The 66,496-nt window shown below is 33.2% G+C and overlaps 5 protein-coding genes across 5 annotated transcripts; 3 read left to right on the forward strand and 2 right to left on the reverse strand.

Moving 5' to 3' along the window:
* Window positions 1–3,420: 3,420 nt before the first annotated feature.
* On the forward strand, window positions 3,421–4,399 carry LOC124945921 (plasmodesmata-located protein 6-like). Its single transcript, XM_047486446.1, has one exon. The coding sequence runs from the start codon at window positions 3,424–3,426 to the stop codon at window positions 4,294–4,296; it is 873 nt and encodes a 290-aa protein (XP_047342402.1). The 5' UTR covers window positions 3,421–3,423; the 3' UTR covers window positions 4,297–4,399.
* Window positions 4,400–7,177: 2,778 nt separating this feature from the next.
* LOC124944675 (mediator of RNA polymerase II transcription subunit 23) lies at window positions 7,178–25,126 on the reverse strand. The gene is made up of 21 exons (XM_047484997.1): window positions 24,940–25,126; window positions 24,784–24,836; window positions 24,077–24,176; window positions 22,984–23,952; window positions 21,143–21,377; window positions 20,277–20,494; window positions 19,650–19,857; window positions 17,336–17,616; window positions 15,915–15,998; window positions 15,720–15,814; window positions 14,888–15,050; window positions 14,570–14,815; window positions 13,198–13,368; window positions 12,935–13,048; window positions 12,736–12,861; window positions 12,314–12,462; window positions 11,377–11,617; window positions 10,549–11,305; window positions 7,871–8,052; window positions 7,680–7,783; window positions 7,178–7,579 (listed from the first exon to the last, which is right to left on the reverse strand). The coding sequence occupies exons 1-21, from the start codon at window positions 25,030–25,032 to the stop codon at window positions 7,381–7,383; spliced, it is 4,788 nt and encodes a 1,595-aa protein (XP_047340953.1). The 5' UTR covers window positions 25,033–25,126; the 3' UTR covers window positions 7,178–7,380.
* A 5,358-nt stretch (window positions 25,127–30,484) lies between these two features.
* On the forward strand, window positions 30,485–31,093 carry LOC124909806 (11S globulin seed storage protein Ana o 2.0101-like). Its single transcript, XM_047450443.1, has one exon. The coding sequence runs from the start codon at window positions 30,485–30,487 to the stop codon at window positions 31,091–31,093; it is 609 nt and encodes a 202-aa protein (XP_047306399.1).
* A 5-nt stretch (window positions 31,094–31,098) lies between these two features.
* Window positions 31,099–32,042, forward strand: LOC124909807 (13S globulin basic chain-like). The gene is made up of 2 exons (XM_047450444.1): window positions 31,099–31,578; window positions 31,650–32,042. The coding sequence occupies exons 1-2, from the start codon at window positions 31,099–31,101 to the stop codon at window positions 32,040–32,042; spliced, it is 873 nt and encodes a 290-aa protein (XP_047306400.1).
* Window positions 32,043–34,363: 2,321 nt separating this feature from the next.
* Window positions 34,364–54,517, reverse strand: LOC124944676 (mediator of RNA polymerase II transcription subunit 23-like). The gene is made up of 21 exons (XM_047484998.1): window positions 54,423–54,517; window positions 54,268–54,320; window positions 53,591–53,690; window positions 52,597–53,511; window positions 50,731–50,959; window positions 49,913–50,130; window positions 46,487–46,694; window positions 43,080–43,360; window positions 40,538–40,621; window positions 40,354–40,445; window positions 39,966–40,128; window positions 39,635–39,880; window positions 38,839–39,009; window positions 38,601–38,714; window positions 38,412–38,537; window positions 38,053–38,201; window positions 37,240–37,480; window positions 36,431–37,172; window positions 34,894–35,075; window positions 34,696–34,796; window positions 34,364–34,595 (listed from the first exon to the last, which is right to left on the reverse strand). Exons 1-21 carry the CDS (start codon window positions 54,513–54,515, stop codon window positions 34,418–34,420), a joined length of 4,686 nt encoding a protein of 1,561 aa, XP_047340954.1. The 5' UTR covers window positions 54,516–54,517; the 3' UTR covers window positions 34,364–34,417.
* Window positions 54,518–66,496: the final 11,979 nt, after the last annotated feature.

The raw sequence follows: 66,496 nt of genomic DNA on the forward strand, positions 1-66,496 counted from the left end.
CAAAAAGGCAAGATTTGGTTTGAACAAGTGGATCATCAAGAAGAAACAATTGATTTTAAGAGTGGAGTGTGAGAGGTTGGAGGCAAAATGGGACCTTGAGATTGAAGAGATGATATATATAAAAAATAATTTTATCCTTTTATTTTGTTAATCTAATTTGTAAAAGAATAAAGTGGCATTGTTAAATTTGTTTATAAAAGTGTTGATGCTTAGAATAAAATTATAACTTTTAGACCGTGTATGTGCAGTGAATGTGCAAAACTCTTGGATATTTTTTTATTGCTTTAACATTATCAATTATAATTAAAGTTAAATTTTTTTATCTTAATATTTACTATTTTATGAATTTCAAGTTTTTGTTTGAATTTGAAAACAATTGCTAAATGAGTATTCAAAATTAAAAATTTAATCGCTTAAAAACTAGAAAATAAAACAAAACATAAAAGGCGTAAAAAAGAAAAACCAAACAAAAAATCCAAAAAATTATGGGACAAAATATAATAAAAAATACATACTTTTGGCAGCGCTTATTTTAATTGTACCGACGCATATTTATGCATCGCTGAAAATTAGATGACACTACTTCTGGACACACAAGATTAAGCGTCGGTGACATATTTAGCAACGCATTTAGGTACAGACAAAATTCTTTTATATAAGCGTCGGCGAATGTATAATTTGTTTTAGCATATATTTTTAACGTGGAATAGTAAATAGTTATTATTATTTTATTAATCAACCAAAATGTCCTAGGCTTCAACAAACCATTTGGTTTGAAGTTAATAATCTAATGTATCAAGTGTAATGATATATATATATATATATATATATATATATATATATATATATATATATATATATATATATATATATATATATAGTGATAATAATCTAATTAAGTTGGTTATTTTATTTTGAAAACTTGTCTCTTTTTTCATTGATCCATGTTACTAGAAAGTCCTAAAAACAAGAACTAACTTGTTCATTAACCTAAATTACCATTGTGCTTGGATGCTAGCTAGGGTAACCAAGCTTCAATGGTTATCTTAATTTGATTGAAAAAACAAAATCCCAATGCGTCCTATTTCACTTTTAGTTGCAATTACCAATGCTGATGACAATGAATAATATTATAAGAACAAGTATGTAATTAAATAGTGAGCATATCACTAGTGAGAAATACAAATCCAATAAAGTGCAAGTGGAATGTTCTCTTTCATCCATTATGCATAGCCTTTGTTGTGTCCTTTCTTATAAAATATACATATTTCTTTTTATCTTGTGGACATTAATTAAAGTGGATATACATAGCTTATTTAGTATAAAGAGCGTATATTTAATTTATTGTTCTTAAAAGTAATTCAACAGTACTATAATATATATATATAATGATGCTTAATTTTTAAAGTGTCCGAATTGTCGGGTCGAGAGCTGTGGTTAATTTGGATATATATGTGAGAGTAAATGGATACTTGGGTCGGATTGTGGGTTGACCTGCTTATAAACTTAAAACGGTTAAAAAGAAAATTAAAAATGTTATACGTATGTTTTGAACTTGCAACCTAACAAAAACGAGTACAACCCTTTAACCAACTAGGCTAATAACACTTTATATTTTAAATTCAACACCAAATTTGATGAACGCGAGACATTTTAACAATATAAGTTCAACTTTTTAACTAACTAATCTATAAATATATAATTATGCTTAATTTTTAAAGTGTCCGAATTGCCGGGTCGAGAGCTGTGTTTAATTTGGATATATATGTGAGAGTAAATAAATACTTGGGTCGGATTGTGGGTTGACCCACCATAAATATTTTTACCGTAATATTGTTTTCACTGTTTTTTATATTATTACTCGTGCAAATGCACGGGATACATACTAGTTTAAATAAAAACACAATCATATCAGTTAAATAATACTCTAATATGGAAGTCATGATAGTCTAATTTAAAATAGTAACCATTCTCTTAATTAAAATTTGACATTAATGAAGGTTTTATGTGATATCAAGAATATTAGGATATCCATCAAAATTATTTAATCAAATACTAACCAGCAGACCTGAATTGTGATATATAATGAGACAGAAAGTTAAATCCTGTCAAAATTACATTCCATGTCCCACCAATATTTGAAAGATGAGAATAATAGCTAGGTATCATAACGATCTAGTCAAGATGTTGTAAAAGTGATTTCTTAAATTATTGTTGCCATCTCAATTAAAGACCACCAACATTTGCATAATAGCTAAGATCATCTAACAACTTAATTGATAGTTTTTTAAACTAGTTTTGAAAGTAATGTTCTCTTCATCGTCATTCTTCTCCGCTCTTTACTTATAGTGATTTATCGAAGAACACACCAATCATTTCCTTGTCCAATTTAGTTTTTATCATCTTAATTTCCTCCTCGTGACGTTTTCTTTTGTACTCGACACTCTTTATGTATTAGAAATAGGCGTGAAAACACTGCACAAAAGAAGGAAACACTTTTAAATCACACCCTCTTGTAACATGGGTGACTTGCAATTTCAAAAATAAATCTATTATTTGTGGGTAGATTTAGTTGTATTCATTTCATTTTTTTTGTTCTCTTAATAATATTGTTAATAATTGTATCTAATCCGCTGATCTCTTTCTCGTCGGTGAATTTTTCTACGAGTAAAAAACAAATTATATTCTCATTGTCATTGTCAATATATAGTTCCCTTCACGATGCAAATGATTTTCCAACTCAGTTTGCGGATCATCATCAAAATTCATCATCATGCACCATCAAATTTTAACGAGGGTGTTTTGTTGGAATTAAACATATTGCATGGGATCAAAACGCGAGATCTCACCTCTTGGGAATCTTCGGTATGTTATTTATAAATATTTTGTGGGAAAAATAGAACAAATACCCTTTTATTAAATGGTCTTCTTATTGAAACTCTAACTCATGAATCCACATCTCTGAAGAGGGTTTCTATGAGCAATTGTGACATTGTTCCATGTATAGGGATTCTCTGAAATCTTAAATATGCTCTTTAACAAGTTGATATGTTTTTGTTGAAAAAATAAAACAATACATTTTTTTTTAAAATTTGATTATAGAAATTAACTCTAACTCATGACCTTGCGAGATCCACTCTCTAAGGAATTAAGGGTTGTTATGGACAATTGAGAGGTTGATATTTTTAATTTGTTGGAAAAATCAAACAAATAAATTTTCTTTTTGAAAATAGTTGAGGTATGAAAACTCCAACACATCAAGTTGGCCTGAGATTATTTGAAAACCATGATCTTTTGTGAAGGCCCCACTTCTTTTTTAAATGGACTCCTTCTTCTTCTCTTTTGCTTGCTTTTCTTTGTAATAAATAATATTTCACCATTTCTTAGCAAAGAAGAAAGAAATGATGGAACCCACACATGCTCATGTTACAATTACACATATGTATGACACACAATCACAAATCTCTTTCTTTATCACTCTCTAGAGTAGTAGACATGTTTGCTCCAACTTCATCTTCCTCATACTTCTCCATCTTCTTCCTCCCAACCATTTTATTCATTTGTATAAACCCTTCTGAAAGTTCCATACAATCTTTCATCTATGGTGGCTGCTCCCATATAAACTACGCTCCCGGAACACCTTACGAATCCAACGTCAACTCGATACTCACTTCCTTTGTCAACTCAGCGTCATCAACTTCTTTCAACAACTTCAAAATTTCGGTCCCCGGTTCCACCCAAAGCGACGTCGTCTACGGCCTCTTCCAATGTCGTGGCGACCTAACCACCTCCGACTGTCGTGACTGCATTGCGGGTGCTGTGAGTCAACTCGGCTCACTCTGCCGTGACTCTACTGGTGGGGCGTTGCAACTCGAAGGGTGCTTTGTTAAGTATGATAACATCTCGTTTTTGGGAGTTGAGGATAAGAGTTTTGTGTTAAAGAAATGCGGGCCTTCGGTTTCGTACGCTTCGGATGAGTTGATTCGTCGAGATGCCGTGTTGGGATACCTAATGGCCGGGGGAGATTATTTTCGGGTGGGCGGGTCGTGGGATGTGCAAGCGGTTGCACAGTGCACACAGGATTTGAGTGGGGGCGAGTGTCAAGACTGCTTATCGGAGGCGATAGGACGGGTTAAAAGTGAGTGTGGGTCATCGACGTGGGGCGACATGTTCTTAGGGAAATGCTACACGCGATACACGGAACATGGGGTGCACTTGAAGAACAACGGTGAGTTGATGTTTGATTATCGCATTTATATTTGGTGGTTAATAATTTGTGGTTTAGCTTTGTTTTAAAATTAACTTACTTGCATTAATGTGAGTTATATATGTACATGGTTATGTAATTTGATGAAGTATTACTCATGGTTGTTTTATTTGAGAAAGAATTAATCCGTTTCTACTCATCTAGAGAAGAAAAAACCATTATTTTAGTTTGAGTTTGGGTTAGGTTGGTTACATGATTCAATGTTTTTCTCATTTTTGTGTCAAATATTTTAAGGTTATATCATACATATGACATACTCTCCTCCTCTTATGTATAAAATCTTAATGTATGTGTGTCTTTAACTCCAAGGTTTTTAAATTCTAGCTTGTGGTTCTTTTAAATTGACAAGAATTTTGGATTAAGAATTTACTATCATGAAATTCAGATTCCATTCTCATTTAAAACATCAAATTAGAATAAGAAGTTATTTATTGATTAATTGAACAGGTGCTTAAAAACTAATTAAGAGAACTGATTAATTAATGGGAAAACAAATAAACCAGTTTATTAATTTACAAGGGAAATAAAAATAATAATTTATTAACTCTCAGAAAAAGTGTCGTGTTTCAAACCATTTGGTGGCCAAATAAGATCAGATTTGAAGAATACTTTGCATTTGAGTTTTGACTACTACCTCCTCATGATCTTTACACACCAAAAAAGAAAAAGTAATAAAGAAGAAAAAGTAGAAGATATGTTAACTTTGTTGGAATAAGCAATATTCTCACACTTTTTAAAGTATCCAATGCTTGTTTATTTATTGGGTTCATCTTAATTTTAATTAGGTACACAATCATAATATTCACAAACTCGTAAAAAAAGTTATCCAATTCGAAAATTATAAGGTCATAGGTAGAGTTTTGATTAAATATAACCAACTTTATAAGACCGAATATACGATTTATTCCAAACAAATTTAATCCGCACTCATAAAATATTAACATATTAGGAAATTATATATATGCTCCAAGAAGTCTTCACGATGACGATGGCATGTGGCGATGAAATCACTTGTGAAGACAAGAACATCCCACCAACTTGACTCCCGATTCAGTTAATAATTTTTCTGTGATTTGAATTTAAGATATTAACCTTTAGAATTCAAAATTTTCCCTTCATGAGTTATTATCATTTTATATTTTTTTGTTAATGATTGATCTTCGACTATTAAATATTTAATCTTCGGTATAAAATCTTTACATGATATAAGAGTAAAATGCAAACAATACTAAAATGAAAACAACTCATTTAATTTCAACAATTTATTCTACGGATCAAGTATTACTATAACAAACATGACTTTTACCGGCACATAAATTAGGGTTTTGTGGCGTACATATGTGCCACTAATATTTTTACTTGTGCATAAATTAGCGTAAGTAAAAGTAGAGTCGGAAAATGTCTTTATCGACACGTATACGCTTGTAAAAAACTTTACTGACACATAATTTGTGCCGGTAAGGAATTAAAATGTGCAGATAATTAAATATATCCTAGACGTTTTTATTATTTTCAATTTCTTGTAATATTGTTTTTTTATATATTATAAATACAAAATTTAATATTTAAAATTAAATTAAAGTATTGATTTCTGCAACATGATAACAATTTTTGTTTTGTAATTTACTAGAAATATTTAATAAAAAATAACCTTTTGTAAAAACAATTTAGATACTTTTGTTATCCAAATTATGTTGTGATGTCTAAGCAAAAAATAATTCACTCGGCAAATATAACTTTAATCCACATTATAAAGACAAAAATACTAAAATGTAATCTAAATTATGTCATGATGTCCAAACAAAAATAGCTCACTCTGCAAGTATATTTAAAACCAACTTGTTCTAAAAAAAAAGTTCAAATAACACTAAAATGAAACTAGGGACTCAGATGAGAAAATATGACTAATAACTAAGTTTTTGACAAAGTCATTTGTTGAGCAAAATTTTCCACTTACAATGAAAAAATTACCTTCCAGGTGAATTTTCAAGAGTTATTTGACCATCAATATCTTGTTCTTATATTAGTGAACTAAAATATTTTGACGAATATGTGACTCACAGTAGTTACTAATTTTAAAATAGAGATAACTATCAAAAATCACTTCTTTTGAAGTTATTAGTGTTCATAAAAGAATAAAATTATTTATACCACAACATTAACGATTGTTTTAAACGATAGAGACAATTTTCAAATATCATACGCAGTATTCTTGTCCTAAGACTATAAATCTCTCAGGTTGATTCATATAGATGTCCTAATCTAGATCCATGTGTATAATACGGTCTTCACATTTAGTTGCTCAAGCTCCAAATTATACATCGCCACTATGACAAGTAATGCTCGAAATGAAATATGCTTCACAACTTGAGAAAATACATCAGTAAAATCAATCTCCATAATTTGATTATAACCTTCACACCCAGTCTTGTTTTAAACCTTGCACCTTCAATTTCAGATGTACCTTCTTTTCTGTTATATATTCACTTACAACGAATAGCCTTCTTTTCTAAAAGTAATTTTACGGGATTCCACATACTATTCTCATAAAGAGATTCAATTTCTTTTAGCATATCAATCATCCACTTGTCAGAATCATCACAAGTGACTACATCAAAATATGAAAAATGTTATTTATAAGAATTAATATATGAAGTTGAGTCTTCGAAGAGGTGAGGTCTAATATCACGTATAAGCCTGTCATTAATAATATATAGAGGTAGATTAGGAGGAACCTTATCATCATAAACGAATTTTATCACATGAACTAATTTTATCGCAACAATATATAGAGGTAGATTATAACATAGGTGTTTCGCCGAAAGTACACTTTCAACTTTTCAACTAATTATTACCTTTCTAGTTTATGTATTTTTGGTTTGGGCATTTTACAGTGTGACAAAAAAATAAGCATTTAAGATTTCACTAAAAAAAAAGTCTAATACTTTAATTACACTTTTCTTACCAAATGTCATAAAAGTTCAATCACACTTTCTACATTGGCAATTACTACATTGGTGATGGAGGTCGCAATAAATAAATAAATAAAAGCCCTCTAAAAAGCTCCATAATATATTAACACAATTTTTGGACATTAATTTTATCCCCCACAGTTACTGCATCTGGGGAATTTTCGGACGAGCAGCAGCATAAATAGAAGAATTAGCGTCGGGCTTAAGGTGTGAAAGTAGATGTTGTACATCTGGGCGCAAACTCTCTAGCGCTCTTCCGAAGAGAGTCAAAACTTCAGGCCTCGGTTTGCTATTTGCCTGAACAGGTCCACCCTGCCCTTCGTAGTGAATAATGTGATGACTAGAAAACAACCAAGATAAACATAAACGTATTATTGCTTAAGAAAACCATCTTTCTTCATAATAATCTGACAGTTTTTTGGTAAAAGAATGAAACTTACAGAAAGTCAGTGATATCGGATATATCTGATGCTTCAACTGGAGTTGATGGTTGAGAGTTTTTACCGAATACATCCACTAAGATGCCAAGAAGCAAGGATAGAGTCTACATGCAGATGACAACAATGAATTAAAACAATTTTTAATTTTTACCTATTAATATTATTACTGTGCAAAAAGAGACAAAAGTTACCTTATTGAAGAGAGCATGAGAATTGACCAATCTTGGTAGCAAAGGAGAAATTATTCGGAAAGCTATTCTCAACACAGCAACAGATGTAACTGGCCTCAGATGCTTGATGATCAAATGTGAACCTTCTAACCATTCTTGTGGAAGGTTATAGAAGAAGGCATGAAGCAAGCCTACGATGTTACCTACAAATTTAAAAATATATGCACAAATATTATAAGAGAACTACAACTGTGAAGGCGAAATCTAATTTTAGGTTAATGATTTCATTCTGAAACAATTTTTCAATGTGATATATTCATTGAGAGGAATCCCATATGAAAAGATGGTGTATTTGAACTTAGTCTAACCCAAATCTAGATACACCTAAAAAATATATTGTCGAAAACAAAATTGCTCTTCGGGGAGATACGATGTCCAAGAGATGGGTGATTTCTTCAAAAATTTCTCAAGAAGAGATCTACAAGCTATCCAAAGTTTGTAGTAATCAGAGTTAGAGAGCATACCACTCAGTCACACCTTTTATTCCACATGTATGTAATTTCTAACTTGTTGGCTTATGTTGTACCTAAAGTATTATGGGGGATGTCGTCTCTGAAGCCACTTATCATATAAATCACTTGCCTTCACGAGTCCCAAATTTTCAAAGACCATACCAACTCTTACGTTAAACCCAAAACTATTTGGTTACTCCACATTCGTACATGTTCACCCTCATAATAGGAACAAACCCATTAAAGGTTACAAATGCTACTCTCCTATCACAAAAGGGCATACATCCCTTCTTCAAGAACCAATCTTACTATCATAATTCTGATATTTAGGGGTGATATCTATAAAATATCAGTCACCCATCCATACTTTTTATCATTGACTAGTATAAGCTTCACCTTCACCTCATATTCAGATACCTCAATCTAAAAAGTCCACCATCATCGCTCAAAGAAAATGAACTTTGTGTGCACATAATGAAAAAATGGAAGTGGAAGACTCTTTACCTTCTCTTCTCCTCTCCTTCTGAGTGAGAAACGGAAAGAAAATTGATTTCTGGAACGACACGTGGCATCCTAGGGGAAAATTGGTTGAATCATTCCGGGACTTGTATGAGATCTCTAATAAAAAAAAAAACAAGAGTGGCTGACTTCTATAGACTAACTTCTGGTCTCACTGAATGGAGAATCACATCACATCGCCGCCTTTCGCTCGCTGAAGAGAACAGACTTGCCAGCTTAGTGGAGACCCTTATGCAAGTTACAATTCAACTGGAGTCTGACGACAGTTTTATTCTGTTTGGCTCCCCAGATTTTAAGACTAGTTCTATCTACCATGCGACCATCCAAGGAGCGCCAACTCAGTTCCCTTGGAAGGAAGTGTGGAAATTCAAAATCTCTTTTAGGATTTCTTTTTTTGCGTGGGAAGCAATTCATGGAGGGTTTTAACTACCTTTAAACTTAAAAGAAGGTGATGCATTTGCCAGTAGGTGTTGTCTTGGTAAGAAGAACGAGGAAACTATCGACCACATTCTTCTTCATTACGACCTTGCCAGAAACATGTGGGTCCTTCTACAAAACATTCTCAACTTTCAGTGGGAGGTGTCGCTTACTGTCTGAGAAAAATGAATAAGGTGGGGAGAAAACAATAACATCTGTGATGATTGGAATGCTATACCCCTCATAATGTGATGGACAATTTGGAAAGAAATGAATAGAACAATCCAAGAGAAAAGTTTTGGAGTTGAAAGAATCAAAGGCTTTATGCTAAACGCGTTTGCTTCTATTCGAAGAAGGAGATTTTGTACAGGTTGGGAATATTTTATCTTATTGGCATTTAGTCTTATTCTTCTCCTTCTGTTCTTTTGTTTTTTGTTTTCTCTTTTCTCTTCCATGACCCATCTGTAATTCAATAAACGCATCTTGCATTTTACTTTCAATGAAAAGTTGACCTTCAAAAAAGATGAAAAAATGGAAGAGACCGCCAAGCACACTCAAAACCAGGCACCAAGAATCAAAATTGAATCCAAGTGCAAAAGATCACTCACTATGACACCTAAACACAATGTTTCTTCACATATAGGCAACACTCTTGATGTCCTAATAGCTTTGAGTAAGGGAACCAGGTCATGGAAATTCCTTCCAACTATCGTGAGCACACAACATATAACACAAAATAAAAATTGTTGTCGAACATGGTCAATTTCTGATTTACCACCGAAAAAGAAGGCAATTGGATGCAATGATCTTTAAAGTCAAACATAAGGCAGATGGAGCACTGAAAAGATTCAAATCACGTCTCGACTCTCGTATCGAAAGGATTTTCAGTCTTATGGCATTGATTACCGATAAACTTTTGCTCCAATGGTCAAACTAAACAACATCAGAATTTTGAAATAGTTGAGTAGTGGGTTCTTATTATCTTGTTGTGATAACTATAAACTTAATAGTGGTAACTACCCACTTGTAGTTGTACTAATTGTATAAATGTACATGATACAGATTGTATTCTTTATTTCAATCATCATTTATGGAGGTCTTTAATCCCTCACTCAATCTTTAATATGAAAAATGGAACCTAGATGGGTGATGCATTTAGGAAAATCAAATGCCACTAAAAATCATCTTGAAGAAATGTAGAATTCTCTTTTTTAAGGAAATGGAGGAAAATATATAGAGCAAGTAGCATACCAATTGTTGTTGACGTGTTATCTTGAGCAGCCCATGTGGGATCTAGCAAAGCATAACCAACAGCAGAATCCAACTCACCCAATGACCTTTTAGCATCAGTGAGCCACCAACTTTCTTTTATTAGACGAGACACCTCTGCATAAAGTTGGACATGAAATTCTGGAGGAAATTGAGCCAAAAGAAGTCCACCAGCTTGGATGAACAAGCAAGACAGCTGCTGGCATGTGTAACCACTTCTAGAAACAAAGCTAGAATTTGTTACACCCGAAACTGACGGGGTTGTTGACCGGTTTGCACTCATTGAATCAGTACTCCCCCCTGAAGGAGAAGTTGGTAGGATGGAACCTGTTGCGGTTTGAGCTCCATGTAGTCCATTGTTTGATTGAATCAGAGTTGATTGTATATGAACCACAACCTGAACAAGAGCTGATACAATTTGGGATGTTGGTACAGGAAGAGACAGAATTTCTATCACTGCTGTGTCCAGAACTAGCTGAGTATTTGTCCCCGGGTCTTGGATTTGGTAGAATGGTTTCTGACCTTCATAGCTATGCGATGGTGACGTAATCTTGTTATTTATTGCACGGACCACGTAACTTGAAGCATCACCCACAAGTCCAGATTTCGATATATTATTGAGAGAAGGAATGACATTATTCACAAGGCCTAATAGAAGAGTTGCAAAGTATTCTAGTGGTGGGCAGATTGGACCGTTAGACGAATTCACGTGCTGAGCAAATGACTCGGAAAATGGAATCTGATGGAAAGAAAAAACAATATCAGATATAACCAAGAAAAAGAGAAAGAAAAAAAAAGATAAAATGTTACCTTTTTAGGATCCACAATGTTCAAGATCCTGAGAACAAGCTTTACGGGAAGATGACCATAGAAATAAGCAAGTATATCGCGAACAAACGTAAAATTGAAGGGGTAGTAACGAAGGAAAGTAGAATAAAGCTGCAGTATTCTATCAGCAGAGTCTGTGGCGTCATTTTCTATGAGCCTGTAGATGATTAAGGGAATGACTGGGAATAATCGTGCTGCAACATCATCATAGAATGTAGGATACCTATAAAGAACCCAAAAATGAGGGATATATATGTATATATATAGTTGAGACAGCAAATAAAACAATTACATGAATTGAAAGCGGAATTATAAGAAAAATATGATGAGCGACACAATGAAACAAAATGATAAAAGCATACAAGATAATTCATTTAAAGGTAATGAAATTTTAAAAGAGGGATATAGCATGAAGATTGATAAAGAAGTGCTTAGTTATTATGTTTTCTCCAAAGAAGAACCTGCCTACACAAGTTAAATAGAATATAAATAGACTTAAGATTTTGATCCTAAAACCACTAGGTAGGATGGTTAAGAAAGTAGTTCCATGTAATTAACTAAAATCCTGATTTAAATAGGAATCTCAATTAAATATTGTAAATACATAAAATTCAATTTGCAATTGAAATAACTCTCATAGTTATTACAAGAAAGGAAAAGAAGTGGATAAAATATACCCCCTCTTTCCTACTTTATGTGATTCCCTTAGGGTTTTGGGGTGAGTTTGAAGGAAGGTGGGGGAAATTTTGCACAAGAGTCAAATAATTCAGTAAGAATTTCATTGCCATTTCAAATCAACCAGCTTCATATTCCAAACAGAATAATATGAATGAATTGACTCAAAGGTCAGGCTTGGTTTTTAAATTTAAAGATCATATAAAATGAGATGGCGGAAGTATCTTATAGTTAGTAGCTTTACCTTTCCTTCCAAGATAAATGATTTCCAAGAGCCTTTTGCACTTCAACTCGTTTGTAAGTTCCAGCGTATAGCCAGTGTTCAGATGGGCCACAATTAAAAATGTAAAACTTGACCCTTTGTTGAAGCTCTTGTCTATCAAGTAAATTAATCTGCCATCACAGATTCCAATTTTAGAAAAATCTTGTACAAGTTGCCTTAAACAGAAGAATTTTCATATAAATATCATGATGGAAAATGCTTTCTATCATCTCTGTCACTGTTCAATGAAATAATACATTAAGAAAAATCAATGGAGATGAATAAGTCATGAAGGATACAATACAAAGAACTAGAAATCTTTTTCTCAAAAAAAACTACAAATCTTCAGACATGCTAGAATTGAATGGAAGTATGTAAAGTAAAATGAGTGCAAGTACACATACAGCAATATGCAAAGCATGGGGATCATCGTCGCGATCAATGAGTGCCAAAAGCAAGATATCTAACGGAAGCAACTCACTGTTCCAAACAAAATATGCAAGGTTGTTTGATGTTTTCAGTAGAACGTCCTGTAAAGATGTATGAAATTAAGTGTTATACAAAATGAATTCATTGACGGCTAAAGAATGACGAGTATTATACCTGAAGTGAATGTCCATGCTGTAGTTCTAATTGCATGTGATGTAAGAGGACATCCACCATTGTGTAAATGTTTGCTGTCACTTCTTCCGGAGAAATTTCTCTTATAACTCGTCCCTGAATTCGTTTCCATAGCATAAGATTGGTGATGAGCATAAACTAACAGAGAATGATTCAGCAATAGCACAACTCCTATCAATTGAGGAATGTATAGAAATTGTAGGATGACTAAAGATCTACAGGAGAAATGGTACAAGGAAAATTACAAGATTGGAATTGTTAATATTCTCGGGATGGCCATGCATTAAAACCCAAGCACCAGCACATAGGTATTGGCGATGTTGAGGAAAACTATGACTTATATATGTCACGACATAGGTGGGATCAGCTGATGGTGAAAGAAGCTGTTTGCACTGGTTTATCACAGTAGTTTCCACCTGCCAAAATACACAACAGGGACAAAAAGTGTCAAGTAATAACTGCTCAAACCAAAAAACGTTAAAACACATTCAGAGGGCCATTCTGTTTAAGTCAGTACAGATGTAAAGGAGGGGGGCCTTATACAATGACTTGTTTGGTTTTCCGTAGTTTTTTATTTTCATTTCTTTTTATTCAAATTCAAATAGATACAAAAAAATAACATAATAATATGTACAGCTGCCCTGTAAGTCTTGGACATTGACGAGATCAATCTTGTATCGATATGAGAGCTTGTTAGGGTTAGGTTTCTAACCCTTAATAAGTCGACGGATTGTTAAAGAAGTCGGCATGTTCTGTAATTCCTTTTTAATAAGCTGTGCAAACAGCAAATTTTTTAGATTTGGAATAAGCTGTGTAAACAGTAGGTGACAGTTCTTTGTAAAAGGCAGCAGCAATAACAGAATGGGCAGAAACAGCTGGCAGAATCAGTTAGAATATACTGCAGAAGGGTGGAAAAACAGTTAAGGCAGGAGCCTTAAATACCAGCTGCACATGAATGAAAAAAGACTACTGATCATTTTGAAAACTCTTCAGGTAATTCTGAATCTCTCTCTCTACTCGTACTCTAATTCTCTTCTAATTCATTATCATCTTCCTATCGATTGCAGGTCCTGCAATCATTCTCATTCTCTACTCACCTAAACCCTCATCTACTATGCAGTTATTATTAAGGTACTGCCTAATCTAGACTATATATATCGTGGAAGTATAATTCTCATTGTATCAGTATCCTTCCCCTTTGCTTATTGCACTTTGAAGAAAATGTTTTGTTCAACCAATAAAAGTTTTGTTTCCATGAAGATGATGTGGCTGCTTAATGCACCAAAGGTTGAGAATAGAACATATCTTTCAAGGAAACTATGGTCGAGGGGAATCAAGACTTTAACCTCTGAACAAAGTCTTAAATTCATGTGGCTAGACATTATTATTCCTCGTCACTTAATCATTTATCATCCAAAGTAATATTATGTTTTTCCATCACCTACCCATAGAGGAAGGCATTTCTGAACAATAAATAGAATCTAGCTTGAAATCAGAAGCAAAATGTATCATTTAAAAATGTGTTCGATATAGAAGCTCCTTTAATGGACAAAATTATTATCACAAAGATTTGAGAACTTGACTAGCAGATAAATGCATGTAAAATAAGATAAAAACCTGCTGCCAAGCCTGGATTGACAGACCCCTTTTATCTATCCTTCCACTCAAGGCTTCACGAAGAATAGAAGGGAAATGCCTAAGTGTTTTCTCTGACCATGTATGCTGACTGTTTGCCAGTATCTGCTCCAGCATTGTTGGGAGATATAGGAGATGCTCCTGCTCTGCAATTCCACGTGTTTTGATGATGATGGCAAAGCTAGTTATAATTATGCGATTCAAGGTCTCAGTGAATTCAGTAGGTCCCTGAAAAGAACAATGCACATTTTTACTTCTTTAGCATAAAAGCGAACACCCTTCAACTTATGAAATATGCACCTTCCCCTCCTTTTTCACAAAGAAAAACTCTCGAATAGACATGATGAGATTCATGCACAAGTTCTCAGCTAATCGAAACATACGATGATCTCCACGCTTTCCCTTCAGTGGAGAAACTACTTTGGTCAGATCGTACAACAACAACTTGCTTTTGGCTTCATACCTATGGCATAAAAGAAGAAACAAAACTATCTAGGTCACCAATAATAATAACTTTAAAAGTAATGATATTTTAAATTGCAGCAGAAACATGAACTTCCTATAAGATTAGTATGTGATATCTCTTCATTAATAAACACAACTCAGAAGCCACATTTTTTCCCATGCAATATGGAGGATTTGTAAGTAAACACTCATACCTTGTGGATATAAATAGACTAAAAACATTTGATTGTTACCAGAGAAATGATGGTGATATAGTTACGGATATAGAAATTGCATTGATTCATAACATAATATGTACTCTGATAACAAAGAAAATATTGATCGATGAGAAAATAAAACATAGTACTTGGATATGATGAATAAGTGAACTCAGATTGAGTCATCAATCCACCAGTTCTAGTACAAGGTAGAGCATGTCCTGAGTTGAGAAAGGAGAGTAAAATCAAAGAAGTTTAAGGATAACAATTGTTTTAAAGTGAAGGAATGACAAAAGAAGGCAACAAACTAACTAGAAAGTTTTTTTTTTAGAAAATGTTCAAGTCATAACAAAATATAACTGAGTAAGGTGATTCCATGTGGAGGAATAGGGAGAATACAATTTATTGTTTAGCCTGTCATAGGATTAGGGATATCAACTATCCTACAAGATGAGCAAGAATGGAGTCACCTGTATAAAGGAAGCAACCGATAGTTCAGAATTTCAAGAACCAGAAGAGATACTCCAGGCTTATTGTTTCCAGGGGAGGGATTCCTTGAGAGATGCTGCAATGCAATTTTTTTACAAGTATTATGAGTATGCATATTAAGTTATTAACAATTCTGCGTTCCTATCAAATTGTAAGGAACCCAAGAAAAAACCTACACTTAATTGGTGTCGGAATAAAGAATTAGGCACAAGAATCAACAATCTGGCATATGTCTCAACCATTGCAGTGCTTGGAATAACCTGCACTGAAACTTTGGAGGATCAATGATATCTCAAATTAATCTAACAACTTCCAAATGAAGCCATGATGAAATGCAGAAGAAACTTACTCATTAACCCTCAAAACACTGGAGATATAAGTAAATTTTCATCATAATCAAATAAAATATACATGAGAAATTTGGGCCTTGTTTGATGTGGATGATTACTTTGAGTACACGAAGAAATTAGGGGTAGTCAGAGTAGTTATTAGGCAATTCTAACTGCAGATCCTTATGATCAAGACATGATCACCACATTGAGTAAATTAAAGGGTAAAAGTGAAGGGCGGAAATAACGAAAAGAAACTCTATTCATGTCCCTGATGTTGGCAAATCAAAGTGCATTAAGAGGCTATTTGTCCCCAAAACTTCTAATTGTAGTCTAAAGTTCCATGATAACCAGCTCATATGCATAGGCTGTTATAGTTTAGAAAATCAAAAGGCTATTGTGCATGCAAGTGCCACAAAATAATGTTACCATATGATTAGGAATGCAATGGGGCGGATCGGAAAGTGGACTTATCATACCCACCCCGTTCTACTTCGGGAATTGTTATTACTACAATCCCTGCCCCTTTCGGTTTCTGGGATCCCGGAAGAGCACGTTTATACTATATTCTCAGAAAAGTAAATTATTTCTATGATAAAATTATCCTTTTATATAGTATATATAGTTTAATATATTAAAAATTTATATTATTATGAAAAAATAAACTTACAACTCTTATAAAATATAAAGGATAAATAAATATATTGTTAATATTGTGTATTTATTTGTTTATTAGTGTTCTGGGTGGAGGACACAAATAATATCCCCTGTCTATCACCGGTCAACTATCGGTCAAACCGGGGGAAAACCTTCCCAAAGGGGAAAATTCGGATCAGAAAACGCAGGCCGGATTATAATTGTCATCCTTACATATGATGTATAAGTTTCAACTTTCTAACATATAGTCCATCTTTTGTCTGTAAGTTTGAGAAGCATAGAGAACTAAAACACTATTGAAATAGCTTGTTTTATTCCAACAGTTTTATGTCCCTCACCAAACACCACTTATATTAGTATACCATACACCCACACTTATAGACTAATATCTTTATGGTCTTAGCATCTTGGGTCATATATCCATTGTATTCAATCTTTGATCATCCTTTCTCTTAGATGGGGTATCATTTGTATGTTACATACATTTGCCAACTTGGAAAGAATCCAAAATAGCATAAATTCCACAATTTTACATTAAATAATGTAGGTATTTTTCCTATAAGAATATAAGTGCAAAAAAAATTAAAAGTACTATAGAAGATATGCATTACCTGTCCAGAAAACATAGACTCTTCCAGCTGACCTGCTAGTTTTATGCAAAGATTTATTGAGAGACCAGATAATAATGCAACCGGAGGGGGACTAACTTCCCGCATTACCATCATCCTCTCATTCGGCGCCGAGTTTGCAGTTGGAAGCAGTTCTGAGATTCCAGCTGAAGTCAACCAACTCATCACAGTCTCGCAAGCAGGCTGTGCCATTGTGTGTGACAATACCCAAAACATCCCAACTGACCTGTTATCCAAATTCATGTAGTCTAACATGTGTTCCCCTGCAGTAAAGATCGTATTTGCATTATATAGGAAAATATTCCTGCTAAATAGTAAATTGTGAAGTTTAAATCCCTGTCATCTTTTATCATATATGTTTTCAATTTCCCCTTGCTTCTCATTGCCTGTAAATTGTGAATGCACTTCATGTTCACACCTCTTTTATAAATTAAACGTTTACCCTTTTTCATAAAAAAAAAAAAAAGAAATCATGAAGCTTAGAAATGGAAATTTTAAAATATACTAGCTCAGTCACTGTAGTGTAGCTCGGTGGCTAGAGTGTGTGCTTCTTAAGTGGAAAGTCGCGGGTTTGACCCCTATTGACAAGTTTCACCCTTCCAAAAAATATTTATATAGGCTCAGTGAATTTAAGATTTGAGGATAAGAATTCCCTTCTCTTTTTATATGAAATAGTACAAACTAAACTTATAGCTCATTTCATGTGACTTATGCCCTTCTCAATTTCCAAACTCTTATTTTTATCAAAAAGTTATTTGTCAGTGAACAACAATCATTTTCTACAAAATCTACAAAACTGAAGTAAAAGCTAGAACAAAAATGATTAACAGAAACCAAGGAAAGTGATATATCCACAAAGTCATGAACAAAAAGATCGGTTCAGCTTCCATTAGAGGGGAGTCCTACATTAATTACTCTTTAATATAAGAGGAAGAAACAACTTGATACGAGAGGGTTAGATTTCCTAACACAAACCTAACCCTAGAATAATTAATATGGAAATAAATAATTATTAATATGGGAATAGATAATTACTAATATGGAAATAAATAATTAATAATAAGGCAATAGTTAAAAAGGTGGGATTGGCGGAAAAAATGACTATGACAACTAGAGGGTATATAAGGAAGAGATCCTGATTTGTAAAAACACACAAGACATTATTCGAGAAATCTCTCAAGTCAACTTCTCTCTCTATCTTCTATCTTCTTCTTCCTTAATCGTTAATCTCTTATCCACTCACCTAATACTCTCCATTGCAGATTGCAATTGTGAATCTCATTTTTACCCTCCATTCTATTCTATTATATTCTATTCTCCACTTTAAATCAAGGTATCTCTCACTTTTATTTCATCAGCGATCCTCCATGATTTTAACAAGTCGGTTATTTGTCGGCACTGTTTCGCGATTAACTCCCACGATTCTGGCTGCCCTTTCTTTTGTATATGTCGTGGATCGTCCATTGCGTATGACCCAAACTCACGCCGCAATAGTTGTTTTAGTTCTCTCCACGTCAATCCTCTGCTGAGAGTTTTCATGATCACATGTTCCCTAAGCCTCGTAGTGCCTTTTCCCTCATGTGACTTGTCGCAAGATGCACCTTGTCTTCTTCAAGCGTATCGTTAACCCGAAAAAATCTTTCTGCCTCATAAATTCTGTCTTCGGCATCTTCGACATTTTCTCCAAAGAATTTGGGAAAATTCATTTTACAATTCACCACACTTCATTCATTCTTGCGCCTGACTGCGGTTACGGATTTCATTCAACTCCTCGTCGATATGTGTTTCCACCATATTGTCAAGAACGTCACTTTGATACCAATGATATACCTAAACTTGAATTAGGTATATATCTTGAAAGTAATGAACAAGATAATTATAATTAAGAACGAAGAGAAGAGAATAATTAATAGAGGAGAGATAGAACCCTAACTGCTAGGGTGAATACAATGGGGAAGAAGGAAGAAGATAGAGAGAAAAGTTGACTTGAGAGATTTCTCAAATAATGTGTTGTGTGTTTCTGCAAATCAGGATTCCAGTTGCCATAATCAATTTTCCCGCCATTCCCACCTTTTTGGCTATTGCCTTATTAATATTTATTTTCATATTCATAATTATATATTCCCATATTGATAATTATTTATTTCCATATTAATTATTCTAGGGTTAGGTTTGGGTTAGAAAACTTAACCCTAACAATCTCTCGTATCACAACCTTATAAAGAGGTAAGAAAGACCGATGAAATGCAAAAGAGGAAAGAATAAAACTATATCAACTTCATGAAATATTGCTCACCTTTGGGTGTTTGCCTCCACCATTCATCAATCTGTTTCCCTTTTTGAAGCAGCTCATTGTTGACAAATTCTCTGGTTTGTGAATTCAGTGCCCATATACGTAAATTCTGACAACTACTTATAAAGTCAAGCAGGGTATTTTGAGGACTATTAGGATCTGCAGTCCTACCTTCTTTATGGAAAGACAGAATCTTTCGTGTTGTCTCCTCCTATCAGCAAAATAATGTCAGCATTAATTATAGATAGTTAATAGCAATTACAAAAAGTAGATGACAACCTCAATGAAAGCAAGAACTGTAACATAGTCATCTTCACAACAAAATGTCATCATACAGATTTAACTTAGTTATTCAACAATATCTTGAAAAACAAACAAATCAAATGCATGCAAGTTTCCTATAGAAGGTTTACCATCAAATTAAGGAATTTAGACTCCCCACTCATTCTGTTCCATTTTATTGACCAATACTACCAATTAGGTTGGAAGTGTTCACACATTTATGGTGTTAATAGGAGTAAGGTCTGGATGCCAAAAACATACCGCAAAGGAAAAACTATCATGATAGATCAAGGTGCATAATAAGTATGTACCTAAACTAAAATCATGTAACAAATACAAGCTCCATACCTTTCTTGAATCTGTATTCAGAGCAATCATCACAAGCTCAAGCCTTATAATTTGAACAAGCAACCATGACACATGGTTGGAACGAAGAATACTCTGCTCATTCTCTGCAAAGCGTAATACTAACGTGTCCACAAAATCAACAAAATCAATGCACCCGTTCTTTATGAGAAAGTAAAAAGCATCCGCAAAAATAAGCCACTCCTGCCAGCAGTTTATTTCTGCACCAAAAATCAATAATAAGATGAAAGGAACTACTCGTAATAGAGGTCAAATGAAGCAAAGTGAAAGCAACATCAAACCATCATAACAAAGAAGAAAAAACTAATTATTGTCAAGTTGACAATAGCAACAAAAGAGGAAATTATTGTCAAGAACCAAAATATTGAGAACAAAAAAGAAACCCAAAAGAAGAATGACAAACAAGGTGATGATTGGATTTAGAAACAGTTGTGGGCCTAATCTAATATTTTTCCATCTGAACAAATTGTGAGGCTAACAATTGAGATAAGGAAAAATAACTATGAAAAGAGAAAGAAATCATAACAGCATATAGTATATACATTGAAAATTAAGAACATTTTCAGCAACAGACTGAAAGAAAACATTCTGAAAATTTTAGTCACAACAAACCATTCAAAGGAAGCAAGAGCCAACAGATTAAAATGCCAACAAAATAAGGTCTCCTAGTAAATCCAACCTTTCGTCTCCAAGAAGTTTGAGAAATACAACTCTTATATATTACTGATATAATGAGATGATACTGATTCTTTAAACTTCTTAACAGCAATACGCTAAAGAATGTGTATTACAAAACTAGTTTAGAACAATTTTGCTCAATTACTTATATAATGCAATGGGTAATCTACCTGAATTTGTCAACTTCAACAGTTCAACAATCCTATCAATTATTGCTTCACAAAGCATTTCAGGAGTAAATACAGCACCAGGAGTGGGCACTTGAGCTTGAGCTCTATGACATGGAGCTAGGACAAGCACTCTCTTCCACCAATCAGCTGAAGGACTCGTGCGAAGAGCATGTCGAAGACATCGCAAAGCTCTCTCCCAGTCAATGGTTCCCCGCTGAATAGAAGCCGCAAGGTCCTACAAGAAAAAAGAGTGACTTTTCATGCATTGATAAAATGTTAAAGGCTACTGCTTCATCCTTCACCACCATATGGAACAGAATGTGATTTTATATCAACCAGACTTCAAGATGTACATCAATTCCTCAATACCAACATGGTTCTTCTAGCATCCATAAAACTAAGGTGCAGAAATGGTGGCAAAGAATTTCAATATAGCTACTATAAGATATGACTTTTGAAGCATAAATCCAACACAGGATAATATGCAGTATCCACCATTTCCCATAATATAGAGTAATATAAGGAAGTACATTCAAGCAGTCTTCTGATGATTATGGACTTCCATTAAACCATATTATACATAGTATTGTATATCTAGTTATTCATCTTGTTTATAATTTACACAATATGAACTGATGGGTTGTTTGGTATTTTTTATGTTAAAACATATATAAATATTAAATAAAAACAACAACAAAAATGTATCTCAATAATATATTATTTTAGACTGGAACTTTAAAATGGTCTTATTTCATAGAAGTTGTAGAATTTTAAGTTTCTCTAAAGAGAAAGAAGATGGGTGAAGGTATATGTTAAGAAGCAAGAACAAATCTTTTAATTGATAGATCTTTTGATTGATATGAAAAACACAATAGATAGATAGTAGGCATATAAATAATAATTAAAGAAAAAGAAGTAAATAAGAGGACTATGTCCCAAAAAGAAATAACTCCAGCATATGGAGCCCTAAGAACAAGAAGAAGATGATAAAGAGGAGAGAGGCAAAGTTCAGAAGTAAACCTAAATTAAATCCAATATCACTTGAAATAATTAGGGTTAGGATTAGAGGGTCAATGAAACCATGTGAATGGTTTGAATTTTATTTCAACAGTTATTAACAGAAGAAATAATGCAATTAACAGTTATTAGTCGCAGAAATAAGGCAGTTGCCCAAAGGAGGTTGATAGCAGTTGGCGGCAAAGAAGGTTGAGTAATGACAACTGGAATTAGTTCTGGTGGGAAAAAGGTTAGGTAATAAGGATGACGGGAAATTCAGTTACAGAAACTATTTATTAATAATAATAAGGAAAAGACACAGCTAAGGGATTACGTTTTTTAGCAGATTGTTATCTTTCTCAAGGTTCTACCTAATTCCTTCTCTCAATTCTCTATTCTCATCTAAACCTAATTATAACATCTCTCTATTCAATCTCACTTTCAACTGCAGGAGTATGCGATTGAAATTCTATTTCTCAACCTAATCTTCATTCTCACTATTCACAATTATAATACCTAGCTTTGTCATTGTCACCGATGAATTCTAATTTGAGCTATAACACAATTAAGGCAACTTCTGCATCGCTGCTACCTCTCTATTCAACCTTTCAGTCATTCATCACAACTAGAGTGCATATAACAATTAAGCCCTTGAATAGAGGGGGCTAAAAGAGTAAAAGCATTCCACCTTTGAAGATTGTGGACAAGGTTTGCAGCAGTCACAGTATCAATATCAATTCTAAATAAGAAGAATTATAAATGCTGTGTTCAGATGTTTCAATTTTTTAACAAACAGCAGCATAGCCTTTTTATTATTTATATCTTGATGAAGTGGCACAACATACCTCCCCATGCAATGGTTCTCCCAGAACACTAGGATATGTGATGGGCGAAAATCGCACATTAGTCACTACTTCGCCAGACAGATTAATTGAGACCTGAAATTGAAACCTTGGTGTTGCAAATGTTGGACAGTGAAGATGTTGATCTAACATTTGCATGTGTGTGGCCATCATATCTCTCCTTCTATGAATCTCGAGAATAAGTGTGAATAGTGATTCATCGTCTGGTATGTTTTCAAGGAACTGCAAGCCACTTCGTAGCAGTTCATAAAATGGAACACGGCATTTATCATCCTCGACTAATAGCCAAATAACGTCTAAACAGCTATGAAGCCATTCAGTGAGGGCTTTGTCCAGTTTCCACACTTTTGCACTACTGATATCATCTGCTCCTTGTTGCCTCTGGTCCCAATTGACCAACCAGTTCAACATGTGGTTCAAAATGTCAGCATGAGTCACCGGCTTTAAATTGGACTGCAGACCAGTTAAAATGATCTTGCAGCACAACTGACGTAAGCTGCTAATTGCATTATCCCTTACGGATGAAGTCATCCTACTGGTGGATTGTTGAACATCAGACAACTTCATTGGTGACAGAGTTGCACAAGATGATGGTTCATTTGCTGATTGAGCAGGAGATCCAACACCCTGAACAGAAGGCATAGGAGATGTAGGATTTGCTGGCTGAAAATTTGTTGTGGTGATTGTGGTTGAATTTGGAAGCATTCCAGATTGGGGAAAGCTTGTAGATGAGATGGCAGATGCAGATTGATTTCCTTGCCCACTTGACATCTCTGCTGATGAAACTGAAGAAAGAAGCGGGGGCAAAAAGGTATCCCACTTTATGTAGCCTATGGAACATAAAATACGTAAAGCAAATAGAAGAAATTCCGCCCGAGGTGCATGACTACTGCACTGAATAATTAAAGAAATGAGAACTGATTCAGTCATGTTTCGCAATTGCTCCTGTTCCTGAAACATAACAGCAAATCATTAACAAACCGATTCAGTTCAATATCACAATAACAAGAACAAACATAGTAGACTGCATAATGAAATTAATCTACTCTCATCTAGTCCAAATTTTAAGGCTCACAGGGAACTGGCTCTGAAGCTGTTGAAAATCCAAAAGAAATTGCTCATTTCGAGGTGGGAGCTCCCTGTTAAGAGCAGTTACACGTTTCTGTGTTTTGTTCCTGGAGATTTATTACATCATTTAGTCCAAGACTACAATCAAATTCTTAAAATGTGATCAGTTTACATCACAACAAATACTTGCAGTTCCACTAAAGAATGAAACCGTAAAAAATATTGACACAACATACAATGAGGAGGAACGGGACCATATAAAGAAGCCCCTCAGAATTCACCTTGAGAGCTCATACATGTTAGATGTATTGGTAATCAATTAGAAAAACAAGAACAGATGCAGGAGGCATGTAGGTTATTCTATAAACATTATGATCCTTGGAACAACTAATTCTTGGCTCTTGCAGATACTGTAAGAAGTATATGATAAAGTAAATATTGATGCAACCATTCCATGGAGTAATATCATGATCCATAGTGAGCTTAATTGTGCTGCAAGTGCCCTAACAAAAAGGAAAACAAGCTAAACTCTTCTAGGAAAGGTTATATAATTGAAAAGGAGAAAGTTGGCGTTTGTTCAATACAACTTTATGTAAAGATGTTGTATAGTGCAATTCACAATAGAAATAAAATCCACGTTTCATGCGAAGAATTCAAAAACAGAACATAAAGGAAGCTCAACTTTCAACAACTAGAAATGTTCCGAAAACATACGGAGGTTCTCGTATAGAATCATCGGGTTTCTGACGGGTAGGCGGGGTAGTCCTCTGAGAAAATAACATTTTCTTTTGATCAGATACACAGGGAAGGAGATGATGAATTCGGAATTATGTAAGAAATGTAATAAAGTGGATGAAATTTGTGACTTACTCCCAAGTAGAGGTTGAAGAGATCAGTAATAGCTGCTCTGGCGGGGTGGAGCTGGTAAGCTCTTGAGGCTCTTTGTTGCTGGTTCTGCTCCATATTCTTCTTCGGCTTCTTCCTGCCGTCGCCGTCGCGGGAAGCGTCCCTCTAATAAATTGGACTGTAAAGCTGACCGACCGCAAGACAGAAAAACGTAGACGACTCCGAAGTCGAAACAGAACATGTCTTGAACCGGGTAAATCGTCATTTAGGAAACTTAGGGCCAAATGGAACTCGAGTTCGGCCCATCTTTTAACAAAAACTTTTTTGTTTCAAATTTAAAATATTAATTAAATTTTAAACAAAATGTTGAAAAAAAAGTCAAGGATACTGATTTTTTTTTTTAAATAAGTGAGATTTGAGTTTGGTTTTTCTTTTTTATTTGACTTTTTTTTTTTTTTTTTTTTTTTTTGTCTAATCTAATTTTTATATCGAATTATAATCTAAATGATATTTACCCTACGATCATAGGCCTCATCATGGCTCGATCGAGCAAGTAGGATGAAGAACAAACAAAACACAATTGATAGTTTTTTACTTAATCTAATCCACTTGTTTCACAAACCAAATGGAGAAAATCCACTCTTAAACCATCAATCAAGCTTTGGAAATTATCCGTCATTAAAACTTCAAGTTTTATATGGAATTTTGGAATTTTTGTACGAGGTCTTAAAGCTATGGATGCTTGGACTAGAGATTTAAAATGATTGAATGATCCAACAATCTCTAGTATGTGGCTTTAGGCTTTTCGCGTGCTTCATTCCTTGTTGGGTTGGGCCTTTTTTGTCTCGGTTCATTAGCATTCTACCTTTCAAGCTTGGCAACACCAAAAGTCATAATTTCAACGAAAATTCTTGCAACTACATGGCTTAATAGGTATATAGTGTCGGCTCCGAATTTTGGGCTGCCCGAGCCTAAAGATAACGTCAATTTTGAAAGCTAAAAAAATGATTAAAAACAAGTTTTAGGTGAGGTTAGAACTCATGACTGATAAAATCATTTTGTGTATCTCCTAAACCACTAAGCTAAATTTATTTATACTTAAAAAATACTAGAAATATCTTTTTTATTTTAATAAATGGACTGCCCTGACTGCCCTAGCTCGGAGGCTTGCTAGGCTTACTCCAGGACCGGTCCTGTAGGTATACCTCTGTGAGTCTGGATAAAGAAGTAAGGAAGGGCTCAGCCTAAAGCTTCAAGCGAAAGGAAAATGGGTAGGTCGCTCTATTAGTGCACTAAAGATCCAATAATAAAAGGTTAATTATCCTAATCATATCACTAGAATAAAAGAAAAGAAAAGATCAAGGCCTACGAGCATTCTGTTATAACCTTCTTTGTTACAAGTCACACAAATTAGATTCTTTATAATTATTTATTTTAGTTCGAATAAGTTGATTTTGACACATTTATTTTTAAAAAATTCAAATACTATTATTTATTAAAGGTAAATTTGATATATATAAAAATTATTAATTTTATAATATGAATATAACTTAATATAACATTTTAAATTTCAAAAATATAAAAGAGAAATTAAATATAATTACAGTTGTGATAATAGTTATATTATATAAAATAATAATTTAATTGTGTAAATATAAATATAAAAATATAAGTAATTTTAAATGTATTTAATAATAAATTATAATATTAATAAATATTTATAAAAAAGAGTAACTAAGTTGAATAGTAAACTAATTGTTAGGATCGAGATCGCCGAAGGAGACTGGGGTCTCGCTAGGGTGAACGCTTACACACACGCCGGTTGATAATAACCCTATTAGAGGTTGATTATCGGTTTCTATTTTTCGCAAGTTGTCACAAACTCTTCAACCGAGTTCAAGTACGGAAGTGTTTGTTTCAAATTGAAGCAACGAATAATCGGTTTGGAAGATTTAGAAAGTAAATAACACAAGACACAAGAGATGTTTACGGATGTTCGATGTAAACTCTTCTACGTCACCCTTTCTTCTCAGGCTCAAGAATGATACTCTTCTCAACTTTGAGAAGAGTATTCACTAGAAGATTTGGTTAAATACAACACACTTGTACACAACCCAATCAAACATCCAAAACTTAGTTGTTGCCTGCTTTCGAACTCCTAGCACACACACAACACTGGTTGGTAGACACTCTATCAACTTATAAAGGACTTGATACAATGCTTTTCGGTATGAAGACACTTGCACACACACAAAATATACTGAAACAAAAACTTGTAGAGAGTTTTTATTAACAAGAGAGCTCAAATTATCTTCAAGGTTCTATTGCTTATGTTCTTCCTTTAATCTTTTTATATATCCAAAGCACACAACAACGATCATGTTTTCTCTAACGGACACTGGTCCTCTTTTAATTTACTTGGCTTCAGAATGGTACAATGGAGAAGATCTTCTTTGATCTTGTCTGTACTTGGATAATAATAAGCCAGGAAATCATTAATTGGTTTAATGATTTCAGAGGAGAATGCAACATACATTTTTGTCTTCTAATTGATCAGTCTAAATTAGGCTGACAGACATTTGCTCCCAAGAAGTCGTCATTAGACTTGCACTAAAATGACAACATATCAATCCGAGATTATAAAAGTTGTTTTTCCAGACTACTCGTTATGATTAGGTAATGGAAATTCAGATGCTCTATTTAAATAACCGGAGCTCATTTAATACTGCCTCATATAATACTGAATGCATTTAATAATTAGAGCCACATATAATACCGAATGCATTTAATACCGGAACCGTAGTGAAATCGATCTGGAAATCGACCGACCGGTAAACCGATGTCACTACCGGACTGATCTCCACTACCGGTTCCAGTTCTTTGACACTACCGATCTCGCCTACGTGGCAATTTCGGTATTTTCTCAGTCTCCCTGAAATAACAAAACTCTAATTATTATTTGCCTACGTGGTAATTTCGGTATTTTTTCAGCCTCCTTGAAATAACAAAACTAGATAAGAGTGTTACCACTGCACTACAACACTTTGTTGTTATCATTAAAACAATTAATATACTTGATATGACTTAGCAGTTATATATATAGTTTAACTTATATATTTAATTGAACTTAGTTTTATCTATTTATTATTAAAACTTTTCATAAATTCTAACAATTATATTCTAACACTAATTTAGTTTGAAAAATAATGAATAAATTAAGATATCTCGAGAAGTTAAACTCTAATTCCATGAACTCTTTATTAAATCCCGAGTCCCGACGAATAAACCAACTGTAATCCATCTCGTCTTATTTATAAGAGATTCTAATACGAAAGAAGAAGAAAAGGACGATGGGCCTTATAGGACATCAAACCCCCAACTTAGAGGTGAAAATAGTTCGGGTTGTTCTTTCTTCCTTAGGCAGGTCTGCCTTGTTGTGATAGTGCATGTGATAAAACACAAAGAAAGTATATTCTCGCTCAAGTGGAATACATTCTACTCTAAACTAAATTCGATAGAGAACAATTTGACAAATCTTTGATATTTTTATATTTAAGAAGTTAGGTTTTGTTTTAAGTGAGTGAAAGATATTCGGGGTTGTCTTTGTCTTTAGCTTGGCACCAAGGTTATTGCATGGTTTAGATGATTCCGAGGATAACATCTTCTTAGACCTTTCTTCTTCTTCAATACGAGCGAAACAAAGTGTTCATCGGCTAGTTGTGCCCAAATAAAGACCAGACTTTACTAGTTGTTTCTATCTCTTTCATTTCTTTGTAATGGGTAGTCTGTCAGGTTGATAATAAAATATCATTCCCTCTCAAAGTCTCTTTTCAAAATATTCTAATATAAAGTTTAGTTAGGTTTTACACATTTTTAGAAACCAGATCTTAAAGTATGAGCGTCTATTTTCTCTATTCAATATATGCACATATACCAAATAACACATAATTTAGTTAACAACATATGTTGTAATCAAGAAAAAATAATACGATGAATCATATGGACAACATTGCCCTCGTAATTGGATGTACTTAACAATTGATAGTAGATCGTAGACATTTGAGCATATAGATGTATATGTGGTATTTTCACAATGCAACGTTTACACATCTTGACAAGTAGAAGGAAACGTGCCTTGTTGGGCTTTTTCCCAAGCAATTCAATCAAGAAAAAGTGTGAAAGTAGAATTTCACATTGTTTTTCGGGTTTCTTGCCCTCAAAAAATAATCTTGCGGGATAAAGAGTGTAACATTCTTTATTTTGGGTAGTTTGGCAAACTATTTGTTTCGAGTTAAAGCATCTTGATTCAATCCCCAATAAATTCGATAGTAATATGAATAGGTTCCTGTGACCTGGTTAAGGTTAGGTTTTTACCTAAGTTAAAAGTTTGTCATTTTAACCATTATTTTTATTTTAATCAAATGTCCCTAGTGTTAAAATAAAGGTTTGTGTTTTTTTTATTATGATTGGAACTGAATCAATGACAAACTGTCTACGTATTCTCATCAAATGATAAATCAGGCCCAACGTAGTTCTAATTATAAGAGAATTGAAATTGTCCTTGTTGTGGTTCCCTTACTTCTAATATAGGGGTTTTATTATTGGACATTATTGTGACCGAACCCATGATAGACTACTTACATATTCTCATAAAAGGAGAAATTAGGTCCAACGTAGTTCCGTTTACAATAGAAATGATTTGTTTTGGTTTTATTGGAGACCGAACCTTGTGATAGGTTTCCTACGTACTCTCATAGTAGGAGAAAATTAGGTCCGACGTATTTCATTTTACAAAAAGAAGTCAAATTAACCCTGCCGTGTAATGCCTTCCTCCTTTGGCCTTTTGTTTCTTGTTTCCAATGTCGTTACGTGTAACCCAAATCTTGATTGTTTGTTATCTTCACTTGATTTGCCTCTTTGACATCGTCACCACAAATATGTAATGACTATCATCTTTTCATATTCAACAATGAAACTCAATGGATCACTCATGTCTATCAGATCTTCACGCACCTCAATTATATTCACTATATGAGCTAGTAGGGTATTCGTCTTGGCTTTTAGGGCTGTGATGATCTTATCGTCGACGAGTTTTTGAATAACGCCTCTTAGTGAAAGCCAATAATTAGTCTCGTGCCCTTTAGTTAGCAATAATAGACATCAGAAGTGCATATAACAATTTCAAAATTAACTTCGTTGTTTATGTTGTCTCAAATTTTTATCTAGACATCACAAAATATTTTCATTAATATGTTCTCTAATTTCATTATATTTGTATTAATGAATACTTATATATGTAGTGTATTAATATGAACATGTGTAATTGAAGCACACAATATAAGTAATTAGTATATATCAATCATATCCATTTCATGCAAAGACAAACAAAAATGAAGGATGCGGCCACCTGCCGTTGCTCATCTCACTTAGCTGTAAAGCCCACAAGCAATTCGAATATTCCATGTCCATGCAAACATGAAACATGGCAACAAAACTGCATGCAATCATCATATAAATTCCCCATCTCTCTTCCCTAAATTCTCATCCAATACTCTCTCTGCCCACAGCCATGAACACTTCACTGCTCTCTCTCTCCTTCCTCCTCCTCATCTTCTTGGGCACTGTCTCCGCCAGGAGCAGGGGACAGTCTGAACATGGCTTTAGCCAAGAAGACCAGGCACAATGCCAACTTCAGAGGCTCAATGCCCAAGAACCCACCTTTACAATCCAGGCTGAAGCCGGCGAATCCAAGATCTGGAACTGGAAGGATGATCAGTTCCGCTGCGCAGGAGTTGTCGCCGCCAGGCATACTATTAACCCACGTGGACTCTTCTTGCCTTCTTACTCCAACGCCCCTCTCCTCATGTACATTGTCAAAGGTAGTGGAATGTCTGGAGTTTTGATGCCTGGATGCCCAGAAACATTCCAATCATCTCAGGAATCCCAGCAGGATGATGAGAAATCCACCAGATTCCACGACCAGCACCAGAAGACCCGACGATTCCGACAAGGAGACGTCATTGCCATCGGCGCCGGCTGGACCCACTGGTGCTACAACGATGGTAACGAAGATGTCGTTGCCATAGTCGTTGAGGATACCGGCAATAACCTAAATCAGCTCGACCAAAACCCACGCGTAAGACACACAGAATTTATTCTAGATAAAACTGAAAACTAATTATCATGAATCAATGTATGCAGAAATTCTTCCTTGCTGGAAACCCACAACAAGGATTCCAAGGGGCAGAACAACAAGGGAGAGAAAAATACTACCAGGCCCACCAAAAAGGTGAGAAGCAGAACGCCGGCAACGTCTTCTATGGAATCGAGGAGGAATTTCTGGTTCAGATTTTCGGAATCGACAGAGAGACAGCCAGGAAGCTTCGTGGAGAAGACGATAAAAGAGGTCACATTGTCCGGGTGGAACAGGGCTTTCAAGTCATCAGCCCACCCTCGAGGAGGGAGCAAGAAAGAAGAGAATATGGACCCGACAATGGCTTGGAAGAAACCTTTTGCTCTACCAAGTTGATCGAGAACATCAATGACCCTTCCCGCGCCGATATCTTCAACCCACAGGCCGGGAGATTTAATACACTAACCAGCTACGACTTACCCATTCTCAAATTCTTGAAAATGAGCGCAGAGAGAGGCGTTCTTTACAGGGTACGTAAGTATGTATACTATTTATTGAATCGGCTAAATGATAAATCTAACAATTTAATTGACTACAACAGAACGCCCTGGTGAGTCCTCACTATAAGTTAAACGCACACAGCATTCTATACTGTACGAGAGGAGAAGCGAAGATTCAGATAAGTGACCAGAGTGGCAGCTGCGTGTTCGATGAAGTGGTCCGTGAAGGACAGATGGTGGTGGTACCGCAGAACTTCGTGATTGTTAAACAAGCTGGTGAAGAGGGATTCGAATGGGTTGCCTTCAGGACTAATGACGTCGCCATGCAAGGAACACTAGCAGGACGGACGTCGGCGATTCGTGGGCTTCCGGCCGACGTGATTTCGGCTTCTTACCGTGTTTCAAGGGAACAAGCGATGAGGTTGAAGACCAACCGGGAGGGGACATTGATGTTTGAGTCTAGGTCCGGTTTGCAGAGAGTGACGGCGGCTTAAATCATACTTAAACTACCAAATAAATAAATATTATAATATAAAGCATTTTCAGTTTTAGCTCCCCTGTTTTCTGAGATTATATGTCATGAGTTAGATGATCAATAACACTTTGAGTAAGAATCTTACTTGTTTTTGTCTCTCAATCTAACTATTATAGACTAAATTAAAATTGAAAACCGACGTGATAGTCTCCTTTAACTTTAACTTAAAGCGTTTTCACTTAAAGCGTTTTCAGATTGTATGGTTGATAACGAAGAATGATGACACTATTGTATTAAATTTGGTGCAAATCTTTCAGCGATGCTCATTACAGGGGAGACATATGTGTTGTATGACCAGCATACCAAGGAAAGAAAAGAGAGTTAATCCAATTTAGATCAGATCCTATTTTCGGTCACATTAAAAGAGGAGATGCAATTGAGAAAGACAATACAATATATAATGATGCTTAATTTTTAAAGTGTCCGGATTGTCGGGTCGAGAACTGTGGTTAATTTGGATATATATGTGAGAGTAAATGGATACTTGAGTCGGATTGTGGGTTGACCCGCCAATAAACTTAAAACGGTTAAAAATAAAATTAAAAATGTTATTTGTATGTTTCGAACTTGCAACCTAACAAAACAAGTACAACCTTTAACCAAGTGTGATTGAGATGTGGTTGACCGATGTATAATAAGCCAATATCATTTGAAAGTGGTTAAATAAATATAAATCAAATATTTGATTGACTAAAGTGTGAGGTCACGATGTTAATTATTAAAAAATATGAATCAAATATTTGATTGACAAAATGAAAGTGTATAATCACGAGATGAGAGATTCATTCGGAAAAAAATATGTGATGAAACATGTGAAAAAATAAGTTATTTTACCGAAGTGAATAAAATGTAGAATGAGAGCGTTCTATTTTATATTTTAATATAAACATTGAATACATATTATTATATATTTTTTAATTTATTTTGTTTTTGTTTTTATTCTTATCCGTCGATAGAAATTTTTCTAGTTATATATAATGTTATCAATCAATTATAAACCATTTATTATACTATTTAGTTAGCAATTATAAAAGTTATGTAGATACTGTTTTGTTCCTTTCAAAAAATTTGAAGTGACAAAATATTTTCAATATTTTTTTAAATTAATTGATTTACATTCAATTTAAATAAATGAAGAGTTATTCAGTTTTAACGGTTAATCGATTAGAATAATTTGCTAATCCATATTCACAACTAGCAAGAAAAAAAATCTTCACAAGACAACAAAAATGGACATGAATAAGTAATAAAATATTTGTTCCAATGGTCTCATACTACATATGAAAATGCAACTTGCAAAGAGGTATATTCGATAACCATCCGCTTCAAATCAAAACGTATTCAGTTAGAATCGAACACATAACATTTTGGTTTTTAAGCCGACTCTTATCAGTGACCTACCTTCGTGACCTAAAACATATAATAATTAATTATAAAGAAAGACATTTAGTCTAACTCAAGTCATGTGCAGTCATTTAAAGGATCAATATATTATTTATTTTAAGTAGATAAAAGAAGATAGTTAATAACTTTTAAATTGTAATTAGAATACAACTGCAAAATATATATATATATATATATATATAATGATGCTTAATTTTTAAAGTGTCTGGATTGCCGGGGTCGAGACTTGTGGTTAATTTGAATATATGTGAGAGTAAATGGATACTTGGGTCGGATTGTGGTTGACCCGCCCATAAACGGTTAAAAATAAAATTAAAAATGTTATAGGTATGGTTCGAACTTGCAACCTAACAAAACAAGTACAACCTTTTAACCAACTAGACTAATAACACTTTATATTTTAAATTCAACCATAAATTTGATAAACGCGTGACATTTTAACAATATAAGTTCAACTTTTTAACTAACTAATTTATATATATATATAATGTACTTAATTTTTAAAGTGTCCTGATTGCCGGGTCGAGACTTGTGATTAATTTGGATATATGTGAGAGTAAATGGATACTTGGGTCGGATTGTGGGTTGACCCGCCCATAAAAATTTTACCGTAATATTTTTTTCACGATTTTTTATATTATTACTCATGCATTTACAAATGCACGAGATACATACTAATTGTATTTACTATGATATGAAATAACTAATTTATACTAGACAGTATTCTTCTTATCTGGGACTCCATTCTTTTCTTATCTATGGAATTCTATCAGTCTTATTTGACAATTGCTTCTAAATTGTTCATCTACAAAAGCAATATGAAGCATTCAAATCATTACAAAATTTTCTTACAAAATTTCTTACACATTTACCCCCTCCCAAAATTTTTGTTGTTTACTTTGTACTAAATCCCACTCGACTACTACTGCATCAAGTCCTGGGAGCGTAAATAGAAGAGTTAGCGTCGGGCTTAAGGTGTGAAAGGAGATGTTGCACATCTGGACGCAAACTCTCTAGCGCTCTTCCGAATAGAGTCAACACTTCAGGCCTCGGTTTGCTATTTGCCTGAACAGGTCCACTTTCCCCTTCGTAATGAATAATGTGATGACTAGTAAACAACCAAGAAAACAATGGCTTATTATTAGTTAGGCAAACCATCTTTCTTCACGATCTATCAGACAGTTTTTGGGTAAAAGAATGAATCTTACAGAAAGTCAATGATATCGGTTATAGCCGACGCATTAACAGGAGTTGATGGAGAGTTCTTCCCAAATACGTCCACTAAGACTCCAAGAAGCAAGGATAGAGTCTGCATGCAGATGACAGTAATGAATTAAAACATTTTTATTCTTATTTTTCTACCTATTATTATTGTTATTATTATTATGCACTAACACTATAAATACCTTATTGAAAAGAGCTTGTGAATCGATCAATCTTGGTAGCAAGGGAGAAATTATTCGAAAAACTATTCTCAACAGAGCAACAGATGTAACTGGCCTTAGATGCTTGATGATCAAATGCGAACCTTCTAACCATTCTAGCGGAAGGTTATAGAAGAACGCATGAAGCAAGCCTACAATGTTACCTACACTATCAAAAATATGCATAAGTCGTTAGACAAAAGCAATGTGGAAATTAAAATGAGGAATCAAACAAAAAGAGTTCAAAAGAAAAACAGACACGAGACCGACCAGGAAACGAAAAACAAAGGCCAGAAGCATTGACATTTGTTATTTATATTCCCTAAGGCCAATAGACCATTTGACGTAAGCCCACTTACAGAAGGGTGGGTATAATAAGGGTAAAATGGATAGGTTTAGGTTATGAAATGAATGACTAAAGAAATGTATGCTACCCCTTCCTTGTTCATCTATGTATCTCACCCCTTCTTCTAGGTCTCACCTCCTTTTATACTCTATTTTTCACCCTCTTATGATTGTCTATGTTACTATATGTTGTTGAGCTTTCACTGAACCATTACATACTCTTTTCAATGCGAATTTGACACGACAGGGTTGTTGGAATTCAATATGCTGAAAAATTAGTTGATGATTATATTTTCTTTATCTCTTCTCATCTCAAGTTTAACTCTCCCTAGTAGTTATGGTTCTCTCCTTACCTACATCATCTCAATTATATGAAATTAATCTATCGGTACCAGATCTATATGCATCACAAGCATTCCTAACCATACCAATATTCATCCGACCCACCTTAGTCTCGCTAAAGCCAATATTGTCACAACTTATTGCATTGAAGAAAGATTGTAAAGAACCCCTTTTAGCACCCCATCATTAAGACCCATAGGCAGTCTAATATATAGAACAACTAAAGGCACAAATTTGTAATGGGGTTTGATCTTTCTTGAGTATCCAATAATTATTAAAGAAAAATCTATTTCTAGGTTAACAACCTCATTGCAAACACTTTGAGTTTAAGCGGGGTCATGGCGGTGGGGTGTCATGCTAGCTCTCCTTTATTCAAAAAAAAAAACCCTCATTGCAAACACTCTTTCAACAGAATTTGTCATTCGGATGTGATCTCGTTTGAAACCACGGTATATTTGAACTTAGTTTGACACAAATCCAGATACACCTAAAAAAAGTGTCAACGACATAACAGCTCTTCCGGGCAGATGTATCTGATTGAGATGGGTGATGGCTTTAGAAATTCGTCTAGATGATGTCTACAAGCTATCTGAATGTTATGGTAGTAGGACGGTTGAATCATCGACTAGAGATGTTTGAAGGTAGCACGATTTCCAGTGTATCTGCCAGACACACCTTTTATACCAAACTTGAACTATTTCCAGTGTTTCCAAATAAGCAGGGGATGCATGCGTCTTGGAAAATCAAATGCCACTAAGTCTCTTTAAGCAAATGAAGAAATGTAGAAGTCTCTATAAGCAAATGAAGAAAATGTATAGATCGAGTAGCATACCAATTGTTGTTGATGTACTATCTTGAGCAGCCCATGAAGGATCTAGCAAAGCATGATCAACAGCAGAGTTCAACTCTCCCAATGACCTATTACCATCAGTGAGCCACCAACTTTTTTTTATTAGACGAGACACTTCTGCATAAAGTTGAACATGAAACTCTGGAGGAAGTTGAGCCAAAAGCAGTCCACCAGCTTGGATGATCAAGCAAGACAACTGCTGTCTTGTATAACCACTTCTAGAAACAAAGCTAGAACTCATTACACCCGAAACTGACCGGTTTGCACTCATGGAATCTGTACTCCCACCTGAAGGAGAAATCGGTAGGATGGAACCTGGTCCTGTTGGAGCTCCATGTAATCCATTTTTTGATTGGATCAGAATTGATTGTATATGAGACACAATATGAACAAGAGCCGATACAATTTGGGATGTGGGTACAGAAAGAGACAGAATTTCTATCACTGCTGTGTCCAGAACTAGCTGAGTATTTGTCCCCGGGTCTTGGATTTGGTAGAACTGTTTCTGGCCTTCATAACCATGAGCTGACGAAATCTTGTTATTTATTGCACGGGCCACATAACTCGAAGCATCACTCGTAAGTCCAGATTTCGATATATTATTGACAGAGGGAATGACATTATTCACAAGGCCTAAGAGAAGAGTTGTAAAGTAGTCGAACGGTGGGCAGATGGAACCATTAGACAAATTCACGTGCTGAGAAAATGACTCCGAAAATGGAATCTGATAGAAAGAAAACAATGTCAGATGATAACCAAGAGAAAAACAGAAATAGAGGAGTAAATGTTACCCTTTTAGGGTCCAGAATGTTCAGGATCCTGAGAATGAGTTTTGCAGGAAGATGACCATAAAAATAAGCAAGTATATCCCGAACAAACGTAAAATTGAAAGGGTAGTAACGAAGGAAAGTAGAATAAAGCTGTAGTATTCTATCAGCAGAGTCTGTAGCATCATTTTCTATGAGTCTGTAGATAATCAAGGGGAGAACTGGGAACAATCGTGCTGCAATATCATCAAAGAATGTAGGATACCTACAGAGAACCCAAAAAAAGAATTATATATTATTTAAAGCTAATGAAGTTTACAATAAGTAATGATTATAACGATGTTGATTATATTATTTGACTGGAAAAGTGCGAGGATAAATTGAAAATTGTGTTGTTAGGTAGTGAATAAATTGATTCAAAAGATCAAAAGGACTTGGTTTTTAAAGTTAAGGATTGGCTATAGAATTGCTTCAGGCAGATGAGCTGTCAGAATGAGATGGATGATAAGCTTCAAAAATTCGTCTTGAATAGATCTACAATCTATCAGAATTGCATGATAATCGGATTATCTGGACCAGCGTGACGTTTGAAGGTAGCAACGACTTCTTTTTGAAACATTTTTTTTCTTTTGTAAATGGTCCGGGTGTGATGACTTGAACTAATGATCATGAGGACGTGAGTTACTACAACACTCTACCAGTGACTTCATTTTGAAACACTCCTTTCTGGATGGAATATCATTTGAAAACGTGGTGTATTTGAACTTAGTCTCTCCCAAATCCAGATACACCTAAAAATTGAGAAGGAGATAGTATCTTATAGTTAGGAGGTATTACACTTCCTTCCATGATAAATTAGTTCCAAGAGCCTTTTCTACTTCAACTCGTTTGTAATTTCCTGCGTATAGCCAGTGTTCAGAAGGGCCACAATTAACTATGTAAGACTTGATCCTTTGTTGAAGCTCTTGTCTCTCAAGTAAATTAATCTGCCATCACAGAGTCCAATTTTAGAAAACGATTGTACAAGTTTCCTTGAACACAAGAGAAATTCCGTATAAATATCATGATGGAGAATGTTTTTTTTATCAGCTTCTATCACACTATTCAATGAAATAAGTCACTAAGAAAAATCAATGGAATGAATAAGACATGAAAGAGAACAGTTTGTATGCATTATTATAAGAAAGTAGGCATACAGCAATATGCAAAGCATGGGGGTCATCGTCGCGATCAATGAGTGCCAAAAGCAAGATGTCCAACAGAAGCAACTCACTGTTCCAAACAAAATATGCAAGGTTGTTTGATGTTTGCAGTAGAAGATCCTGTAGAGATGTATGCAATTAATTAATTAATCAAGAAAGGATAAAGAAAGACAAGTATGCTACCTTCAATGAATGGCCATTCTGTAGTTCTAATTGCATGTGATATAAGAGGACATCCACCATTGTGTATATGTTTGCTGTCACTTCTTCTGAAGAAATTTCTCTTAAAACTCGTACCTAGATTTGTATAATAAATAGAGAATGAATCAGCAATAACACAAATTCTACCAATTAAGGAATGTATATAGAAATTAGTGTGATGACTAAAGAACTACTGGAGAAATGGTAAAAGGAGATTTACAAGATTGGAATTGTTAATATTCTCAGGATGGCCACGCATTAAAACCCAGGCACCAGCACATAGGTATTGCCGATGTTGAGGAAAACTGTGTCCGATATAAGTCAAAACATAGGTGGGATCAGCTGATGGTGAAAGAAGCTGTTTGCACTGGTTTATCACAGTAGTTTCCACCTGCCAAATACATAACAGGGACAAGAAGTGTAAAGTAAAAACACATTCAGAGGGCCATTCTGTGTCAGTCAGTACAGATGTAAAGAAAGTGTCCTTGAACGATGGCATGTTTGGTTTTCCATAGTTTTTGATATCTAATTATTGTATGAAATTTCACTTTCACGTGAAATAGATAAAACTTTTCAAAAAATAATTATGCAAAGCTGCGCTGTAAGTCTTGGAGACTGTAGACATCAATCTTTTATCCTTCCCCTTTGCTTAGTGCACTTTACAGAAAGAAAACGTCTATTCTACCCATAAAGGTTTTGATGTCATCAAGATGATGTGGCTTCTTAATGCACCAGAGCCTGACCTTAACCTCTAAACAAAGTCCTTGATTCAGGTGGCTACACATTTTTATTTCTTGTCACTTGATAATTTATCATCCCAAGTACTATTAAGTTTTTTCATCATCTACCCATAAAGGAAGGCATTTATGAACAACCTAGCTTGAAATCAGAAGCAAATTGTATCATTTAAAAGTGCACTCTCAATAGATGCTCCTTAAAAGGACAAAAATCGGTCATCACAAATATTTGAGAACTTTACTAGCAGATGAATGCATAATGTAAAATAAGATACAAACCTGCTGCCAAGCATGGATTGACAGACCCCTTTTATCTATCCGTCCACTTAAGGCTTCACGAAGAATAGTTGGGAAATGCCTAAGTGTTTTCTCTGACCATGTATGCTGACAGTTTGCCAATATCTGCTCCAACATTGTTGGGAGATATAGAAGATGCTCCTGCTCTGCAATTCCACGTGTTTTGATGATGATGGCAAAGCTAGTTATAGTTATTCGATTCAAGGTCTCAGTGAATTCAGTAGGTCCCTGAAAAGAACAATGTTCATTTACACTTTTACTTCATATTAGCATACAAGTGAACAACAACCCCTTCAACTTATGAATTATGCACCTTCCCCTCCTTTTTCACAAAGAAAAACTCTCGAATAGATAGGATGAGATTCATGCACAAGTTCTCAACTAATCGGAAAATACGATGATCACCACGCTTTCCCTTCAGTAGAGAAACTAATTTGGTCAGCTCGTACAACAACGTCTTACTTTTGCCATTATACCTATAGCATAAAGCAGAAATGAAACTATTAAGGTTACCAAAAATAACTTGAACTTTAAAAATAGTGATATAAAGTGAAGGAACGACAAAAGAAGGCAACAATCTAACTAGAAAAAGTTCAAGTTGATTCCATGTAGAGGATTAGGGAGAATGCAATTTCTTATTTTCAGCCTGTCTTAGGATGAGGGATATCAACTATCTACAAGGTGACCAAGAATTCAGTCACCTGTATAGAGGAAGCAACCGGTAGTTCAGAATTTCAAGAATCAGAACTGTTGTTCCAGATTTGCTCTGCGGGGAGGGATTCTTTGAGAGATGCTGCAATGCATTTTGTTTTACATGTATTATGTCTATGCACATTAACAATTATACGTTCCTATTAAATTGTAAGGAACCCAAGAAAAACCTACACTTAATTGGTGACGGAACAAGGAATTTGGCATAAGAATTAACAATCTAGCATATGTTTCAACCGTCGCAATGCTTGGAATAACCTGCAATAAAATTTGAAGGTTCATTGATATCTCAAATTAATCTAACTTCCAAGTGATTCTATGAATTTGCAGAAGAAACTTACTCATCAACCCCAAACATGGAAGAAATAAGTAAAGTTTCATGATAATCAAATAAAATCTACATGAGAAACTTTGGGACTTGTTTAATGTGGATTTAATCACTTCTTCCATCAAATTATTCAAAACATTAACTAAAATATATTTACTTTATTCTGTACAATATTACATAGTAAGGAGATTTTGATCATTTAACACAAATAAACCAAATAATCTACTTTTTCATCAAACACATTTTTCTAAAAATAAGTTTATATTGAAGCTAGATCAAATAAGCCATTGATTCCACTGTTAGGCTTGTGCAGATGCATAATTAGCATCAAATTGGGTTGAAGAGCCTTTCTCTTGTGCATTACAACTCTATCTTCTTTTTACCTTCGAACACACAACAAGAAATTAGGAAATTAGGGATAATATTAGTTATTTAGGCAATTCAAACTGCAGATGCTTATATATGATCACCAAATTGAGAAAATTAAAAAGGTAATTAAGAGTAACAAGAAAGAAAGACTATATTCATGTTCCCTGATGTAGGCAAGTCAAAGTACATTAAGAGGTAGTTTGTCCCAAAACTTTTACTCATAGTCTAAATACCTAGCTCATTTTCATATGCTACTAAAGTTAAATAATTTTATCATAGGATATATGTAGAATTATCTCTCCATCTTCCTTGAAATTGGTGCAATTTACTTGCACTCAACATGTTGTTTTGTTTATACTCTCTCTACACATTACTTGTTGTTATTCCTAACTTTGATTAAACTTAATGTCCTTTATTTTTTTTTTAAATGTCAACTTTCATTCAATAAAAAAGCGCAAGAAGCGTTCAAAAGAAGAAAATTGGAGGAAGGAGAAAAAGAAAATAGAACAAAATAAAAGACAAAACAAGGGGCTAGATGCCGATATGGTCAAAAAAATTCTCATCCCTACAAAAACTTCTCTTCCGAATAGAGACAAACGCATGGAGCATAAACTCTTTAAATCTTTCGGTGTCGTAGCTCCTCTCTTGGAAGGTTCTTATGTTCCTTTCTTTCCAAATCGTCCACCACCAGATGAGGGGAATGAACTTCATATCACACATTTCTCATGTAAACTATAAGTCAATATCTGAATAAATAATCAATCTTCACTTTCAAGAGCTCAATATTCTACATGGTATCAGAGCATACTTTCCATCTTGAAGAAACCGATTCACAATTTTTCAGTTGATGGAGGAGAACTCAAATTATTCTATTATCGTATATTTTCTAAGTATTTTATCTCTACTTAATTAACCATACACACCCAAAATTTAAATATGTCACCCACTTTATCTATTCCTCATTTGTCCCTCTTTCACTTTAAAACTGCACTTTATTTCTTGGCCAAATCTATACGTCCTCGTCTGACAGACATAATATTTACAAAAATTATCACATCAGATTTCACTTTCGTCTAGTGACAATCCGGCTATTCAAAGACACTCGCTGTCATCAACATCCAGAGAAACTTTGGCGATTCAAAATCACTCGTTGTCATCAACATCCAGCGACACTCCGACGATTCAAAGTCACTCGTTGTCATCAACATTCAGCGACACTCCAGCGTTTCAAAGTCAATTTGCTGTCATCAACATCCATCGACACTCTGACGATTCAAAGTCACTCGCTGTCATCAACATTTCATCCATCGGCAACTTCCACTCCACTCTCATAACTGCCCAAGGCTCTTTCTTTTATGTAGCTGACATACTCACTAAAGCTCTTCCCAAGTCGGATTTTGAGGAACTATGTGCAAATTGGGAACTCTCAATACCAATTACCCAACTTGAGAAGAGTGTAGAATTATCTCTCCATCTTCTTTAAAATTGGTGCAATTTACTTTTACTCAACATGTTTGTTTATACTCTACACATTACTTGTTGTCAGTTCCTGGACTTTTATTACACTCAATATCCTTTATATATCACACATTTCTCATGTATACTAAAAGTCAATATCTGAACAAATTATCACTCTTCACTCTTAAGAGCTCAATATTCTACAATATATAACTTTTAACTTTCTCACATATAGTCCATTTTTTTGTCCGTAAGTTGAGTATAGAATATGAAAACATTGTTGATTTAGCTTGCTCTATCCCAAACAGTTTTATAATATGCATCCATACTCATTGTAGTACCTTTTGTGTTGGCCTATTAGGTCTAAATATCCATCGTATTCAATCTTTGATTATCCCTTCTCTTAGATTAGGCAGCATTACATACATTTGCCAACTTGGAAAGAATTCAAAATAGACAAGTCCCATAATTTTACATTAAATAAGAATTTATACAGGCATTTTTATTATAAGAATAAAAGTGAAAGAAAAATCTAAATGAAGTAGAGAAGATATGCATTACCTGTCCACCAAACATGGACTCTTCCAATTGAGCCGCTAATTTCATGCAAAGATTGATTGAGAGACCAGATAATAATGCCACCGGAGGGGGACTAACTTCCCGCATTACCATCATCTTCTCATTCGGCGACGAGTTTGCAGTTGGAAGCAGTTCTGAGATTCCGGCCGAAGTCAACCAACTCATCACAGTCTCATAAGCAGGCTGTTCCATGGTGTAGGACAAGACCCAAAACATCCCAACTGATTTGTTATCCAAATTCATGTAGTCTAACATGGGTTCCCCTGCAGTAAAGTAATTTTTTGCTTGACCATTTTCAAAATAAAAAGAAAGATATATAGTTTTTTAAAAAGGTCAATTTTCCATTAAAAAAAGTTTAAAAAAAAAGGGAGAGAGGAACTAGAATATTAAAGAGAGACAAAAACAGAATAAAGAACTTCAAATGCCAATAAGATCGAAGAATTCTTATCCCGTACAAGTCCTTTTCGAATTGAAGCGAACACGTGCAACATGAATCTTTTGAGTAGTTCAAATCCATAGTTTTTTCCGTCAAAGACTCTTATATATATTTCTTTCCAGATCATCACCACATAATCAGAGGGATTAATTTTTAGTCGTACGCAATGTTGTTATCAGAATTCCAATCAATCCATTTAATCAAAATGTCAGCTTATTGGGTGGAGCATCCCATTGGAAATGACAGATGTAAGGATATTCTACACGAGAGCCCACATATTCTTGGCAAGGTCACAATGTGTAAGAAAAATGTGGTCGATGAATTCTTCACAAACAAACTACTAGCCAAATGAAATTTTTCTGTTTCAGTTTGGCAAATGTCAAGACTCCTCCATGGATAGCTTCCAAGCCAAAGAACGAAATTCTCGCTGGCATTTTTACTTTTCACACCTCCTTCAAAGGGAATAGGGATGGAGCTCTTTGGATGACGCATGGTAGATATAGTTAGTCTTGAAATCGGGGAACCAGTTAGAGTGAAATTATCCTCCGTCCATTGATGGATCGAAAATGATTAAGAGCATCCAAGAGGCATGTCCATCTCCCATCCTTGTTAAGGGATAGTCGTCTATTAAAGGTGATCCTTCATCAATGAGATTAGAGGTGAGCTTGAAACAATCCGCCACTTAGCATCCTTCCTTCTAGAATCTCAATAATATCTATAGCTTAAAAGCAAAAAGAGGTGGATATCCTCAGTCTCTCTGAGGTCCTAGGTTTAAGTCTATGCTTAAACTAGTTAAGTATGTTTGTAGTCTAAGTGCTCAACTTGCGGGCATTAGTCGCATTTCGAGAGAGAAGCGAAACTCAACGTTCTCAAAAAAAGAAATGTCCCAAATGGAGTCCACAATTTTCCGCTTTGGTGCTACGGCTCATTCCAAAAATTATTTTTCTTTTCATTGTCCACCGTGAGTGTGAGGGGGTGAAGTTTCTCTAAAGTTTTAGTGATACGTCCCCAACCCCAAAAACTTCTATCCCTAAACATTCTCCCTTAGAGAGACATTCATTCGTTATCCGGGTACTTAACAATGATTGTTTTCTTCTAGTGGCTGACATTGTCGTTGTAAAACCTCAACCAACACTTACAAAAGAGATATGTGTTGGAAAGGGAAAAGTCATGGACTCCAAGCCCTCCGTCAACGATGTTAAGTTTTGTCGTGTCCCATCTCACCAAGTGAGTGACACTAGATGAGCTGCCCCCAAGGAGTCCATTATGTTGGTCACCGATGTAGGGAGGAGGGACATAGTTAATGGGGGATTATGGTGCGAGAATTCTGGATTATGATCAATATATGCCTTTTTAGATAGAAGTTTGCTCTTTCAAATAGCTAAATGGTTCATTTTTTCAATGACAGGGTTCCAAATTTTCATGCAACTGATCTTGGCGCCAAGAGGGAAGTGAGGTACAATTTGATTCTAAACCTCATAATGTTGGCCAATGACTGAGCGTTAGGAACATCAAGATGTTCAGACTTGTCTTTATTTATTTTCAACCCTTAGCACGCCTAAAAAGGATAAGGACCTTCCGGAGAGAATGAATGTTGTCCGATGTGGGCCCATCGACAAAATAAATAGGTCAGATGTGTAATCGGGCCTCCTCATTAACACGTGAAAAGGCTAGTATCGATTACACCCTCAGCCTCAGCCTCAGCCTCAGCCTCAGCCTCAGCCTCAGCCTCAGCCTCAGCCTCAGCCTCAGCCTCAGCCTCAGCCTCAGCCTCAGCCTCAGCCTCAGCCTCAGCCTCAGCCTCAGCCTCAGCCTCAGCCTCAGCCTCAGCCTCAGCCTCAGCCTCAGCCTCAGCCTCAGCCTCAGCCTCAGCCTCAGCCTCAGCCTCAGCCTCAGCCTAAGCCTAAGCCTAAGCCTAAGCCTAAGCCTAAGCCTAAGCCTAAGCCTAAGCCTAAGCCTAAGCCTAAGCCTAAGCCTAAGCCTAAGCCTAAGCCTAAGCCTAAGCCTAAGCCTAAGCCTAAGCCTAACCCTAAACCCTAACCCTAACCCTAAGCCTAACCCTAACCCTAACCCTAACCCTAACCCTAACCCTAACCCTCTATGAAAAAATAAACCATTAATATTTGAAATGACAATTATAAAAATATACAGGCTCAAGAGATGTAAGATTTGAAGATATCAGTCCCCTTTTCTCTTTCTATATCAAATATTACAAGTACATTTAAAACTCAAGAAATTTAAGATTTGAGGATATGAGTCACCTTTTCTCTTTCTATATCAAATAGTACAAGCCACACAACTCCATTTCCTGTGGCTAATGCCCATATCAATTCTCTCTTATTTTTTATAAGCAGTAACTTGTCATTGAACAACAGTATTTTTCTACACAATCTTCCAGCTGAAATGAAAGCTAGACTAACTCTAACTCTAACAAATAATAAATCATGAGTATTTGAAATGACAATTATAAAAATATAATATAAAGGCTCAAGAGATTTAAGATTTGAGGATATCAGTCCCCTTTTCTCTTTCTATATCAAATATTCTACACTTAAAACTCAAGAGACTTAAGATTTGAGGATACGAGTCACTTTTTCTCTTTCTATATCAAATAGTACAAGCTACACTTAAACTTCATTACTTGTGGCTAATGCCCATATCAATTCTTAAAGCTCTTATTTTTTATCAGCATTACTTGTCATTGAACAGCAGTCTTTTTCTACACAATCTGCCAAGCTGAAATGAAAGCTAGAACAAAAATGATAAAAAGAAACCAAGGAAAGTGATATATCCATGAGATCATAGACAAAAGTTGGGTTCAACTTCTATATGAGGGGAGTCCTACATTAATTATTCTTTAATTAAGAAGAGGAAACAACCATATAGAGAGGTAAGAAAAAATGATGAAATGCAAGAGGAAAAAGTATAGAAATTATAAATGAATATTCCTCACTTTTGTTTGTTTTCCTCCACCATTCATCAATCTGTTTCCCTTTATGAAGATGCTCATTGATGGAAAAATCTCTGGTTTGTGCATTCATTGCCCAAATACGTAAATTCAGACAACTGCTTATAAAGTCAAGCAGGATATTTTGGGGAATATTAGGATCTGCAGTCCTATCTCCGTTAAGGAAAGACATAATCTTCTGTGTTGTCTCCACCTAGAAGCAATATAATGGCCATTAATTATAGTGATAATTAAATAGCAGTTACAAAAAGTACATGACAACATCAATAAAATCAAGAACAGTAACAAAATCAACTTCACAACATAATGTCATTATACAATATTCCACAAGATCTCCAAGTACAAACAAATTCAAGTCATGCAGGTTCTTTCTATAAAAGGTTTACCATCAAATTAAAGTATTTAGACTCCCTACTCATTTTGTTCCATTTTATTGACCGAGTATGGCTTGGATGTCAACAAACAAACCGCAAACAAAAAACTACCATGATAGATATGGTGCATAATAAGTCTGCACCTAAACTAAAACCATAAAAACAAATAGAAGCTTCATACTAATGCGTATATAATTTAAATAACGCAAATATAAAAAAGAAAATAGTGATTTTATTAATTGACCACGAATGAAGATGAGAAAATTCAATAGTTATAGCCAACATTGGGGAGAAGAAGAGATAACCAGAATGAAAGATCAAACTAAGAGAATCCAGTCTTTAAGACTAAAACTAATCAACACCTTTAATCTAATTTTAATGTATATTTATATAATTACATATTTGGGTTATTTGAATATTTATTTATGGGCTTATAACTAGAGTATTATGGCCTTATTATTTAATGGTTGACTAATCCCTAATTAATAATCCATCATCTCTCAACCCAAATAACCTTTTACATCTATTTTCCTTTATTTCTTTTTCAGTACAACATGCATTCATATTGGTTGCCCTAGGAGTATTTTTCCTTAAATTCTTTTTCAGTGCAGCATGCATTCAGATTAGTGTGTTATTCGTAGCATAATATCCTCATCATTTTCTCACGAGGCTTGTGACTTGTCAACTTTTTCTCTCGCTTACTACATGATGTTTAATTTGAAAAAATGTTGTGAATCCAATAAGTGTGCCTCTCCCTCAAAAGAAAGGGTAGCTTCTAGAGAAAGGGTAGTCTATTATTACTGGAATTCCAATCACTGGTGGTTTTGCTTGAGGCCTCTTTTTGATTACCTTATCTACTTTAAGACACTCCATCAGCTTCTCTTGATAATGTCAATCATATAGAACATCCAACTCTATAAGGGTGTTCATATGGGTCTGTCCCAAGCCCATGTCACACCTCATATGAGATTTTAACTAATTGAAGCACCCCAAGTTCCATGTTCTGGTGAGATTTCACTGCCTTCTTCTAAGTCATCCATATGTGACTACTCAACATCAACACAAACAAAGCAAATAGCTTTCACTATTTTTGAGTCATTTGTCTTTTGTACAATGTCCTCCTTGGTTGAGAGAAATAACATTGTTGCTTCCTTCTTTAGAGATAAGTCTGTTGGTTCCATCATAACTTCCACTGAAAGGAGCTTGCTTATTCACTGCGCTCCTTATTCACTGCTTCAGCTAGGACATATACATTGAAGTCAGGTGGTTGTGCAACACTATCATGATTGCGAGCAATGTCTCTTCTTCCTGCAATGGCCCCATTGATAACAATGGATGTCTAGTCAGTTTTGGCATTAAAATTAGACAAGGCTCTTTTTCAAGTAAGTTTCTGCATATTTGACTTGACTCATTTTCTTCCATATCTTGGACAACCTCAACGAATGTTTTTTCTAATTTTTCTTCTTTTGTCGATAATAACTCTATCTTATTTGATAGATTTAAAAGGTTGTCGTTGGCTAAAGAATCTAGGATAGACAGTATCTTAGTCGAATTTGGCAACGTTGAACAATGTTCTTCACTTAATTTTCAGAATATCTAACTCGGCTTCTTTTCATCCTTCATTTCATTGACAACATGACTCTTCATTGCAAATTGTAATTCCTTAACATATGTCTTCTTTTATAGAAAAATACATCATTAGGTTGTGGTCGCTTATAACCCATCAAGGTTATCGATGTCTTACTAATAACTTGTGACCGTCCCATGTTGACAGACAATAAAGAATCACCAAGTGCACAATTTATTTTTCTTTCTTTAAGTAAGTTTCTGATCAACAACTCATTTCCCTTTTCATCTTCCTTCTTTTTGATAACCTTCTTTTCGAGCGGATGTATGATTTCTCTACTTTCATGGCAATGATTTGTTAATACATCTTTTTAACTCTGTCCAGTTAAACACAATACCTGACTTCTTCGACTGTTGTAGGAAACTATCTATGCGCGAGCTTGGGGTGTTTTCAACTTGAAAGAATGGTTGACTCTATTTATCCACCCATCTACATCGTCCCCTTTGAAGCTAGGAATTTGTTTTTCTCAACGAGTTTTGTAATAGAGTGCCTCTTTACCATTTTGCCTATAATTACTGCTTCATTCTTGTCTTACTAGTTCTTGGAGCATTTTCTTCATTCTTGCATCTTTTCATACACCCTCACATTCATATCTTGAATTAATTTATGTTCTTTCCAATAGTTCTTGAACGAGAATTATAACAATAGAAAAGGTGCCCAGAATCTCAACTTGTTAAATGCCAAAATCGCTGCTTTAAAACTGCCAGAATCGTTGCTCTAGTATGTCAGAATTGCAGCTTCAGATACCAGTGATGAGTATAGAATTTACAGAACACAAATATAAAAGAAACTAGTTACTTTATTGATTGACCCGAATGGGAATAAGAATATTCAATAGTTATGACCATAATTAGGGAGAAGAAGAGATGACTAAAATTGAATATCATACTAACAGAATTCAGCTTTAAGACTAAAACTAATCAACACCTCTAATCTAAAGATACCAGTGATGAGCATAGAATTTAAAGAACACAAAAATAAAAATGGTGACTTTATTGATTGATCCCGAATGGGAATGAGAAAATTCAATAGTTACGACCATAATTAGGGAGAAGAAGAGATAACCAAAATTGGATATAAGACTAACATAATCCAGTCTTTAAGACTAAAATTAGTGAACACCTCTAATTTAATTCTATTGTCTATTTATACAATTACAGAGTTATTTGAATATTTTTTATGGGCTTATAACTAGAGTTGGGCCTTATTATTTAATGGTTGACAGTTGACTAATTTATAATAAAAAACCCATCAGCTCTTAACCCAAATAACTTTACACCTCTATTGTTTCTTATTCCTTCTTCAGTGTTGCATGCATTTAGATTAGTTTTTCCTAGTTTCCCTTTCTTAATATCAAATATATGCATTTAGATTAGTTTTCACTAGTTTTCCTCTCCTCGTATCACATACCTTTCTTGAATCAGTATTCAGAGCATTCGTCACAAGCTCGAGCCTTATAATTAGAACAAGTAGCCATGCAACATGGTTGGAACGAAGAATACCCTGTTCATTCTCTGCAAAGCGTAATGCTAATTTGTCGACAAAATCAACAAAATCAATGCACCCATTCTTTATAAGAAAGTAGAAAGTATCCGAAAAAATAAGCCATTCCTGCCAACAGTTTATTTCTGCACAAAAAAATTATAATAAGATGAAAGAAGGAAATACTTGTGCTAGAGGTCATATGAAGTAAGGTGAAACCAACATCAAACATCAGAACATCGACAAAAAAACTAAGTCTTTTCCAGTTGACCATAGCAACAAAAAGGGAAATGATTGTCAAGAACCAAAAATTGGTGATTAAAAAAGAAACCCAAAAAGAAAATGACAAACAAGGTGATGATGGGATTTATGAAACAATTGTGAGTCTAATCTAATATTTTTCCGTGTAAAAAAATTGTGAGGTTAACAAATGAGATAGTGAAAAATAACTATGGAAATGAATAGGCATCATTACATCATATTGTATTTAAGTTGAAAATTAATAACATTTAGAAGAGTCAACAAATTAAAATGCCAACAAAATAAGGTCTCCAGTAAATCCAACAATTCATCACCAAGAAATTTGAGAAATACAACTCTTATTATGTATAATGTATTACTGATATAAAATGAGATGATACTGATTCTTTAAACTTCTTAAACAACAATGGGCTAAAGAATGTGTGTTCCAAAACTAATTAAGATCAATTTAGCCCAAATAGTTATATAATGCAATGGGTATCTACCTGAATTTGTCAACTTCAACAGTTCAACAATCCTATCAATTATTGCCTCACAAAGCATTTCAGAAGTAAAAACAGCACCGGAAATGGGCACTTGAGCATGAGTTCTATGAAATGCAACAACCACTCTCTTCCACCAATCAGCAGAAGGACTCATGCGAAGAGCATGTCGAAGACAGCGCAAAGGTCTCTCCCAGTCGAGGGTTCCCCGTTGAATAGAAGCGGCAAGGTCCTACAAGGAAAACAAAGTGACTCTTCTTGCTTTAATATGTTTTCTATAAATAAAATGTTCAAGGTTATTGTTTCAAGCTTCACCATGTGCAACAGAAAATGTCTTTATATTAACTAGACTTTTGAAATGTTCATCAAATCCTTAATACTTCATGTTACATTGTTATTCTAGCATTGAACCATAAAACTAAAATGCATCTAAGGTGACACATAATCTGAATGTAGCTACAAAATGATATGAACTTTAAAGCATAAGTCCAACACAGAGGATAATATGCAGTATCCACCATTTTCTATAATATAGTGTAATATAAAGCGGTAAATTCAAGTGGTCTTTTGATGATTATGCACATGCATTAAACCATATTATACACTAGCTCAAATGATTCCTAACACATTATTATATGTCTAGTTATCCTTTTCGTTTATAATTTTCACAATATGAACAACTGATTGGTTGTTTGGTAGAGACTATGATTGTCAGATTTATGTATTTTCTTATGTTAATAAATGTACAATATTAAATTAAAAAGGCAACAAAAAAGTTTCTCAATGACATATTACTGAAACATTAAAATAAATCAATTAAATGATCTTATTTCATAGAAGTAATTCTAAATTAAATCCAATATCACTTGAAATGATACAAGACAACTTCTGCATGCTAGTAGGTGCTTCCTTTGCATGAGAAGCGTGGACATGTGGGCTCTGCTGCAGAACATTCTCAACTTCCATTGGGACGTGCCGCTCAAAGTCGACGATTTTTGGGATAAATGAATTATATTGGGATCTAGCAATAACATCGCTAAAGAAAAAAAATAAAGGAACAGAAGAATTTTTCAAGGGAAAAGCTACGAAATTGAAAGAATCAAAAAGACTTTTGATTCAATTCGGAAAAAGGGGTTGTGTATGATGGAAATTTTGTATCTTATCGGCATCTACATTTTTGTGTTCTTGTTTCCTTGTTTTGGGTTTTCCCTTCCCCCAACCCCGTTTTTGTAATGTTTGAATGCTCCTTACATTCCTTTTTGATTAATGAAAGTTAACTTTTTTCAAAACAACTTTTGCATTGCTTCAACCTACCACTCAGTCATTCATCATTCATCAGAACTACAGTCATGAAGATAACAACTAAACCCTTGAATGGATATGTGGGCCAAAAGAGTAAAAACAAAATCCACCTTTGAATATTGTGGTCTTCAAGGTTTGCAACATTCACAATATCAATATCAATATCTGAATAATTAAAGTCAACTAATCTCATAAGGAATGTATCAAATTGCAGATTCATTTGAAATCAACATATATGGAATACATAGAATACATACCTTGTCAAAGGTCAAATATGCCAAATATTTGTTATTCAAGAAATATGTTACCAATTAAAAGGATAAGTTACTTATTTGACTTTAATTGTAATTATCTAATTCCTTAAATATAAATGGAAGGTAGTGTAAATATATATTGACAAATGAACATCTATTGTATTTAAGAAGAATGAGAAGCTTGTTTGCAGTAGTCCTTATGTTTTTATCTATAGCTTCTATTATCTTCTTAGCTGTGTTCATATGTTTCAAATTCTTTGTCTAACTACAGTCATTTTTCCTATTTATATCTTGATGAAGTAGCATAGCGTACCTCCCCATGCAATGGTTCTCCCAGAACACTAGGATATGTGATGGGCGAAAATCGCATATTAGTCACAACTTCACCAGACATATTAATCTGAAATTGAAACCTTGGCGTTGCAAATGTTGGGCAATGAAGATGTTGATCTAACATTTGCATGTGTGTAGCCATCATATCTCTCCTTCTATGAATCTCTAGAATAAGAGTGAATAGTGATTCATCCTCTGGTATGTTTACAAGGAACTGCAATCCACTGCGTAGCAGTTCATAAAATGGAACACGACATTCATCATCCTCGACTAATAGCCAAATAATGTCTAAACAGCTATGAAGCCATCCAGTGAGGGCTTTGTTAAGTTTCAACACTTTTTCACCAATGACATCATCTACTCCTTGTTGCCTCTGGTCCCAATTGACCAACCAGTTCAACATATGGTTCAAAATTTCAGCATGACTCGCCGGCTTTAAATTGGACTGCAGACCAGTTAAAATGATCTTGCAGCACAACTGACGTAAGTTGCTGATGGATTGTTGAGCATCAGACAACTTCATTGGGGTCAGAATTGCACAAGATGATGGTTCATTTGCTGATTGATCAGGAGATCCAACTCCTTGCACCATATGCATAGGAGATGTAGGATTTGCTTGCTGAAATTTTGATGTGGCATTTAATGTGCTTGAATGTGGAAGCATTCCAGACTGGGGCATGGCAGCTGTAGATTGACTTCCTTGCCCAATTGACATATTTGTTGATGAAACTGAAGAAAGAAGTGACGGCAAAATGGTATCCCAATTTATGTAGCCTACGGAACATAAACTATGTAAAGCAAATAGAAGAAACTCTGCTTGAGGTACATGACTACTGCGCTGAATAAGTAAAGAAATAAGGACTGATTCAGTCATGTTTTGCAACTGCTCCTTTTCCTGAAACATAACACCAAAACATTAACAACCCCATTCAGTCTCATTAAAACTCTCGTATAGTCTAAATTTTAAGGCTCACAGGGAACTTGTTCTGAAGCTGTTGAAAATCCAAAAGAAATTGCTCATTTGGAGGTGGGAGGTCCCTGTTAAGAGCAGTTACACGTCTCTGTGTTTTGTTCCTGGAGATTAATGTTATCATTTAGTCCAAAACTATAATCAAATTCTTAAAATGTGATCAGTTTACGACACAACAAATACTCGCAGTTCCACTAAAGAATGAAACCGTAAAAAATATTGATAAAACATACAGTGAGTAGAAACGGAGGAATGGAACCATATAAAGAAGCCCATCAGAACTCACCTTGAGAGCTCATGCATAATAATGTTAGATGTTCTAGTAATCGATTAGAAAAACAAGAACAGATGCAGGAGTCATGTAGGTTATTTTATAAACATGATACTAGAGAAGATCATTATGAAGTATATGATCCATTAAATATTGAAACAATCATTCTATAGAGAAACTCAACAGCAAAAATAACACATCCATGTTGAGCTCAATTATGCAGCAAGAAGTAAGAAGTATATGATCCACTCTCAAATCAACTTTATGTGAAGCTATGTAGTGCATTTCACGATCTGATTTTCCAATAAAAAGAAAACCCACGTTCCACATAAGTTGCATGCAAAGAATACAAAAACAGAACATAAAAAAAGCTCAACTTTCAACAACTTGAAATGTTCCCGAAAACATACGGAGGTTCTCGGATAGAATCATCGGGTTTCTGACGGGTAGACGGAGTAGTCCTCTGTGAAAATAACATTTTCTTTTGATCAGAGACATGGGAAGGAGATAATGTATTCGGAATTAGGGAAGAAATGTAATAAAGTGGATGAAATTTGTGACTTACTCCCAAGTAGAGGTTGAAGAGATCAGTAATAGCTGCTCTGGCGGGATGGAGCTGGTGAGCTCTTGAGGCTCTTTGTTGCTGGTTCCGGTCCATATTCTGCTACTGCCCTTCGGCTTCTTCTTCTTCTTCTTCTTCGTGCCGTCGCCGTCGCCGGAGCCGTAAGTGTCCCTCTAATAAATTGAACAATAAAGCTAACCGCAAGACAGGTATAATAGTCCAAACTGAACTTTAACATGTTTGGGCCGGGTAAATTGTCATTTATTTACTTTGTACCGGATGTTCTCTCGTACGGACCATCTTGTAATAAACATATATCATATGTATAAAAAAATTAAAAATTTGACTTTTTAAAAAATATAATTCATCTGTTTTCTTTAGTGAATTTTAAATAGTTAGTAAATATTCTATCTAATTAAAAATTATTATTTTAATTAATAAATATTATTTTCGTTTCATATAATTATTGTCTATGTGAAAAAAGTTTATTAATATAAATTAATTAAAATTTATGACATGTTACTAGTATAAAAATGGTAATTGAGCGGATATCGGAGTGGACTTGTCAATAATCGTCACATTTTAGTTTTGAGGGAAAAAATTATTATCATTAACGTCGATCTGTTTTTTTAGAATCTCGGCAGACAACTTTTATACCATAATTTATAGTGGTAAAATTATATAAAATAATATTTTTAAATAGTGATTATATAAATTTTATATTATTATAAAAAAAAATAATTTTTTTTATAAAATATGAATAATAAATAAATATATTAATGATTTAATATATTTGATTATGTTTATTAGTGTTTAGGTGGAGAATACAAATATCATTTTCCTAACTCTCAACTACTAGTCATACTAGGGGAACCACTCCAAATAGGGTAATTCAAATCGAAAACTGCAGAAAAATTATAAATGACATTTTTAAAGATATTGATCATAAAAAAAATAGGTTTTTTTTATTATATTACATAATGTTCCTATTAAAATAACTATTCCTTAGTCACGTGTTAAATGAAATATGACATCAATAAATCAATAAAATTAATATAGGTTATATTAATCGATAAAGCAATTGTTAATATAATTCAACATTATATGATAATCTAACTGAACATAAATGTGATTGTAAATGAGTTAATGACGTAGTAAAGTGTCTTGTACGAGAACTCTCATAGTATTAATAAATATGTGTCGGTGCGCCTCGTAACGACTATGTAACGACTATGATAAATTATTCATAAATTTGAGGTGCTCAAATAAATCATATATTAATAATATATTTTGATATTGGTAGTAAAACTTGTAGTGATTATTATTTGTGAGTTAATATAGGAGCAGAGTCGCCTTAGTTTTGGCCAGTCTCAGCCTTACGTTAAATTGTTTTTTTAACTTAAGCCTAGCTTAAAAAATTGATAAAAAAATTATTTTTGGTAAGATTTGACTTATAATCAAATAAAAATTCTCAATTATTATTTTGAACCAATATGGACTATATTACGACATTTTATATTTAAAAAAAATTTAACTAAATATCTTATTACTTTTTAGTAGATGTCTGTCTTGAGTAGGAGCTGTCCTAGTCGGATGGCTTGTTGGAGTTGTTTTATACAGGAGTCACAACTCTTATAACATAAACAAATGTACATATACTCAAAAATCTCTTGTTAAAACTCAACTAAATAGTCAATGACTATGGCATTTTCTTGAGTTGTCTTAAAAATTTTAAGATTAAAAGAGATAATGTTGATAATGATAATAAAGAAGCAAATGAAATAAAATGATAAAAATAATTATATTATTTTAAGTTTTAGTGTTATGTTTGATTCTTGTAGAAATAAAATAAAAAATGGAGTCAAAAAAGATCAAGAAGATGCAAGAAAAAATAAACAAGGTTTTGAGTTTTATTTGATAATGATTTAGTGCGGCATAAATTAAAGGAAAATGTTTCAACACAGTCATCCAATGGTAGATAGCATTCCCAAGATGATCGAACGACCGAGGAAGCTCCATACCACCCACCAACGGAAAACTAAAGCGATCCATGGATGAAACACCCATGTCGTTAGCCCGTTAAAGAAGATTTAGTCCGTTAGAATTATCCTAATTAGATCCTAATTTAATGTGTGAGAAATTAAAATCTGAATGCGGCGGAAGCGTACCTTAATTGATTGATCTGAATTTTCTTTTTTCTTGTAATAGAAAAAGTCTTTAATCTCTCTTTCTTTAGACTTTTCTATGGAATGGTTCTTCCATTTGATGAGTACGTCAATAGGTTTCTCTCTCTGTTGATGAGGACGCAAAAAAGAATTGTTCGTACTTCAAATGAGGACCATTACCGTTACATATAACCAACAATAAGTTAGTTATTATAGTTTGATCATTTCTAATTTAGCTCCTTCATAAAATTAGAAATGTCACTTAGGTATCCTCATTTTATATTCATGAAAAATACACACATAAGTCATAAACTTAATTTCACATTAGATCACATTATTTTGGTTTATATTAAATATGACATTTGTACAATTATTTATTATACTAGTGACCCTATAAATTTCAACAATCTCCCACTAGGTCACGTATGTACAAAAATAAATAAATGTATCAACCATAATGCGCCTGAAGTTTTATGTCATCTCAATCATATGTTGTATAAACAATTTTATCAATTAATCATATCAATATAGGACCAAAGAGCTCGTCGTTGTATTTAAGCACAATTAGACCAAACAATGATCACATAAATCAATACAAATAATTGACAAATTCTATCATGAATGTGAGGGATGAAAATTTCATGCAAGATAGTCTTTTTATGTCAATTTTCAACTAGTCCTACTTAACTTTAATGAGATCATACTTTAAACATAATTATACAAAGTATAATGAACTGAATAATACTTAATTTCTGATCAGAAAAAAAAAACTCTATAAATATCTATAAAATAATTAAACTGAAAGACGCCAAAATTACAAACTCTCACTAAAGTTAGAGATCGTTGATCTCTACGACACTCATACGAGCAATATTCTCATGAAAGACATTAGGTGATAAACCTATAACCAAGAGGTTCATAACCATAGAGTTTGTACATAAATAATTTATAGAAATATATCCACTTTGTATCATTTCTTTCATAACAATAAACTTAATGTCAATATCACTTAATTTGATGTTTAGTAACATGTCATAAATTCCATTGTAATAGTGGATGACACCATAAGTGTTTGTTTAGCACTTCTTCAAGAAACGACAAAACCAACTAGCGAAAAATATAATCCGAAGTAGATTTCATACTGTTTTGGCATCCCGTAAAATCGAAGTCAGAATACTCAATGATCTCAAGACTTTCCGACTTCCTATATGTGAGCATTTAATTCTCAGTTCTTTTCAAATATCTCATAACTATTGGCTACTTAATGTCAAACAAAATTTGTGACAAACAAAATATCACCAATATATAAAACCATAAATAGACGTTTACTCCCACTGAACTTGTGATACACAAATAATCAATTAAATTCACTTCAAAACCAAAATAGAGAACTGTTATTTTGTGAAATTTATGGTATCACTAACGAGACGCTTCTTTAAGTCTATAAATGAATTTTTTTAATTTACAAACCATATTAATTTGGTCTCTCGATACAAAGTTTTCTCATTGCAACAAATTGTTTTTCAATGTCTCTATTGAAAAACCCATTAACATCTATTTTAGTGAAGCTCCATATCAAAATATGCAACTAATGCCATAAAATTGTCCATAAAGTGTAATTCGATTAAACTGGATTGTCGCAAAGACACTTGATTTTGAGGTTGTTGAGTTTGTACTCAATAAATTTGAACACTTTCTTATTACTCTTAATTTTTTTAAACTTTATCATTAATAGGAATAAAATCCGTCAATGTAAAAAAAAAACATTAGAGATATAAATCAAATCTTTCTCAATAGGAATTATTGATCTAAATCATTTTAATGCCAAAATCATTTCTCCTCTCAGACTCGATATCCTCAAAAATAAAATATTACAGTCTCGTCTAAAAGAAAAAATTATCTTTAACTTGACATCAAAAAAATGTATAGCCCTTAATTATTTATGATATTCAATAAATTAGTTGCTCACATTTATAAACTTAAGTAACAGCTAAATTCAAATAATGATTTATCCTATCTCAAAATACTTGATGCAATATTAATATAAGTCTTTGGACAATAATATTAATTGTTAATAGTATTTTGATGTAATGATCAAATATTAATAATAAGACATTTTAAATAATTAATCTATCTTCGGATAGATTAATTATTCACATAAATAAAACTTTATAATTATTACATATTTATCATCACAAGTATTGATACAATTTTGTCAATTAATTATCAGTCTTTGACCAAATAATATAATCATATAATTACACAATATTACTATTCAAAATTTTATTGAATTAATTTCAACAAACATTTTCACTTTGATGATTATTTGTATCAATTAATACAATCTAAATAATTAACAATAATATCATAAATCTGAATTTAAAGGTCATATTATTTTATAAAACCCAAATCTAATTTATTTTAGAGAAATGATTGTGAGAGGGAATTTGAGGGAGGAAATGATGTCGCGCAATTTGATTAGGCAAAAAAATAACAAAATTTCTCTCTCTTCTCTTTGTCACCTTTTATCCACACATCATTCCCTTTCTCATTTCCTCCCATATCAATTCTCTTTATTTTATTATAAAAAATAAAATTATATGATAGGCCAAATATATTACTTGATTTTGAAATTTGTAACATATTAATTAAATTAAATAATAAATCTTCAAGATTTATTTGATCAAATTTTAAATATTATTATTACAAAAATTTTAAGTTTCCTTTTTATATTCACTTTAATCTTAAATTAAAAGATATAATATAATTAAATTATTATTAATCATTAACCTTAATCTTGAAAATAAATAAATTATTCATTTAAAATTTAAAATTTATATATAAATATATATTAATTTTTTTATATATACCTAAAAATAATCATTTAATTCTCTTATAAATATATATATATATATATATATATATATATATATATATATATATATTTTCAATTAAAATTTTCAATTTGAAATCTAAAATATATATATTCTTCATCAAAATTGAAATTATCAAAATCAATATATATATATTCTTAATATTATGTTAATATTATGGTTTGAAATTATCAAAACCCAATATATATTCTATAATCCGAAAACATGCTTTGAAATTATCTATAAATTCAATGCATATATGACTAGTGAGAATCTAAATATCCTTAAATTTAAGTATCTTATCTTAATAATAATTAGTTAAATAGATAATTCAAATATATCTTAAGAATAGATAAGATCATAAAGTTCTTAATTCATAATATATATGAATCTTAATTAAAAGATAAATATATATATATATATATATATATATATATTCTCGATTTAAAATTTCTCAACATAATTAAATTATGATGATTTTCAATTAATTATCTTAAATCCTAATTTAATGTGTAAGAAATTAAAGGAAACATACCTTAATTGATTGATCTGAATATTCTTTTTCCTTGTAATAGAAAAAAATTTAATTTCTCTTTTTTCGACTTTCTTTATGGAATGGTTATTTCATTTTGATGAGTATGTTAATAAGTTTCTCTTTGTTGATGGGATACAAAAGAGAATTGTCTGTATTTTAAATTGGGACGTATTACTATTACATATAACCAACAATAAATTAATTATTATAGTTTGATTATTTTTAATTTAATCTCTTCATAAAATTAGAAATATCATTTAGGTATCATCACTTTATATTTATAAAAAATACACTCATAAAACATAAACTTAATTTTAAATTAAATCACATATTTTTGGCTTTATATTTGACATATACTAGTGACCTTGTAAATTCCAGCATAGTCTTCATCTTCTTCGGCCAACTCGTGAAGAACACGGCGAAACATCCATGCTGCCCAAACGCAACTTTCTCCATAGACGATCATTCCGCGCAAGACCAAATACGGGTTGACCGCAACGAACTGGAGACTTCAACCTGCTAACTTTTTCAGTTACCCAACTTTGCTAATTAAATGTTGCAACTTGCAAGGGTTAAAAGATGAGTTTTATTAAGGGGAATGGTTAAATCTTCATCTCTTACTCTCGAAAGTACGATGTTAGCTAGGGCCTGAATTAAGTGTTCTAAATTGTTCAGGCTAATCCTAAATCATCTTAGAAGTCGAGTTGATCGAGCCTGAAAAAAAAATTGGTAGAAATATTGGATTGAATTTTTAAATTTCAATCGGATATCTGATTGTTGATTGATATTCTATTAGATGTTCTTAATTTAGTAAGATTCAATAAACAAATTGGAAATGGATTCAAAATGAATCAAGGCCAATTTTCCATCAATTTGTCTATAAAAACTAAATGTATAACCAGCTGCAGAAGACGAAGTGGTTATTATTTGGTTTCGTTGTCTTCTTGGAGTTGACCGATCCGGTTCAACCTAAGACCTTGTTCGGATTGAGGTTTTTGAAAAAATCTAGAGAGGAAAAAAAGTAATGATATATGAAAAAAAGTAATGATATATGATAATTTTGAGGAGGTAATGATTATTTTCAGTAAAAAAACTTAAAGGGTATTGTTATATATGAATAAAATAAAAAATAATAATTTAAAATTGAGGGTATTTTAGTATTTTGGTTAATGAAATGAGTGGTGTGATTGTTGAGAAGTGATTAATTGAAAAATTAATTTTGAATGGGTTTTTAAAAAAAATCCAAAGGGAACAATGCCGAAGTTGTTGTTAAGATTTCAACGGACCGGTCATGTTTAGCCTTTAAGACCATTTCCAACCCAAATACTTATTCTCAAAATGCAGTAAACATTCCATCAATTCAAACAATAATTAATCTTTAACTCAAAAGCTCAAACTCAAAAGAATATTTTTAAAATATTCCTTTTTATAATAATTTTTAATTTTTTCAATATTATCTATATATTTACTTAAATTACAAAATAAACCCATAACTTTACAACAACTTATTAATTACTTTTAAATTCTGATCCAATTAAAGAAAATTTTGATAAAATTAATTATAAATCAATAATTTATACAATTGCATAAAACAAATTAAACATTATTAAATAAACACAAACTACATTTCACAAGCAAAAAAATACAGCAAAACAAACCTTATTAAAACATACTTTCCACACATAAAATAGACAATTTATCAATAAATATAAGTTAATCGTATAAACAAATTAAAATTATCAAAATATATAAATAAATTATATAAATAAATTAAAATATAAATAAATAAAACATTTAAACAAATTAAAATATAAATAAATTAAAATATAAATAAGTTATATAAATTAATTAAAAACAAATTAAAATGACTGAAATAAAAGTTTTGAAAATCTTTTGAGTATGTAAACAGTGTTCCTGCATATTTGGGTTTAAAGGAGAGAGATTTTGCAGGAAAACAAAAAATACAATTGAATTTACAGGTGGGTTGGAGGGTTAAAACCTATAATATAGTTGAGTTTCCAGTGTTGGAGATGATCTAAGGGCCTATTTGCTTAATTGTTTTAGCATAATGGGGTCTTAAATTTATTTTTAATTTAAGAAGGCTTTAAACATTTTTAAAAAAAAATATGAAAAATTGGAAACGACTCAGAATAATTTTCTATGTTTTATGGAATATGAAAATTCTGTTTAAGGATAGTTTGGTCAATTTATCTAATTTTGCATAATTTGTAGTGTTTATAACTTGTGTTAAATGTGCCAAAAAAATATGAGAAAAATTTAAGGACGATTTTCACATTATTTTCTTAATTTTTGATATATTAATTTTAACTTTTGGACATAATGCAAATTTAAACCATTTTTTTTATCTAAATCATTCACCAATTTTCGGTCCATATATGCCACTTTAAGTGTTTTGGCTGAACTTATACGAAATTTTTGCCTATTAAATGTTAAGGTTTAAATACATTTTAAGAATGAAAATAACATAACTCTTTTAGATTATAAACTAGGGTATAAGTAGAATATTTCGGAAAGAAATAAGGTTAGGTTTATAATTAAATTTATAAAAAAATGTGTAACATGTCATATTAAATTCGAAATGCAAAATTTATTTTGGAGTAGTGATCGTCTGTTTGGACGGGTTTAATTCATAACATTAAGACTATTTTTCACACGTAATCAAGCACCGAGTCCAACAAATTTTTAAAAATTATTTCTTTCTTAGTTATTTGAGAAATAAACTAAGTGGTTTAAAATAGTGTTAAGCTACGTCAATGTGGCGACTCCTAAGTAAGTTGTTTCCTCACCGTGTTTTATGATATTCGAGAGGAAAATTAAATCAAGGGATTTAATAAAGTATAAACTATAAGATTGAGTTTACCATTAAAGTTTATTGCTTGTCTCCTATCGCAGAAACATTCGAGCGAAAGGTAATGCATAGGGTCAGACCAATTGCGAGGTACAAATCGACCCTAAAAACGAGGTCAAACATTTTAAAAATTAACATGTTTATAGGTTTATCTAAACATTTATATATTATTTATATTTATATCTATTAATTTATTTATAAATACATTTTATTTATTTATATATATATATATGTATAATAATTTAAAATAATATAGAGAAAATTTATTATATATATATATATATATATAATAATAATATCAGAAAATATTTAAAGACAAATATTTATATATATATATATATATAATATTTTGTAATTAATTTTTTTTTGTTTTATATATAATTTATATTATACAATTTTATTTTTTATTTAAAAATGTTATTATTGTATACATTTAGATAAATATAATATTTCATCACATTTATACACTTTTATATATATATATATATTATGATTTTAATAGAATTTTTAAGCATTATTTCATATTTTTATATATAAACTTATAAATTGAATTGTCAAATTAGGTCACTTGAGGTCAATTGAGATTTCATACTATTTCTTGCCAATCTTACAATTTAAAACTCCTTAATGATAAAATTATACAAAACAAAATATTGTTTTATTTAAACACCGTTAATTTTATTTATATGGTATTTATATAAAAAAATTAAAAAAATCATGTAAATAATTTAGTGATTTTAGTCAATATATATATAGGTAATATTAAAAAACTATATATATTTTTATCCCTCTGGTTAAAGGACATAGATATCACATAGACAAATGATTTTATTTATTTATTATTATTATATATATTAATGTTTTTTTAATGAATAATAATATTGATAAAAGCATATAAAAGATTGTGCTACTTAATTATAGGATACATGAAGTGTTTATCTTGTTTATATAAATACCTATGGAGGATATGAATAGATATAACAAATAAAAATAAATCATTTCTTTTTGTCTCTTCTCTTCCCTATTTTATCTCTTTGAACCCAACATATATGATATCAGAGTTTTGATATTGATTCATGGCGATGCTAGGAGATGCTTGGCCGATATGAGAAGCCCAAGTCGTTTTCGACGGAAAAAATTATGATTATTGGAGTGTTATGATGAATACACTCTTGCTCTCACAAGATTTATGGAATATGGTAGAGAACGAATGCACTAAAGAATCGAATGCCGCAGGATCATCAGATCGGCCATCCAATAAAAAGTTAAAGGAGAAAAAAAATGTGAAGGACTTGTTTATTATTCAACAAAGTATATCTAGTAAGTTTTTTCTAAGAATAATAGGAATTAATACATCGAAGGAAGCATGAAATATATTGCAAAAGGAGTTTGATGGGACTGACAAAATGAAGACAGTGAAGCTCCTTTCTCTCAAACGAGAGTTTCAAAATTTGAGGATGAAGGAGAAAGATACTCTACAAGGGTGCTTCTCAATGGTGATCGAAGATGTAAACCAAATCAAGTGTTTTGGCGACGATTTAACCGACAAAACAATTTGCGAGAAGATTTTGATTAGTCTTTCTTCGAAGTATGACAATATGGTGCTCATCATTGAAGAAATGAAAGATCTCTCGTCACTTAATATTCACGATATGATGGGTTCTTTTAAGATGCATGAACAACGGATGAAACGTCGTACTAAAGTTTCCCTTGATAGTGCATTTCAATCGAAGGAAAATGTAAAAGAAGATTCTACTGAAAGCTCGAGTAAACGTTAATATTCTCGTGGCGATGGAAGTTATGGAAGAGATCGAGGGCGTGACCGAAGGGGATGTAGAAACTTCCATTGATAACAAATTTTGCAATCATTGTAAAAAATCGGGTGATATTGAAGAAAATTGTTATAAAAAAGGTAAACATCAATGTTTTAATTGCAAGAGGTTTTTGTCATATAAAAAATGATTTCGAGAACAAGCCAATTATATCGAGGATAAAATGAATTGTGAAAGTGATGGAAGCACATTTTTTTCATGTCAAGCAGCTATCATAAAAATGATAACTAGTGGTATGTTGATAGTGAGTGCAACAATCACATGACTAGAGACATGTCAATTTTTTGCAAATTTGACAAGAGCGACACAACTCAAATCACAATGGGTAATGGTGTTGTAGTAAAATCAAATGGAAGAGATATGATTGATGTAGGTTCAAAGAAAGGTAAATTATTAATCCATGATGTGTTGTTTGTTCTGGATTTAGCTCAAAATTTGCTAAGTGTTAAGCAACTTATGCAAAATAGTCATGCAATTTACTTCGATGATGATTATTGTAAAAAAATTGACAAGAAAAATAATAGAAAGTTGATAACAGTTGTCAAGATGGAGAAGAATCGAAATTTTTCTCTTAATCTTAAACCCGCAAGTTGTGTATCGATGAAGGTCGATATTGAAGATATGTCATAGTTGTGGCATAAACGACTTGGGTATGTGAATTTTGAGAGCTTGAAATTGTTGAGAAGAAGAAATATGGTGTATGGGTTGCCAAATATTGATGTTAGGCATGATGTTTGTGAGGCATGTACTCTTGGTAAAATCCATCAAGAGATGTTTTCGAAAGAGAAAGCTTGGAGAGAAAAATCACTGTTGGAGCTCGTTCACACCAATATTTGTGGTTCGATGTCCACAAACTCTCATAGAAGTACTTTCTGTTTTCAAGAGGTTTCAAAGAATGACCGAGAGACAAAGTGGTAAGGTGATTAAAATATTGAGAAGTGATAGAAGTGGAGAATACAACTCGAAGGAGTTCGAGAAATATTGTGAAGATATTGTCCTTGAAAGAAAATTGACGATGAGTTTTACGCTGGAGCAAATTGGCGTTACTAAGAGGGAGAATCGAACAATTGTTGAAATAACGAGAACCATGATGAATACAAAGGGGTTACCATTGACTTTTTGGACCAAAGCAACTTATACGACAATTTATTTGTTGAATCGATGTCCAATAAAGGCGGTTGAAAACAATACACCATTTGAGGCATGGTCCGGGTTAGAAAGTCACTAGGCAATCACTTGAAAGTGTTCGGATCCATATGTTATGCTCATGTCCCAAAAGAAATGAGAAACAAACTTGAAGATAAAGGTGAAAAAATTGTGTGTTCGTTGCTATAGCACCAAGTCGAAGGGATATCGATTTTTTAGCTTGAAGAAAAATAAGGTGATTGAGAGTCGGGATGAGATCTTCAATGAAAAATACAAATGAGATTAGAAAGGGAAAAGTGTGAGAATGTGAAAATGATGTTATTTTAAGAAGATCAGATGGAGAAATCGAGACGAGTCAATGAAAGTGGATATGAAGAAAGTGAGCATCAACAATCCCCGACAACACAACCTGGGGCGAGTTCATCCTCTTCAAGCTCTACTATGATAAAAATGATAAATTTAAACGACATATATGCTCAATGTAATTCTTGTGTTCTAGAACCCGAGAACTTTGAATAAAATATTCAAGAGAGGTTTGAGGGAACGCGATGGAAGAAGAAATCAAAATAATCGAAAAAATGAAACTTGGGAGTTAGTTGAGAAGCCGGAAGAAAAATATGTGATTGGTTAAAGTGGATTTACAAGACGAAAATGAGT

The sequence above is a fragment of the Impatiens glandulifera genome, chromosome 7 (genome assembly GCF_907164915.1).
Source record: "Impatiens glandulifera chromosome 7, dImpGla2.1, whole genome shotgun sequence".
NCBI classification, from domain to species: domain Eukaryota; kingdom Viridiplantae; phylum Streptophyta; class Magnoliopsida; order Ericales; family Balsaminaceae; genus Impatiens; species Impatiens glandulifera.

What these genes read in the sequence shown, in the direction of transcription:
- LOC124909807 (XM_047450444.1), top strand. Translation starts at nt 31,099, where the DNA reads ATGAATCAATGTATGCAGAAATTCTTCCTTGCTGGAAACCCACAACAA. An exon ending in AGAGAGGCGTTCTTTACAGG is followed by an intron (nt 31,579 to 31,649) that starts GTACGTAAGTAT and finishes TGACTACAACAG; the next exon opens with AACGCCCTGGTGAGTCCTCA.
- LOC124945921 (XM_047486446.1), top strand. Translation starts at nt 3,424, where the DNA reads ATGTTACAATTACACATATGTATGACACACAATCACAAATCTCTTTCT.
- LOC124909806 (XM_047450443.1), top strand. Translation starts at nt 30,485, where the DNA reads ATGAACACTTCACTGCTCTCTCTCTCCTTCCTCCTCCTCATCTTCTTG.
- LOC124944676 (XM_047484998.1), bottom strand. Translation starts at nt 54,515, where the DNA reads ATGGACCGGAACCAGCAACAAAGAGCCTCAAGAGCTCACCAGCTCCAT. An exon ending in CCCATGCTTTGCATATTGCT is followed by an intron (nt 38,202 to 38,411) that starts GTATGCCTACTT and finishes CTGTGATGGCAG; the next exon opens with ATTAATTTACTTGAGAGACA. An exon ending in ACCGATATCATTGACTTTCT is followed by an intron (nt 34,596 to 34,695) that starts GTAAGATTCATT and finishes GTTGTTTACTAG; the next exon opens with TCATCACATTATTCATTACG.
- LOC124944675 (XM_047484997.1), bottom strand. Translation starts at nt 25,032, where the DNA reads ATGGAGCAGAACCAGCAACAAAGAGCCTCAAGAGCTTACCAGCTCCAC. An exon ending in GTTGAAGTTGACAAATTCAG is followed by an intron (nt 20,495 to 21,142) that starts GTAGATTACCCA and finishes TTTTTGGTGCAG; the next exon opens with AAATAAACTGCTGGCAGGAG. An exon ending in CCCATGCTTTGCATATTGCT is followed by an intron (nt 12,463 to 12,735) that starts GTATGTGTACTT and finishes CTGTGATGGCAG; the next exon opens with ATTAATTTACTTGATAGACA.